Source organism: Oncorhynchus tshawytscha, linkage group LG13, assembly GCF_018296145.1.
Source record: "Oncorhynchus tshawytscha isolate Ot180627B linkage group LG13, Otsh_v2.0, whole genome shotgun sequence".
Lineage (NCBI taxonomy): Eukaryota > Metazoa > Chordata > Actinopteri > Salmoniformes > Salmonidae > Oncorhynchus > Oncorhynchus tshawytscha.
Window position 1 is genome coordinate 43,344,921 of NC_056441.1, and position 60,948 is coordinate 43,405,868.

The following is a 60,948-nucleotide window of genomic DNA, read 5'->3' on the forward strand; positions in this document are numbered from 1 at the left end:
GCCATACACACTGTCTACCATCTGCCCAGTAGAGTTCAAACCAGGATTAATCTGTGAAGAGCACACTTCTCCAGCATGCCAGTGCTGATGAGCTTCCCTGAGACAGTTTGACAGTTTGTGCAGAAATTCTTTGGTTGTGCAAAGCTGATAAACCATCATCTGGTCTACGGTTGTGAGGCCGGTTGGACATTCAGTTCTCTGGCAACAGCTGTGGTGGACATTCCTGCAGTCAGCATGCCAATTGAACGCTCCCTCAAAACTTAAGACATCTGTGGCATTGTGTTGTGTGAAAAAACTGCAAATTTTAGAGTGGCCTTTTATTTTGCTCCAGCACCAGGTGCAACTGTGTAATGGTCATGCTGTTTAATCAGCTTATTGATATGCCACACCTGTCAGGTGGATGGAGAAATGCTCACCAACAGAGATGTAAACAAATTTGTATATGACATTTTTGAGAAATAAGCTTTTTGTGGATCTCTCATGAAACATGGGACCAACACATTACATTTTGCGTAAATTTTTTTGTTCAGTATAATTTGACTGTCCCGGATTTACATGTACTATGTTACGTCTAGTTTATGAGACCAGGCTGTACTTGGACACCTGCTTCCCACAATTTCCCACTCTTCCACATGGGGGACGAAGGTTTTTGGAGAACAATTGTGCCACTGTTCATGCAATCAAAATGTTGGCGCACGGAGAAGACAAGATTCCTAGATGAGCAAGACGAGTTACGTGGCCACCGGGCCACAAGCAAAATATTGGGACAAATACATAGAAAGGTATATATCTGAGGAGGAATGGAGGGGGAAAAGAGGAAGAAGAGGTTGAATGTAATGAGGAAAGCAGAGGTTGGATTTTAATTTGTGGAAGATGGCAATAGAAATGGAGATGGGGTGTCGAAGAAGATTGGTGTCAAGTGCAAACAGAGTGAATCGTGCACCATAGTGTTCTGAAGGTAAAATGGAAGTGAATGAGGGTGAGTTAAGTGAAGTGGAGGTGAAGAGCTCGAAGCCCTAGCCTGGCATCGATGGACATGATTAAGAAGAATCTGGTCCACTAGGAGTGACATTTTTGGAGAAAGTGAATCATTGCATTTTGGTGGATAGATTTGTGTTTTTATTTAACCTTTATTTAACTAGGCAGTTCAGTTAAGAACAAATATTTTATTATTTATTTATTTAATATCTTATTTACAATGACGGCCTACCCCGGCCAAACCCTAACCTGGAAGACACTGAGCCAATTGGACTCCCAATCACGGCCGGTTGTGATACTACAGACCCTGGTTCGATTCCAGGTTGTAATGCCTCTAGCACTGAGATGGAGAGCCTTAATACTGCTGCACCACTCGGGAGCCCCAATTGATTGCCCGGCACTGGGCGTGAACTCAAGATGCGCATGCTGCTCAGACCCTTTCGCAACAGCAGTTCACAGTTTCAGTGTGGGTGGGAAAGGAGTTGAGTGCAGTTGAATCAGTGAAGGGAACCTGTAGTGGTGCCCTGTTTGGAACAGGGCACCATTGAAAGGAGTGATTTCTGGGGTAACGTGAAGTGTGGAGGTGGAGCAATTGAAGTTGAAGAATCATATTGTTTATGACGCGCCGCTGTTTGGTGCGATGCAGACCGAGTGGTGAGCGTGGTGAAACCCCAGACCATGACAGAAAAAGTCAGTCCATTTGAATTTTGAGTCAGTTTTTACCCAACAAAGTCATGTTAGGGTATATCAGTTATCCTGTTAGATCTTTTATACCGAATCCACTGTGCTGTTTCAGGTGCAACATTAATGGTCATGTTGCAGCAGTGTGCAGGAGGGCATGGGACAGAGGATTGTGTAGTTTCGGTGGATAAAGTTGTGTGTGTCAACTAAAGGGATATCCATGTTGCTGTCAGAGTAGTGTAGAAGGTGTCGTATGCTGAGGCAGTGAAAAAAGTAGAGGAGGATGGGTCAAGGGTGAGGGATCCTAAGAGGATCCCTGTGAGTAGTAGATCTGTGCCAGCACAGAGCGATTGACCAAGAAGTGATATATGCTTCAGTAAGGTTTGCTTCTTAGCAATCAATGGTCATCAACTGTACCACAGAAATGGAACTGAAATCACAGAAAATATATGTGGTGGCAGCAGCAGAAAAGTATTTGGGTATATAAGATTTGACTTCAGAAGAGTTGCAGGGTGTATTGAGTGGTGGTGTCCTGTCCTCCCAGGCAGTAGGCATGGTGCAGGAGCAGATAGGGTCAAAGTAGTGTAATTGGGAAGTGGGTTTTTCATGAGTTGGAAGTTATTATTATTATTTATTTGACTATTTTACTCTTTTCCCATTTTGCATCACAACGTATATTGGATGTATTCTCAACAAAAGAAAAGAAACGTACCATTCCTCCTCGCTCATGTGGTACCCTTCCTGCAGGCTCATCCTGACATGACCCTCCAGCATGACAATGCCACCAGCCATACTGCTTGTTCTGTGCGTGATTTCCTGCAAGACAGGAATGTCAGTGTTCTGCCATGGCCAGCGAAGAGCCCGGATCTCAATTCCATTGAGCACGTCTGGGAACCGTTGGATCGGAATGTGTGGGCTAGGGCCATTCCCCCCAGAAATGTCCAGGAACTTGCAGGTACCTTGGTGGAAGAGTGGGGTAACATCTCACAGCAAGAAATGGCAAATCTGTTCCGGGACACATTATTCAATTTCTGTTAGTCACATGTCTGTGGAACTTGTTCAGTGCATGTCTGTTGTTGAATCTTGTTATGTTCATACAAATATTTACACATGTTAAGTTTGCTGAAAATAAACATAGTTGACAGTGAGAGGACATTTCTTTTTTTGATGAGTTTATATTATAGTCCACTTGGGGGCGGTAATGAAACATATTGAATGCCAATCGCCGATAAACCCCAAAGAAGAAGAATACTCTCCCATGCAGAACAGCCTGAAGCTATGCCCTCTGACAATCCATCAAACAGGCAAAGCATCAATACAGGACTAAGATCGAATCATACTACACCGGCTCCTGACATTCCTGTCTTGCAGGAAATCACGCACAGAACAAGCAAACAAAAAAAATCTATGACAAAGTTGGCTCTTTTAAACGGGTTCAATGGGAAAGAATGTTTGTTTTCCCCAATTTGTGGGCGTGGTCGAGGGGAATTCCTTATTATTACATAAACATTGACTTGGAGTGCTTGTCCGTTGCTATATCATCATTGTGTCGAACTAATGCATTAAATTTTGGAGATCATTTACAGCCAAAATCATGTTATTTTCATCCCGCTATGTAAACAAAGCAGCTTCCTGCAACAATTTCGCTGCTTATACAAACTTTGTTTAGCTAATAAGATGAAAATGTTACTTCAAACTACTTTTGGGTACCTTGTTAATATTACAACAGGAAGTTCATGTCTTAAACATGGCTACGTTTGGGAAATAGCAAAGAAAATGTGTAATGCAAATACATTTTATTCATACACTGGCTTGTCTGGCTGGCATGTTGTCTTTGCAGGTGAAAGCTATGATCCTTTATTGATTTCACTTGTTACATCCACCAATCAGTGTAGATGAAGGGGAGGAGACAGGTTAAAGAAGCATTGGAGTCAACATGGGACAGCATCCCTGTGGAACGCTTAAGACACTTTGTAGAGTCCATGCCCCGACTAATTGAGGCTGTTCTGAGGGTAATAGGGGGATGTGCAACTCATTATTAGGAAGGTGTTCACAATGTTTTGTGCACACAGTGTATATTGTTTGGATTTGAGATTTTCACAGAGTTTTTAAAATTTTACCTTTATTTAACTAGGCAAGTCAGTTAAGAACAGATTATTATTTTCAATGACGGCCTAGGAACAGTGGGTTAACTGCCTGTTCAGGAGCAGAACGACAGATTTGTACCTTGTCAGCTCAGGGGTTTGAACTTGCAACCTTCTGGTTACTAGTCCAACTCTCTAACCACTAGGCTACCCTGCTGCGTTAACATTAGCTAGGTAATGCTCAATCACCTCAGCAGCCAATCTGGTCTCAGAGCATTTCGTATTATTCTGTATGTAAATCCAAGACACTCCATTTAAAATGATACTGTATGTTACGTTTCATATGGTATGTATTCATTTGTCAATCACCCATTTTGTATACAGTATGTTAGGAATTACTATTCCTATTATATGTTACGAATTAGCCAAATGTACAATTACTACATTTGCAAAATGTACAATGTTAGGAATTCTAGTTAGGTGGCTAACGTTAGCTAGCTCACTAACGTTAGTTGGGTTAGGGTTAAGTTTAGGAGTTAGGTTAAAGGGATAGGATTAGGGGAATAGCTAACATGCTGAGTAGTTGCAAAGTAGCTAAGTAAGTAAGTTGTTTCTAAATTCTAAAGTTGTCCGTGGTAAGATTCTTGTTTCTGTGATGTTTATTGTACACGAACACAGACTTTTGAGGAGTGACTAGTTCCAGTACAGAACAATCTGGGTTCCCTCTACGGTTGGCTGTCAATGAGACAAGGGAGAGAGGTGGGCCTGGAAACAGGAGACAAAGGGCTGTGAGAGGGGCTGGGTTTAACTCGGGACACATGGAAGGTGGGGTGTACACGAAGGGTACGGGGCAACAGAAGAGGAACAGCAGAGGGGCTAATCATTTTAGAGATCGGAAACGGGCTAATGAACCGGAGGGATGTGGGGGGTTTGCGTGATTCCAGGTGGATAGCCATACCTTCTGACCGAGACGATACCGGGGAGCCGGGTGGCGATCTGCTTGACATTGATACCTGGAGGTTTTGAGGAAGGCCAATCGGGCTCTCCTCCAGATACAAGGACAGCGGCAGACAAACATCTGGGCAGAAGGTACGCCGACCTCTTCCTCCTGCTCAGGGAAGAGCGGGGGCTGACACCCCAGGGAACATTCAAAGGGCGATAGGCCCATGACAGAGCAGAGAAGGGTTTTGCGTGTGTATTCCACCCACACAAGCTGCTGGCTCCAGGTGGTAGGGTTGGCGGAGACCAGGCAGCGCAGAGTTGTCTCAAGGTCCTGGTTGGCTCGCTCTGACTTGCCATTGGACTGCGGGTGGAACCCAGAGGACAGGCTGGCCAATGACTCAATGAGGGTGCAGAACGCCTTCCAGAACTGGGATGAGAAGTGAGGACCCCGGTCAGGTACCATGTCCATGGGCTGCACCATGAGCTGGGCCATCTCCTTGGCCGAGGGTAGTTTGGGGAGAGGAATGAAGTGGGTGGCCTTGGAAAACCGGTCGACCACAGTCAGGATGGCAGTGTTGCCTTCAGACAGGGGGAGACCCGTGATGAAATCCATTGGTATGTGGGACCAGGGATGGTGAGGGACAGGCAGAGGTTGCAGAAGGCCAGCCGGAGCTTGCAGAAGAGCCTTGTTTTGAGCACACACTTTGCAAGCGCCGATTAATGCGGAGACGTCAGGGACCATGGTGGGCCACCAAAAGCATCGTTGCACAAAAGCCAGGATCCGGCGGGAACCCTGGTGGCAGGCCAGTCTGCAGGAGTGGGCCCACTTCAGGACCGCGAAGCAGACCGTGTCAGGCACGAACATCCGGTTATCTGGACCCCCCCCCGGGTTCGGCTGGGAATGCTGTGTCTCCCGGACCTGTTTCCCTATACCCCAGCTGAGTGCTGTTGCCAGGCATGAGGTGGGAAGGATGGTCTCGGGCTCCGGGGTAATAGCTGTGGGGCTATAACAATGAGACAGTGCATCCAGCTTGACATTCTTGGATCCCGGCCGACATGCGGGGGAAAAGTTGAACCGTGTGAACAGCAGAGCCCATCTAGCTTGCCTGGAGTTGAGGCGTTTGGTGGTGCGGAGATACTCCAGATTTTTGTGGTCAGTCCATACAATGAACGGATGTTCCACCCCTTCCAGACAGTTTCTGCATCTCTCCAACGGCATCTTCACTGCGAGAAGCTCACAATCTCCCACATTGTAGTTTTGTGAGGTGATGGGAGAAGAAGGCGCAGGGATGTAGCGTCAGGTCCAGGGCAGAACGCTGGGACAGGACCACCTCCACTCCTACATCTGACACATCGGCCTCCACCACAAACTGATGGTAAGGGTCAGGATGAACCAGGATGGGAGCAGTGGTGAAGCGGTGTTTGAGGTCCCAGAACGCCCGGTCAGCAGCAGGCGACCACGTGAACGAAACCTTGGGAGAAATGAGTGCTGACAGGGGGGAAGCCAGGGTGCTGTAACCCCGGATGAAGCGGTGATTGAAGTTGGCGAACCCCAGGAAACGTTGCAGCTGCAACATGGACAAAGGCTGGAGCCAATACACGACCACTCTCACCTTCCATCCATCTGGACACTCGCAACGGATATGATGTACCCCAGAAAGGGAATGGTGGAACTCGCACTTCTCTGCCTTAACAAACAGCTGGTTCTCCAGGAGGCATTGAAGAACCTGTCGGACTTGGAGCACATGTTTTTGGGTGGAGTGGGAGAAGACAAGGATGTCATCAATATAGACAAAGACAGACCGGTTCAACATGTCACGGAGAATATCATTTACCAGAGCCTGGAACACAGCAGGGGTGTTGGTGCGGCTAAATGGTATGACCAAATACTCGCAGTGGCCGCTGGCTGTGTTAAAGGCGGTCTTCCACTCATCCCCCTCCTGTAGCCGCACCAGGTGGTAGGCGTTCCGTAGATCCAGCTTGGAAAACACGGTGGCCTCCTGGAGCAGCTCGAAGGCCGAGGAGATGAGTGGTAGCGGGTAGCGGTTCTTCACCGTTATGTCATTGAGTCCCCAGTAGTCGATACACGGGCGCAGGATCTTGTCCTTCTTCTCCACAAAGAAGAACCCTGCGCCTGTGGGAGAGGACGAACGATGTATCAATCCTGCAGCTAGGGAGTCCCCAATGTAGGTGTCTGTAGCCTTGGTTTCCGGTCTCAATAGCGAGTACAGTTGTCCCCGGGGCGTAGTGGTGCTAGGGAGAAGGTCAATCCCGCAGTCATATGGTCAGTGTGGCAGAAGCGAAGTGGCCCGGCCTTGTTGAACACCTCCCGGAGGTCCTGGTACTCCGCGGGAATGGAAGAGAGGTCCGGGGCACCTTCCGAGCCCCCAGGAAGACGTCCCGGGGCAGGTTGCACTGACTTCAAACACTGGGCATGGCAGAATGCACTTCAGCCCATGATGGCACCAGTAGACCAGTTGATGAGGATATTGTATCGCTGAAGCCAGGAGAATCCCAATAGCACGGGAATCTGAAGAGACTTGATGAGCAGGAATTGAATAGTCTCGCTGTGATTCCCTGACACCCGTAGGTTGATGGGAGTGGTAATATGAGTGACCCGGCCTATAGAACGCCCGTCCAGCACTCGCACATCCATGCGAGTGGAGAGGGGCTGAGTGGGGATGTTCAGGTCCCGCAATACAGACAACTCTTCATATTGATCTTGTATTGCTGTTCTGGTGGCGATAGCCCAGCTCTACCTAGTTGCATAGGCTCGGGAAGCGGTGACTCATCCATCTTTGGCGACTCTCGGGGAAGGTCGGGAAGCCTCAGGTTCTCTCAGCAATGGGATTGTCGGGAACTTCCGGGATGACATGGAGGCAAGGTGAAACCCCTGTACGTGCGAGCGAAGTAGAATTTTCTCTCCCTCCGTCATTGCAGTAGTCACCCATCGATTCGGAGGGTCATAGCGATGAGGGAATCTAGATCCGTAGGTAACCCCCGAGCAGCAAGCTATCCCTGACCTCCTCTGAAATTCTGTGCAGGAACATATCGAACAGTGCTTCCTGGTTCCAAGCACTCTCCACAGCCAACATACAGAAATCCACTGCATAGTCAGCCACACTGCAGGAGTCCTGCCGAAGCTGGATTAGCTTCCAGGCAGCTTCTCTCCCGGAGAACCTTCAACTCTCCTACAAAGTCCTCCAGACTAACGCATATTGCCGGCTGCTGTTCCCATACAGCAGTAGCCCAGGTGAGAGCCTTCCCTGACATCAGCATGATGAGATCTTGGAGCGATCCGAGGGGAAGGAGGAGGGCTGAAGCTTGAAAATGAGGGCATACTGAGCTAGGAACGCCCGACGGGTGCTCGACTCTCCATTGAAGCGTTCCGGGGGAGGTAAACGGGGCTCCCGAGAAGGTGGAGTGGCCGATGAGACGGTGACTCTTGCTAGTCTACCAGGGGGCAATGTTACAGGTTTTGTCTGTGAACCATACTGTTCCTATTTTCTAGTCATCAAAATCAGTTGGGATCTCTTTCATTCTCTCATAAGCCTCTTTAATAACAGGATGAACTTGTAGTGTGCTCAGGAAACCTTCACCTCCTTTCTCTTCATAGGCCATCAACCTTCTCTCCACAGAGGTGTTTGTACCAACCAGGATAGAGACTTCACCTTTCACGGCTGGGTCTGAACAAACCAACAAGTGCTTCTATGGTCTCTGTTACACCTACTACTGATACTGAAATCTCCAACTTCAACGACAAATAGCCATCATAGGGTCTGAGCTAAGACCCCAAATCTCCAAGTGTTCAATGGGCTTTAATGGCAGATGCGTCAAGTACTTGTTGTAAAAGGATCTGTAGAGTAGGGTAATCTGAGACCCTCTACCTAGTAAAGCTTTAGCATAGATCCCTTCAACCTGTACGGGAACAACAGCACTAGGGCCCACTAAGCCAGTAGGTACATGTCTTTTGCTTCTTCACGTTTCTTGTTGCACTTGGTGGAACATATCTTCACCGGTATGTCAGGCTGCTCCTTTACTGGGTCCCGCTGTAGTTTCCCATTGACCGTTTCTGGCTGATGAGACGCTTGTTGACTTTCCTTAGATTTTCTTTGCCCCCAGTCTGGTTTGAAGTGTCCATCCTCTCCACATTTATAGCAGAAGATACCAGGTCGGCCTTTATACTTCTGTTCTTCCTTCTGACTTTGAATGCAGAATCTGTCTTCTAAGTGATCGTGTCAGGCTTACCTGTGGTGACAGCAGCAGACCTAAGACGACTCATCTCAGTTTTCAAACCATTCAGTTCTTTCTTCAGCAGCTCCATGTCACTGTTGACTTCTGTGGGTGCAGCAACAACTGGAGTGACAGCTGATGACATCACAACACTTGTGGGAACAGTCCACAGTCATATCTTCCTCGTCCCTTACCTTGTGAAGCAGTTCAGAGAAGGTAGGTGGATCACGCAGCTTGTAGGTCATCCGTATGAGAAGAGCAACCAGTCATGTGACAGTGCACCTCTCACAATCTATACAATGCGTTTGCTATTCATCTCAGACTGTTCATTTCCCCCTTTGCGAACCGCACTGTACAGCAGTTTTCAATCTCAGCGGATATGCAGAACGTTTTTTTCCTCATTCTGGAACGTGTTTCTGAACCTTGCCATCAGATCAGATGCATTTTCAGTGGTTCTGAATGCAGTTTCAAGAGCGTTCATGTAATCACTAGCAGTAGCTGTGGGATTTCCAATCTTCAAAGACCTCACAATGTCAGCTGCAAAACCTTTTGGACTTTCAACTATTCTCTGCTTCTTCACATTATCACTACATTGCCATTAATCCAGCAGATGAGTGGTCTGCTCAGCCCAAGCATCATACTCCTCTTCTCCACTGGGAGTAGTCTTCACACCAGAGAACATGCATAGCTTGAGGTAACCTTGCATCTCAGTAGGTGCATGGTGACATTGCACCACCAATGAACTAATGGCACTAGCCAACAGTGTTTAGATCAACAGAAGGGGAAGGACTTATCAGACCTGTAACATCTGTAACAGTCTTCCCTCATTCCTTAGAAATGACAGCAGCTTAGACTGACAATCTTCACCCTCAGCAGGAGATGCAGGTGATGCAAGCAAAAACATCTACAGGCCAGGGACAAACCTCTCCAGGTATCCCTACAACATCTAGTACTACCATCTTAGTTACATCCTGTGACATCTTAACCAAGACATTGTGTTTTTTACCAGATGCATACGAGCATCGATTGCATACCAAAGCCTTTCCAAAAGGTTTGAAATGATTGAGGGCTTCATTCAGTTCTTAATCTGTTACTTCAACAGACACATTACTCAGCACAACAGCATTGTGTGTAGCTACCTTCTGCTCAGTGCACCAAGTTACAATCTCATCATCATCCATGTTGTATAATCAATTAAGCAGGGAGGATTAGAAAACACACTAACAGCTAGCAGTTTAGTACAGTGACTCAGAGTAAAAGCATTTTTTGTTAATATGCATGCAAAATGCACTATCATTCAAGGAAAACAAATCAAATAAAATTCCGGACGAGCCCCTAAAATGTAACCCTCTCACCAAAGGCTCAGATAAATCCATACAGTGAGTATGATGAAAAGGACACTCAATATACAATATAAATGGAATGACTGAATTTGCTAGTGAAAAAACAGAGACCAGGGTTCTTACCTACAGATAGAATGTTTAAATAGAAAATAATGAACAATAAATTATGCAGATTGTGGCCTCCCGGGTGGCACAGTGATTAAGGGCGCTGTACTGCAGCGTCAGCAGGGCCACCAGAGACTCTGGGTTCGCACCCAGACTCTGGGTTCGCGCTGTGTTAAGAAGCAGTGCGGCTTGGCTTGGTTGGGTTGAGGACGCATGACTTTCAACCTTCGTCTCTCCCGAGACCGTACGGGAGTTGTAGTGATGAGACAAGATAGTAGCTACTAAACAATTGGATACCATGAAAATGGGGTAAAAAAAAAATAATAATAAAAAAATGATGCAGATTGTATGCATGACACAATGACACAATACACAATGCTAAAATGAAAATGTTCGTTGTTGTTGGAGCTCAAAAACACATTAGGCTAACCCCACAGATTACTCACGGTTTCGTAGAAAATCCCTTGAAAGCAACAGTTCCAAGGCCGTTACCTTTTTATAATCTAATTGGCAGAAAGTGCCCTGCATGCATCCAAAAAACAATGTCCAGCGTCAACAAAGCCATCAAATTCCCTCAGACCAAGCCATCCTGTTCAGTTCTCGATCCAACAAACCCAAACTAGCTCCCAAAGTGTCTGGAACCTTTGTTTAGCCAGCCAAGCAGCATGCGAACTGAGACAACTCTCTCTCTAAAATATTCAACTATTGATAAGGGAATTATATGCTTAAAGGTAATGATTAAAATATTCCACCCTGAAACCATATTGTATGAAATTTATAAGAATCATAAATCTATAATCTGATGGTGTGTGTAGTTTTAGTCAGAACAAGGACGTTTTTCTCCTTTTTAGAATGTAAGCAGGGTGCAAGTGGGAAACAAATGATAAGAGGAGCTATCGACATACAAATTGTACTACTGTGTTCCTTACAGGACATTCTGTCTCCACCCTTGGAGGGGAGAAAATGTTAGGCTTGCAGAAGATTATGAAACATGTTGCAGATTAAAGAAACAATGTATCTATGTAGTGGGAAAACACAGACTGTCTGAGTAAGGCGTAGGAGGGGATGGTCAGATCTTTAGGAGGCGCACATCTAGGTATGATTATCCATTGGAGGAGGGAAGCCTAATATAGCGGAGTGAGATACGAGGTATTAACGAGTCAAAAATCACAAGGAACAGAAAAATAGGCTGTTAACTAAGACTTTACAAACCGATCGAAAGACACCTCTATAGATTACGTTTCAAGAAAGGAAAATGCACCTACATATTAGGGACATACACATCAATTGTGAGACACAGATTGTGAGAAGAGATCAGAGTTTTAAAAGCACACACAGAATAAGATAATTATTTGCATGTGAGATAGATATATTGATCAGTCTAAAGTCACAACAAAAAATAAGTAGAACTTGTGGATGTATATGTGTGAGATCTAAATAATATATCAGGATTCATACAAATAATTATTCAAAAATTCTAGGGGAGATTAACGGGAGGTATTTATCAACATAGGTTAAGGATAATATTGGTAGAAAGCACACACACAGTGTATAAAAGCACTTACATATAGATTGTGAGAAGAAGCTGTCACATTCGTGACAATGAGCGGACCAAGGCGCAGTGTGCATAGAGTTCCACATGTTTATTAAAATTAAACTCACCAAAAAAAACAATAAACGAGACGCAACGACTGGAGTGCTCACAGGCACTACACAAAAACAAGATCCCACAAACTAAGGTGGGAAAAAAGGCTGTCTAAGTATGATCCCCAATCAGAGACAAAGATAGACAGCTGCCTCTGATTGGGAACCATACCCGGCCAACAAAGAAATAGAAAAACTAGAATGCCCACCCAAATCACACCCCGACCGAACCAAATAGAGAAATAAAAAGGCTCTCTAAGGTCAGGGCGTGATAGAAGCAGGATAACAAGGAAAGGTAATTGAATCACATGGGTGGGTCCCGGAATTAACCGGGGATGAGAGGTAAATCTAATGCCCAAAATGGAGAAAGAAGTACGAATTTGAGAGACGTCTAGATGTAGACAAATTTGAATGAATGATAAAGTAGATACATAAGACATGTGTAGATAGTCAAGGGAAACAGCAGGTCGAGGGTTAGATACCTGGCTGTCTGAAGCCCGGAAAAGAAGGTAAGAAGGCAAGTGTAGAGAAAGGGTGAGAGAAAATTTCAAGAAGGATATCAGCAGGGGTTATAGAACATTGTCTGAGCAGGGGTTATATTTTCGCCTAATGAGAAGAATAGGTGAGTTAGTTGTGCTCACTGGGCTATATTTGGCTGTAGGGAATTATTGTTTTGGATTTTAATAATTGTAAAGCAAGCTTGGGCCAAATTAGTCAAGTAATATGTTAATTAGTGGAATTTCATAGATTTGAGGTACAGTATTGTATCCAAGGGTAGAGCATGTTCAATTAAGTACATATAACCATTGAGGAAGTTTGAAACTAATGATTGGAGGGAGTACAATGGAATTATCATTATTATTAGGTTTTGTTTGTAGTCAACGTTTGGGCTACTGAATCGGTGTAGTATAATGAATGCTGACCAAGTGGTTGTGGTTTTTTTCTGGGAAAAGGAGTGTTTCATTGTCTCTCTTTGGAATGTTTTCTGGGGCTGTAATCTTGGAGGGAGCGAGTGAGATAGAGGCATATTTCTACCAAATTGAAAAGGCCTGGAAATGTTTTGTTTGTTTTTAACCTCGGGGTTGCCTTTGGGTTAGAGGAGATTTTCATTTTTCCTAGAGCCACAATATCTTAACCTTTACAGAATTGCAGTTCTTTATATAGTAGATCTAAAAATGCTTAGTCTTGGCTGGTTCCACCCATCCCATGCTGATTGGGGCATAATAAGCCACCCTGGGTTCATCCTGTTATTATCTACACAGGGGGGTGTTGTTTTAAACCCCACCCGGCTTAGTCTCCCAGATGCAAGGATGATTTTGAGACTAAGGATTATGTTCTACTCCTCCAGGCTATCCCTATCCCGGTTACACCCACCACATCTTGTCTATGGAATGCAGTCTTTAACTCATTTGTCAACTCAAGCCATCTCTAGTGACCATACACCCAGATTAGCTGCATGAAGCTAGAGTGAAAACCATCCCTTTACAGAAACACAGCATTTAATAGAACAGAAATGTCTTACTATTTGTTAAGTATATAATTGTTAACTATTAATATCAAGCAAATCAGGTAAATATGTAATTTTTCGGTCACAAACTGCATGAACTCACATTAGCAATAGGCTTGTATTATAATTTAGAGTGGGGGCAGAGGGGACAACTTTTGCAGATAATATTTACAAACGCAGGCACCAAACACGCTTGAAAATAATGATTTTATAGCATGTGTGGTAATAAATCACATATTCCAAGGTCAATTAGCTACAGGACAATATTTCTACCTAATTAATTACACAAAAACAAATACACACCCTCCAACACTCCTGTAGGAACAACACTTCACAATTTTACACACATGTACATACGAGCATGCAACCCTTTCTCCAACTAAATATTCACAATGTTTGTGAGTTATATAACACAGTACCAGGATGTTAGTCTATCCATCAAGATTAGAAATGAAACAAAATGAAACTGTAGGTGCAAACCTGTCTATGACTTCACTCTTTCCCCAGCGTGTTAGTATGTATATCATTGTCATGATGCATTCTATCTTGGGTCATTGGGCTCCTAAACCAGGTTTGTAGGCGTCTTAATACACTGAAAGACCTCTCACAGCTGCTAACTGGAATGGTCAGCGCGGCCTGTATGATTGCTTTCAGTGATAGGAACATATCAGGGCTTAACAATTTATGTACACAGCACATGTCAGAAGTGGCACCTTTACTTTCTTTGAGAGGTAATGTTTAGCAAGGACTACTTTTGGCTTGAGAGGAATATGCCATGTTTGTCTTGTGTGGGCCTCCCCTAGATCTTCTCCTGTGTTCGCGCTCTGTCCTGTCTGCTCCCCTCTCTTCCTTGCTGTCTGATGTTCTGCTTTCCTGGATTTCCTATATTATTACAGAGACGACATAGTATCAGTGCCGTAGCAATATGGAGTATTCTGAACAGACAAACACACACATAAGCAATATACGCACGCACGCACACACACTTTGATTGTTGACATGAAAGCTATATTTCGTCTCCAATGTTTATCGAAAACAAATACATTTGCACAATGACCACTTGTGATTTCAAATACATTGTTACAGTTGTTGGTTAGCTAGCTAGTGAATTTTTGCCGTCAAAACACCTCAAAACAAGACATGGTATCAATAACACGATGAAACATGCTGAAATAAGCCACTTATGATTCCCACACATGGCAGTGTCATTCTTGCTAGCAATCTGACCATCCAGAATCACATCAGACTGACTTATGACCCATGGAAGCGCGGACATCGTTTATGTGAAGTTGTCAGCCAACCCATCTATGCAGCTAGAAGCTAAATAATTGTATATTGTAAACACACACATACACACACACAATCTACTAATTTATTCCTGCAAATTTAACAACCGTCTCTGTGTTAGCTGAGCTGCATCTTCAATTCCGCATGTCCATCTTCTATAAATTAGAAAAAATGTTACCAGCTATCCAGCTTTGTTTTTTCAATAGATAGTGTAACGTTAGCCAGCTAATTGAGTTAACGTTACCAAAAGTAGCTAACGTCATGTAAGCCTTGAGTTAGCTAGCTATTTTTAGTTGTAATTTTTAGCATATTTGGAAAGTACTTGATTAGACAGTTATTGGTTAGTTAGTGATACTTTGCCCGGGAGGTGAACAGAGCTCCAACAGTTGGATTCAGTTTCCAGATATGTAATCGACAATAACTGTAACTTACTGTCAAAACCCTGCTCATAAAATTTGCTAGGTTTCTAATGAAGCAGCACTGCTAGCTAGACTGGGTAGTCCCTCACGTTAGTTATTTAGCTTAACGTTATCTGTCAGTGCAGCTTTTGAGTCCACATCTTGAAATGTAAGTTACTCGAATCTGGCTTGCTGTGAGGTCAATATCTCTGAATAATCATCAAATCAAAAATCGAATCAAATTTATTGGTCACATACACGTGTTTAGCAGATGTTATTGTGGGTGTAGCGAAATGCTTGTGCTTCTAGCTCCGACAGTGCGATAATATCTAACAAGTAATATCCAACAGTTTCACAACATATACCCAAAATCCACGTAAATCTAAGTAAGGAATGGATTTATATATATACATATATACATTATGTCAGAGTGGCATTGGACTAAGATACAGTGGCATAGTGTAGAATACAGTATATACATATGCGATGGGTGATTACACACAATTAAAGTGACTAAGATACCGTAGAATAGTATAGAGTACAGTTTATACATATGAGATGAGTAATGCAAGATACGGAGACATTATTGGCTAGTGTTTCATTTCCTTAAAGTGGCCAGTGATTCCTAATTTATGTCTGTAGGCAGCAGCCTCTGATACAATACAGTATATACAGCTCTGTGAAAAATTACGAGACCACTGCAAAATGATCAGTTTCTCTGGTTTTACTATTTATAGGTATGTGTTTGGGTAAAATGAAATGTTTTGTTTTATTCTATAAACTACTGACAACATTTCTCCCAAATTCAAAATAAAAATATTGTCATTTAGGGCATTTATTTACAGAAAATTACAACTGGTCAAAATAACAAAAAAGATGCAGTGTTGTCAGAACTCAAATAATGCAAAGAAAATAAGTTCATATTCATTTTTAAACAACGCAATACTAATGTTTTAACTTATTGTCACACCCTGACCATAGAGAGCCTTTTTATTCTCTATTTTGGTTAGGTCGGGGTGTGTCTAGGGTGGGTAATCTAGGTTGTTTACTTCTATGTTGGCCTGGTATGGTTCCCAATCAGAGGCAGCTGTTTATCGTTGTCTCTGATTGGGGATCATATTTAGGCAGCCAATTTCCCACTGTTTTTTTGAGGGATCTTGTTTATGTGTAGTTGCCTGTGAGCACGCCATAGCTTCACGTGTCGTTTGCTCGTTATTGTTTTTGTGCATTTGATTCATTAAACATGTGGAGCCCATATCACGCTGCGCTTTGGTCTGAATGTTATTACGACGATTGTGACACTTATGAAGAGTTCTGAAATCAATATTTGGTGGAATAACCCAGATCTTTAATCACAGCTTTCGTGCATTTTGGCATGCTCTCCACCAGTCTTTCACATGGATGTTGGGTGACTTTATGCCACTCCTGGGGTAAAAATCCAAGCAGCTCAGCTTTATTTGATGGCTTGTAATAGTCACAGTGTATACAACATATCCTATGCACTTCCTGATAAACTCATTCACCATATCGGTATATGTGTTGATATTATTTTCTCAAGCTTCTCTAAACATATCCCAGTCCGCGTGATCAAAACAATCTAGAAGCGTGGATTCCGATTGGTAAGACCAGCGTTGAATAGTCCTCACCACGGGTGCTTCCTGTTTGAGCATTTGCCTATAGGACGGGAGGAGAAAGATGGAATTGTGGTCCAATTTGTCGAATGGAGGGCGGGGGAGGGCCTTATATGCATTCTGGAAGGTAGTATAACAATGGTTGAGAGTTTTAGCAGCGCGAGTACAACAATCAATATGTTGATAGAATTTTTGCTTTGTCAAAATGGCATCTTTCTAGAGCTCCGACTTTCTGACCTGAAGATCAATGAAGTTATGATTTGACATGGATTTTTCCAAGTTCCCAGCGGTCTTGAAAGCACCATAAATAGCGAAGGGCCAGCTGAAGTCTCCGCTCTGACAGGAGCACATGCTGGGGATTAGCCTCCTCCTCCTTACCCCCAAGCAGCTTTGGTTAGAGTTGGAAGCAGGGACGTCACTAGACATTCCGAATATCCGGGGCTCAGCCCTGAAGACCTGGGGGGGAATTGATCCCTGCACAACCAATATGAAGCGCCCCTCACTCTTGGCCTCGCACTCTAGCAGTGAACATTTTGCAGAAACATAACGCTATGTTGCATATCTCACTGCTTTCTTCCATGCACTGTGCTCTCCTGAAGCCTAATAATTAACACCTTAATATTAATTCAATGGATTGTTTTCAGTAAACCCATGGAATATGGTGTCAATTTATGCATTTGAAATCTATTAGCAAGTACAAATTACAAATGCATTTTCCATGAAGAAAAATGATTGGAAAAAGTATTTATGCTGACCTAAGGTGCAGTGGGCACTAGGCAGCTGTAGCCTATGACACTTAATATTGCCAGCGGTATAGTAACATGGCCATTTTTTCCCTCACAAGGATTATGTTTCAATTAGAATAGCAGCCTACATAAGAAATAGCTAATATTGGTAGCGATCTAGATGTCACAGTGATATAGTCTACTACTCAATGGGGAGAGCATGAACGGCAACAACACCGGGACACAGTGAGTGTCCTCCTAGCTGTCACACAACCCTGTGTGATTCGAGTTCATTCTGCCCTCAGCTGTGACATAAGTCAGTGTTTTCCAGGCCAGGAGTGTCCTTATAGCCTCTCCCCGCTAACCATTTGTTTAATTTAAACAACATTGTCCCATAATGTATTAGCTAAACCTATTCACTTTACCAGTAGTATGCAAACATTTGGCGCCACAGAAAGAAAGGAAAAAGTTGAGTCTTGTAAAATAATCTGTGGTATTAGGCTATAGCAATGTTTTATTAGTTAGCTAATAAGGTCCCCTAGTCACCTGTCTTTTTACCTACAGGTAACAGTCTTGGTGCTCTCTCTCTCTCTCTCTCATTCTATTTTGTATGTTTGTATGCTTATCCTAGGGGTGAGAAGAGATGACGAATCAGAACTGAGGATTGTTACGGACCCCCATTAGGAACACCCTATGCTGCGCTGACTTTTCTCTTCTGGATGCTCTCCCTAGCCTGTCTAGCTTTCGTAGATGCAGACTTCAATGCTGCACTGTAGAACTTTCCCCTGTAAATGTACAGCATTCTACTGGCACCAGAGCTGCCAGCTTAATAATGATATTTTTCTTTACACCTGAGATGCTGTAATATAATTTACAGTACTATTTTCCTTACTGTAAAACATTACAGCATCCCTGTACATTTACAGCAGGGATGCTGTAATATGTTTTACAGTAAGGAACATTGATTTAGTATACTTCTCGCCAATGTCCAGTCTCTTGACAACAGGGTTGATGAAATCCGAGCAAGGGTAGCATTCCAGAGGGACATCAGAGACTGTAACGTTCTTTGCTTCACGGAAACATGGCTCACTGGAGAGACGCTATCGGAGTCGGTGCAGCCAGCTGGTTTCTCCACGCATCGCGCCGACAGAAACAAACATCTTTCTGGTAAGAAGAGGGGCGGGGGCGTATGCCTTATGGCTAACGAGACGTGGTGTGGTCACAAAAGCATACAGGAACTCAAGTCCTTCTGTTCACCTGATTTAGAATTCCTCACAATCAAATGTCGACCGCATTATCTACCAAGGGAATTCTCTTCGATTATAATCACAGCCGTATATATTCCCCCCCAAGCAGACAAATCGATGGCTCTGAACAAACTTTATTTGACTCTTTGCAAACTGGAATCCATACATCCTGAGGCTGCATTCATTGTAGCTGGGGATTTTAACAAGGCTAATCTGAAAACAACACTCCCTAAATTGTATCAGCATATCGATTGGGCTGTATCACCGCCTGGTACGGCAACTGCTCCACCCACAACCGATTGTGGACTTCAGGAAACAGCAGAGGAACAAGGCTCGAGGTTAACCCCGTGGATTGATGGCAGCAAGGCTGCAGGCCCAGACTGTGGCCAAGGCAGCTGCGCAGTATAGAGAATAGAAAAGTAGAATCTCAATTCAACGGCTCAGAGCATGCAATCACGTTACAAAATGACCAGCTGGCTGGTGTGTTTACGGACATATTCAATCAATCCCTATCCCAGTAGTGAGGTCCACAGACGATGCAATCTCAACCACACTGCACACTGCCCTAACCCATCTGGACAAGAGAAATATCTATGTGAGAATGCTGTTCATCGACTACAGCTGCACAACGCATCACCGGGGCAAACTACCTGCCCTCCAGGACACCTACACCACCCGATGTTACAGGAAGGCCATAAAGATCATCAAGGACAACAACCACCGAGCCACTGCCTGTTCACCCCGCTATCATCCAGAAGGCGAGGTCAGTTCAGGTGCATCAAAGCTGGGACCGAGAGACTGAAAAACAGCTTCTATCTCACGGCCATCAGACTGTTAAACAGCCACCACTAACATTGAGTGGCTGCTGCCAACACACTGACTCAACTCCGGCCACTTTAATAATGGGAATTGATGGGAAATGATGTAAAATATATCACTAGCCACTTTAAACAATGCTACCTAATATAATGTTTACATACCCTACATTATTCATCTCATATGTATACGTATATACTGTACTCTATATCATCTACTGCATCTTTATGGAATACATGTATCACTAGCCACTTTAACTATGCCACTTTGTTTACATACTCATCTCATATGTATATACTGTACTCGATACCATCTACTGCATCTTGCCTATGCCGCTCTGTACCATCACTCATTCATATATCTTTATGTACATATTCTTTATCCCCTTACACTTGTGTGTATAAGACAGTAGTTTTGGAATTGTTAGTTAGTTTACTTGTTGGTTATTACTGCATTGTCGGAACTAGAAGCACAAGCATTTCGCTACACTCGCATTAACATCTGCTAACCATGTGTATGTGACAAATAAAATTTAATTTGATTTCATTTAGATTTAGTAGTAAAATAGCAAATCTTTGTTCATATTTAGGTATGTGAACAGTCAGTGTCACAATCACTCATTGTGATGAGTGTAATCGCTCACAATCATTATTTTGAATGTTATGTAGGTTAGGCCTATGGACTGTGACGTATTCTGTCATCCATGGGGCTGGGGATATGACATTTTGAGAGAGGTCTGATCAATAAAATACACCTGGTGGCTTAATATCTACCTTAATTGAAAACGTGTTAAATCTGTCAATAAATTAGTTTTGACCTTACAAATATGTCCACCAACCTCATTCAATTCACTCACTTCCTGCCCGTGCAACCAAAGTAGCGTCAATAGAAACCCCCTTGTTTCCGATCATGCCTTCTTTCAGGCAACGGCTATTTCTTCGCAAAGATGCCAGTGAGTACCCGAGCCTGACGTAATCACACTTTTATCGTTAACATGGGACTTTGGGTGACAATCTTGGAGTCAGTCAATGAATAATTAATTCGTGTTTTGACTGTTGTGTGTTTGAGCTCTGTCGTTCCAGTCAGTGTCGAGGTATTATCATAATATTCCATATACGCGCTGATTAGTAGCGCAGTGTGATACAAGATGGCGGCGTACATATCGCAAACATGGAGATGAGTAACCTGGGAATGTAACACTAGCTACCATATGGCTGAATATACGTGCAATTGCATCCACTATAATTGAATGATCTCGTAGAAAGTGTAGTACAGGTATAGCACATAACAGGTGACATGTATTTTATTTCCTCGCATAAGGAAAGACCGTTGGTCAACGTTGACGATATCTAATCCAGTAAACAAAGACATCTAGGCGGTATGAGAGGTTTTAGATTGCAAATTCATTGCAATTCCTGGGAAGTATCACTCGCAGGAAGGTCCCTGTTCTAATGACATTTTCTAGTTCGTGTGCAACTCATCTGGCTGTGAGCGAAACTATCGCATGTGTTGTGTACCAATCTGACTGCATGTCGATATCATTCATAGTTTGCTCTGGATTAGGTTGTCAGTTAATTGTTAAATGCACTGCCTTATTGTCACTTGTAGGACAACTGCTGACAAGTGACAATTGCTTATATACTCAAACTAAATGTAATTTTCTAAGCAGTCTTTCTTGTCCACTCTATCCTGCAGCTCGCAAAAGACTTGTTGCACCCATCCCCTGAGGAGGAGAAGAGGAGCCACAAGAAGAAGCGTCTTGTCCAGAGCCCAAACTCCTACTTCATGGATGTTAAGTGCCCAGGTAGGTCCCCGTTGTTTCCTTCATTGCATTTATGTGTTTGAATCAGCCACCTTGTCTGTTCTGAATTCAGTGGCATAATTGAGTTCAGTACTTATGACTGTATTTATTGTGAAGCATATTTGCTGAAATGAGGGACCTGGCAGTATTTGTCCATTAAGATAACCCTGTTTTTGGTCCTTTTGCTACTGTGTGCTCTAGTGAATACACCACAGGCACTAATGACGCTGGTCTCAGATGATGCATGTACTACATGTGTGCAGGACTCAACTGCGACCAGAACACTGGCATTTGCGACACTGACTTGGCAGTGCGACAAATCAATTTTGAATTGATAGCTAGGGTGCCAGGGGAAAACTATCTGCTCACGTTAGTTTTTTTGTTCAGTTAAATTTTAAATATCAGGATTTATTCAATCAACAATGGGTATGCAGACCAAGTATTCAAAAAAAAGTTTGGTCTAGTCTTGGTTTAATCTATGCGAAGTACAATTGTCATGCGCCGCTTGAACATTTTGTAAAGGCTTTCGCAAAAAACCTTCCCAATTAAATTTTGACTGCAAAGTAGGCCTTATGATGAGCAAATTTGATTGGTTACATGCAGATGTTATTGAGGATGTAGTGAAATGCTTGTGGTTTTAGCTCCAACAGTGCAGTAGTATCTAACAATGACACAACAATACACACTTCTAAAGGAATGGAATTAAGAATATATACATATTTGGATGATGTCTGAGCGGCATAGATTTGAATAGAATACAGTATATACATATAAGATGCAAAATGTGTTCCATTATTAAAGTGGCCAGTGATTTCAAGTCTATGTATATAGGGCAGCAGCCACTAAGGTGCTAGTGATGGCTATTTAAGTCTGAAGAGGCCGATTCTGGCCTTCTAGGCAGAGTTCCTCTGTCCAGTGTCTGTTCTTTTACCCATCTTAATCTTTTATTTTTATTGGCCAGTCTGAGATGGCTTTTTCTTTGAAACTCTGCCTAGAAGGCCAGCATCCCAGAGTCGCCTCTTCACTGTTGACATCGAGACTGGTGTTTTGCAGGTACTAATTAATGAAGCTGCCAGTTGAGGACTTGTGAGTGTCTGTTTCTCAAACTAGACACTAATGTACTTGTCCTCTTGCTCAGTTGTGCACCGGGGCCTCCCACTCTTTCAATTCTGGTTAGAGCCTGTTTGCGCTGTTCTGAGAAGGGAGTAGTACAGTGTTGTACAAGATCTTCAGTTTCTTGGCAATTTCTCGCGTGGAATAGCCATCATTTCTCAGAACAAGAATAGACTGACGAGTTTCAGAAGAAAGTTATTTGTTTCTGGCCATTTTGAGCCTGTAATCAAACCCACAAATGCTGATGCTCCAGATACTCAACCAGTCTAAAATAGGCCAGTTTTATAGCTTCTTTAACCTCTAGTGACACCCCATCCCGTGAACGGGACCGTTATCATCATCTGACATTAATTAGCATAACGCAACGGACAAATATTCTTATTCATGAAAATCACAAGTGAAATATATTGGAACACAGTTTAGCCTTTTGTTAATCACCCTGTCATCTCAGATTTTCAAAATATGCTTTACAGCCAATGCTAGACAAGCATTTGTGTAAGTTTATCATAGCCTAGCATAGCATTATGCCTTGCTAGCAGCAGGCAAACTTGTCACGGAAATCAGAAAAGCAATCAAATTAAATCGTTTACCTTTGCACTTCGGATGTTTTCACTCACGAGACTCCCAGGTAGACAGCCAAAGTTCATTTTTTCCCCAAAATATTATTTTTGTAGGCGAAATAGCTCCATTTGTTCTTCACATTTGGCTGAGAAAACGCCCGGAAATTGCGGTCACCACAACCTTGAAAAATTCCAAATTAGCTCCATAGTATCGACAGAAACATGGCAAATGTTGTTTAGAATCCATCCTCAAGGTGTTTTTCTAATATTTATTCGATAATATATCAGTCGGGACAATTCGTTTTTCACTCTGACCGATTGGAGTAATGGCTACCTCTGTATTTTATGCGAGAATCTCTCTCGCAGCCACCATGTGACCACTTACGCAATGTGGCCACCTATGGCTATTCAACAGAAATGCGTAAAACTACGTCACAATGCTGTAGACACCTTGGGGAATACGTAGAAAGCGTAAGCTCGTTGATGGTACATTCACAGCTGAATAGGGGGTCATTGGAACGCAGCGCTTTCAAAACCTGGGGCACTTCCGGATTGGATTTTTCTCAGGCTTTCGCCTGCAACATCAGTCTGCGTATAACAGAACTATCTTTACAGTTTTGGAAACGTTAGAGTTTTCTATCCAAAGCTGTCAATTATATGCATATTCTAGCATTTTTTTCCTGACAAAATATCCCGTTTAAAACGGGAATGTTTTTTTTCCCCCAAAAGATGAAAATACCCCTAACACCAAGAGGGTTAATCAGAACAACAGCAGTTTTCAGCAGTGCTAACATAATTTCAAAAGGATTGTCTAATGATCAATTAGCCTTTTTAAAATGATGAACTATGATTAGCTAACACAACGTGCCATTGGGACACAGGAGTGATGGTTTTTGATAATGGGCCTCTGTACGTGTATGTAGATATTAGATTATATTATATTCCATCAGCTACAATAGTCATTTACAACATTTAAAGTCTACACGGATCAATTTGATGTTATTTTAATGGACAATGTGCTTTTCTTTCAAAAACAAGGACATTTCTAAGTGACCCCAAACTTTTGAACGGTAGTGTAAGTATTCCGACCCTTTAAATTGTTGAAGCACCTTTGGCAGCCATTACAGCCTTGAGTCTTCTTGGGTATGGCACTACAAGCTTGGCACATGTCTTTGGGTAGTTTCTCCCATTCTTCTCTGTAGATCCTCTCAAGCTCTGTCAGGTTGGATGTGGAGCGTCGCTGCACAGCTATTTTTAGTTTTCTCCCGAGATGTTAGATCGGGTACAAGTCTGGGCTCTGGTTGGGCTACTCCTGCGTTGTATTGGTTGTGTGGTTAGGGTCGTTGTCCTGTTGAAAAGTGAACCTTTGCCCCAGTCTGAGTTCCTGAGTGCTCTGGAGCAGGGTTTCATAGAGGATATATCTCTACTCTGCGCCATTCATCTTTCCCTCGATCCTGACTAGTGTCCCAGTCCCTGCAGCTGAAAAACATCCCCACAGCATGATGCTGTCACCGCCATGCTTCACCGTAGGGATGGTGCTAGGTTTCCTCCAGACGTGAAGCTTGGCATTCAGGCCAAAGAGTTCAATCAGAGAATCTTATTCTCATGGTCAGTCCTTTAGGTGCCTCTTGGCAAACTCCAAGTGGGCTGTTGTGCCTTTTTACTGAGGAGTGGCCAAGGCCTTCCTCCCCGGATTGCTCAGTTTGGCCTGGCGGCCAGCTCTAGGACGAGTCTTGGTTGTTCCAAACTTCCATTTTAAGAATGATGGAGAACACTGTGTTGGAGGTCTTAAATGCGGCAGAACATTTTTGGTACCCTTCCGCAGATCTGTACCTCAACAATCCTGTCTTGGAGCTCTACGGACAATTCCTTCGTCCTCATAGCTTGTGTTTTGCTCTGACGTGCACTGTCAACTGTGGGACCTTATATAGACAGGTGTGTGCCTTTCCAAATCATGTCCAATCAATTGAATTTACCACAGGTGGACTCCAAGTTGTAGAAAAATTTCAAGGATGATCAATGGAAACGGGAAGCACCTTTCGACTCATAGCAAAGGGTCTGAATACTTTTGTAAATAAGGTATTTTTATTTGATACATTTGCAAAAATGTCTAAACCTGTTTTTGCTTTGTCATTATGGGATATTGTGTGTAGATTGATGGCGGAAAACGTTTATTTAATCCATTTTAGAATAAGGCTCAACTTTTTTTTTTTAATTTAAAAGGTTAAGGGGTCTGGCTACTTTCCGAATGCACTGTAGGAGTACCTATTTCTTTAACTGCTCAATACAGAATAGCCTCATGTACGCACTCCCTCAAATCTTTTGGAGAAAATATCCATAAAATGCCACAGAATTCTAAACAAATAGTGTAGCCCACAGCCATATGGCATAGCCAGATTAGGACCTAACACAAGGACAACTCGGAGTATGCTATTCTGTTCATTTGAAATGGACTACTTTTGAAATAGGTCTAAAGAAACATGAAAATGTAGTCTATCTAAAATAATGGATTTGTGAAGGTGTAGGCAATATTACAAGGATTTATTAGACTGTGGCTTGTACGCTGTGGCTTGTACGCTGCGTGTGGAAGCCAGGAGATTCTAAATGTTTGTTAATTAATGGTCAATTACCATGAGACTATAGTTATTTGCTTGGCAATCACCCGCGGCTGATTGTGACCACCACAGCCCTCGTCTAGAGCCCTGGTGTCTTAATGATTGTATTTTTGTTTCCCTCAGGATGCTACAAGATCACAACTGTGTTCAGCCACGCCCAGACGGTTGTGCTGTGTGTGGGTTGCTCCACAGTTCTGTGTCAGCCCACTGGAGGCAAAGCACGTCTCACAGAGGGTCAGTAGTCTCATCATTTTGTGTGGGTTCACCTGCACCCACTAGCAATTGCTAATAACCTGTCTAACTGCCCGATCTGTTAGAAAATCTAAAGGCCGCACACAACCCTAACCTGCAAATATAGAAAATGCGCTCTACAGTTGGTTCCCTTTTGTCCTTTTTTTGCTTTGGTGGGTCGATTTTAAGAAACTTTTTATTCCCATGTTTCGAAAAGCATTTGGCAAGTTGGCGCGTGTAAAATTAGGCCCTAAAGTTTAGGCTTATACACTAATGCCAGATACAAAATATTGGGAAAAAAACTCTAGGTGTCTGCCTATAGATATTAATCTCACAATTATACATTTATGGATTTTACTGCATTGTTTTCACTTCATTCACACAATATTACATGACCTTAAAACCCGCCCGTCCCCCATATATAACTGCAGGTTTGGTAAACCCGCACATCACGAGTGTGTGCCCCCTTTTATTTTCCAACTCAAGTTGGAGAGGACAGTCTCTTAAATAATTTAATGTCTTTGGGGGGTGGAGGGGTGTCTCCAGCAGTTTTAGGTACAGCAGCAATGTCTATTTATTTATGTAGTTAAGGGCCTTCATGTGCAATCAGAGTTATTGGAAGTTCGAGTTCCGACTGGAAAGTTTCACTTGAGTGGTCCTCCAAGTCGTTATTACAAGTGGGGAACAGAGAAAATGTTACCTGAGTTGTGACGTTTCATCCCTGACCTCGCACCCTTTCAACCAAAAGATGACAACAAAGTAGTTTTTTACAAACTTATTAATGTGGATAATGTAGCTAGTTTGAACATTGTCAATGTTAAGCAAGCTAGCTAACTGTATTATTAGCAACGTTAGCTAGCTTGAATCGTATTGGTTGAATTATTCTGACTTCAAAAGCACTTCAACACGATCATTTAAACAATTTATGTTAGATAAAAAATTTTAAACTTTAATACCCCCTTTATTTCGTCATATCCAATTGGTAGTTACAGTTTTGTCCCATCACTGCAACTTCACGGACTCGAGAGGCGAAGGTTGAGAGCCATGCGTCCTCTGAAACATGACCCTGCCAAGCCGCATTGCTTCTTGACACACTGCTCGCTTAACCCGGAAGCCAACCGCACCAACCCTCCCCTAACCCGGATGACGCTGGGCCAATTGTGCGCCGCCTCGTGGGTCTCGGTTCACGGCTGGCTGTGACACAGCCTGGGATTGAACCTGGGTCTGTAGTGACTCCTCAGACCGCTGCCCCACTCGTGAGGCCCAGCACCTGAACACAATCATGTTGAACTATTCCATTCAAACATTGCGTAACCTTACTATAGACTTAGAAGATTTGAAATGATTGTTTTGGCAGTGAAAGCTTTAGTGCCATTCAATCCGACAGATTAGCACTAGGTGCTATAAATGTTCATTTGGTTTCACATTGCTCCCCGCAACTCTCCTCAGATTCTTAGTGGCCTGACTCTGTCATTTTCTCTTTCCTTCAGGGTGCTCATTCAGGAGGAAGCAGCATTAGTTGTACTTCTGATGCCCCCGTAAAAATGTAAGAGGAGGGGTTGGGCATGTTGATTTCAGCAACTCCAGCCTCGATAATGCACCCAAGAAAGATTGATCCAGAAGTGTTCATGACACCTGGACACCAGATGGGATTACTCATTCAATGTGATAGTCCACTTTGTTGCAGTAACTGAACTCTTCAACCAATCTTTTTTAATACAATTGTTTTGGCTAAAGAATGGGTGGTTTGTACTTTTTTGTTTCCTTTTCAATATTTGCCTAAATTGTGATTGAAATGTTTTTATCTACATCAGTTGGGTAATTCACATGAAACCAGTTTATTTTTATACATGTCTGTAGCAAATTGTTACACAACCACGATGTGTTTGCAAAAATCAACTATCATTATGAGGACTAAGGTCAACATTTTTGGCAAAGTGTCTTATTTTAAATTGTACCTTTCTCACCTGAATTTTGTATTTTCAGTTTTCATTACCTTTTTCGGATTAACTTCTCGAGTCATTTAATACAATTTTACTTTAGAAAAACAATTTCTTTGAATAAAACTGTAGTTTGTCCATAAATAACAAAACTATAAACTAGTATAAGTATACATTAAACGATAATATGTCTGTCAAAATGCATCTTACTTTGGAGTTTTTACAGGAAGTTTAAAATCAGTTAAGTGTTTATTCACATATGATGCATGATCAAGAGTTGTCCTTAGATGAGCACAAGTACATGAATTTGCTTGTACGCCTTCAGAATGAGGGTCTTATTCTCAAACAATCCCTTTAACCAACTTGGCCTTCTCAATACCGAAACGGCAAGAAAAGCTCCAATTAGGAAAGAGTGTAATTTAAATTTCGATATTTGTATTTTCAGTTTAATTCTGGCCTTTTCACAGGGGGAACAATGTTCTATCGGAAATTGATTTGTTTACTTTTATTGGACAAACTGTCGCGGTAATGAGAATGTTGTGGAAATTGTCAACTGCATAATCTGATAAAGGAAATGGGCAAGTACAGATCCTAATCTCAGTGAATAATGACAATTTTGTGAAATTACACTTGATCATTTTTGGTGTCAAATGTTAGTTTTGTGATAATTACCCAGTTGGGCTATTTGCATATTTTTCATAGCCAGTTACAATTTGGTGAGTGAATTTAAAGAACATCAACTAACAATTTGTCATGGGCTACTTAAAGGGAAGCTCCACCACTTTTCATTATCCAGCACAAGTGTCAATGTGAAAATGGCACATGTCTAAGTTTTGTAGAAATTTATGCCAAGTTCTACCTGATGAAATCAAACGTTAAGCCATTTTAAGAACTGATTTTCCAACTATGAGATTTGTGGGGAGCAAGAAAACACCCTCCCTTGGGCTAGAAACTCATTGCAATGTTTTGAAAATTACTTTGTACTTTTAAGGTGTAAGACAACATGACGTGTCTGAGCTCTAGAAAGATGCCAGAGTTTCCGACTTGGAATTCTGAGTTTGCTGACTGTTCAAAATGACCCCCTCTGATTTCCAGTTCTTTTGAACGAGGCATCTATCTTGCCCCGTTTTTTTTAAAGACAAGAAATGCGCTGTTTTTACACGTTTTGTGCTGGAGAGTTTGAATACTGGTGGAATTGCCCTTTAAGTTGAACAATTTGACACCAAAATAAGACTTGTGCAAAGTCAAAGACAAAGTGCATATAACTTGATTTACAGTAATGTTAGAAATAATTATACAATTTTCAGTAAAAATCAGATATTTGGAGATAATATGGAAACTTAACCTTTCACTTACTGTGAAATTACAACAATACATTTTTCATAATTACAATTATGAAGCTCTGTAAAATATTTACAACCTATTAGTAGACACTCCGTGCACATGGTGGCTAACAAAACAATATACACTTGAATTGTTATTCGGATAATGTTGTAATCAAGTAGTGTTTTTTTTTTGCTGAAATATGCATTCTACAGTTAAATTCCATCCATTTATTGATTTATTTAGTTACTCTTATGAAATTGCATAAAAATGTTCCTCCATGTTACACCCATAATGGTATGTAGCCCAGGGATGCAAACGAGTCACCTTTTGGCGAAATTCGCCGTTTTGAATCAAAAATAGGTGACCTACGTGGTTCGTGTAGATCCGATGAAAAGTTTGGGCGGGTGGGGGAGCTTTGGATGACTACTGGTTGTAAGCGAACTAGTGATGCGCGTTTGGAGCAATACCGTGTATCCAAGGCTCTGCCAAGCGTTCACATGCAGCACGCGACTGAAGAGATTGGCTAGTTACAGCATCAGCGCGCTCTGGAAAGACCGCCGGAGAGTTGAAAGGCAGTTCATTTACAACAGCCCGTCCCCTGAACGATAGATAAAGAGGTAGGTGAGAAACCTGACCACAATAATGTCTGTCTCTAAGGCTCAACCAAGCGTTCACATAACAATGCAGCACGCGACTGAAGAGATTGGCTAGTTACAACATCAGCGCGCTCTGGAAAGACCGCGGGAGAGTGGAAAGGCAGTTTACCAGTTAACTTACAACAGCCCGTCCCTGAACGATAGCTAAGAGGTAGGTGAGACTTCATGAGCTGTAACCGAAAACAACTGGTATTTGGAAAGTTTGAGGTGAGGGAGAAAGTGTGGTGGAACAAATATTGTTAACATTGTTAAGTATCTTGCTAGCCTCATGGTGTGAAAATAGCTAACGTTACATCAGATGAGATAACGTTAGTAACCAAACCAATTCGCTATAATATTAACTGGTAACATTATACGACTGCTTGCCGTTCCTCAAGTTATAACGTGTTAGTTGCTTACTGGACCCCGACAATCTGTGTGACACGTTAACTAGCTAACTACTAAAGTGATCTGTGAACTAATGTTTTCTCTTTACAGTATGTGATTAATTTTCAGAATAAGAGAATTAGGTGAAAATGAGACGTTGCTTGTTAAACAAGTGGAGCTGGAGCTGGGCCTGGCTTAAGCTGGAAGCCACTATAAAGGTGAAAGAAACACCACACACTTTCACTCTTTCTCACTTTTTCAATACAGTGGATAAAAAGGGTTATGCCAGGTGTACTCTGCCTGAGAGAGATCAGTTATGCCAACAAAGGGTATCATGCTCTACTGGGACATTGTAGAAGAAATGTCCACAGGCAGAACGTGTACAATGCAGTGTAGCCCAAATATATTTCTTTTGATGTTTTGGATTTGATAGTAAGGTGTGTGTGAGGGGGGGATTATTACATGTTTTACTCAGTAAATGTTATTTTTGCACACATGTAGCCTTGTGCCTGTTTGTTTCATTCTATTTCTACATAAAGATGTTTTTTTCCCCAAGTGAAATATTTAGATGTGTGTTTGGTCACAAGTGTTCTGTTATAAAGGCTTTCATGGCTAACTGCAATATTAGTGTGTTGTTTTTCTCAAGTGTAATTTGCAGCAAAGTCTAGGCAACAAATAACATTCGTTTAGTTGTTAGGTTCACATTAACCACTTTTACACACACAGACTGATCATTTAGATCATATTCTTTGTTTAATTAGTTAGAACCTGCATTTTATTTATTATTTTATTTTTTATTATTTTATTTATTTAACCTGCAGTTTTCATTTTTTTTATTACATGTTTCAGTGCAAAAAAAAGTGTTACCATTTTGGGCCCTCACCAGTTTGCATCCCTGATGTAGCCTTATTTCCTGCCTAAAATTTATCTAATTTCATTCTAGCCTGACCTAAATCTCATAATTATCCTGATCCCAACTGTTCCACATCACTCTCTACCTCTTCCCGTGATGATGCACAACTCATACCTGCCATTTTCTTGCTATCTTACCTATCCTGCCCTCCCATTCTCCGTGTCTGCCTGCTCTTCCCTCTCCCTTAGCAGGTGGCGGATGGAAGAGTTCTGTGTGGAGAGGGTGCTGGAGAGGAGGGGTATCAGGGTCCTGAAGCCTTCTCTCAGCTCCTCCACATTCTGCTGCAGACTGTTTATGTGTGTTTCCAGGTCCCCTCGTAATCCACTCACCTCGGACAGCATGTCATACATCAGATTCTGCATCTACATGGGAAAGAGGTGCAGAGTGGTCCAAGAACGAGGGGACAATGAGAACATTTAGAAAGTTGATTGCTACTTTCTCTAGAATATTGGTTGCAACAGTAGCGGGTGAACCTATGGGGTGACTGCCCGTCCCACCTTGCAGAGATCCACAAGCGTGTTGGCCTGGTCAGCCAACTTCCTCCTCTCCATCTTCACATCACGCAGCCTGGGGATATTTAACATTCAGAAATAATCACAGGACAGGTACAACAAATTGAAAATATAATTCATGATGACCAGAGAATGACAATTTCTATATTACAGTTCTATATTACAGTTGGGGTTTCACAAGTTCTAGAGTTGTAACACCTGGGCATGTGATGTAATGTGTGACCGTATCGATATCTCAGGAGAATATCTAAGCTGATTGGTGGGTTACTTGGGGAAGTGTGTTCTGATTGGTGCCTTACTGGTGGATGGCGAGTAGTAGCTTCCTCTGGTGCATGCGTACTCTGCAGTGGTCTCTCTTCCTGGCAAGCTTGGTGTGTTTGTAGATCATCCAAGTCTCTCTCAGTACATTTGCTGCAGCAATTTTTATCTGGAAGAGAACAATTGTTTCCTCGTCCAACACTCAGTTTTCTATGGATGCGTCCCAAATGGCTCCATATTCCCTACGTAGTGTATTACTTTAGATCGGTGCACTGTTATATAGGGAACAGGGTGCCATGATTCATACAACTACAGGCCACCATTGACTGTATCTCACATCACATGTTAAGTCAAGGTTCCAAAGACCACTATTGAATACATTCACATGTTAAATCAGGTGAGTTTTACCCCTTTTGTAAAGTGGGAGTCCATCATGAAGTTGTGGACATGTTTCTCTGCCCTAGTCAGCTCCAGTTTCCTGGCAACCACAGCAACCACCAGCACTGTGCAACCAGCCCCCTGTGTGTTTGTGCGCACGTTTGTGAAAGAGAAATAAACAAAGGTTAAATGCCCAGTGCAGTCAAATATATTTCCATATTAGGAGGTTGGAATAATACTGTGAAATTATGATACTGCCCTCACTGGAGTAACACATTTTCTCTGGACCTCTGCAAGGTCTATGCGGCTGCATGCCTATTGAATCGATGATAGGCTTTCTGTGGTGCCAGGGCATGTATAGCATTGCTTTAGCTTATCGATAAATGTTTATTGGTCGGCCTATTTGGTCATAATTTCACAATGTTAGACTGCTGGCTGGTGGCAATAATTGAATTACTTATTCAGTAATTCAAGTTGTAAATTCAATATATTTTCAATGCAACAGTATACTAATCAGCTACCAATTCATTTTTTTCCTTTTTAAAAATATACACCTGTCCTGTATAGGCTACCTGAACCTGCATGACATAAGCCGTCCTTGCACTTTCTCCGAGCTTGGATAAAGTTATTGTGCGTAAAACCAGTCTTAATGCCAAATAATAGTCAGTCCACCTTCAAAACACTAGTTTACTAGGGAGTGTTTAATTCTGTAGTGTAATAGCTATACCTATATACTGTATTTAGCTTCTATTTATAAGAATTACACATCAAATAGCCTAACAATGAGGAAAAAATTGCCCTGCACACAATTTAAACTCAGTCTTGAATGAGGCACGCCAAGATATATCAGAGATAAGGGACTGTTGATATTGCAATCACACAACTCAACGCCAGTTCACCAGTATAAACAAAATCGCAAAACACTTATTTTGTTCAAGCCCTCAAAAACCACTCAAGATGATAATCTGTTTGTATCTACCAATTTATTGGCTGTCCAGTATCCAGATGATCTGTCCCCAGAGCTTCCTATACAGTTATTCTCTTTCCGTAACGTGTTGAGGCCGGCAATTAAGGAGAATGAGAGGCTAAATGAAAGATTTTGCAGAACTGCTGTATTTGAATCAGCACTTGCTTTCTGCCCAGTTTCCCTAATGTTGTTACGGCAATCACGCTGTTATACCATCCCTGTAACTGTAGCTTCTAAACTAGAACTCTAAAGAACTACCTAAGAAGAATTAGGCTCTTGGTCTGTTATGCGCTTTTGAATCAGAGTAAGCTCCCCTAATTGCATTGGCGCTGTCGTATCCTTGACCAAGGAATTTGTTCCCCTTATACTTTTTCTGGCCTGAGGAACTTTTTCAGTCACATTCCTGAAGCCCAAGAAACAAACAATTAGCTTCCTCCTAGTACATATGGAAATTAAAAAGGTTTATGAATAACTTTTTGGAGGGTTACTGTCAAAATGAGTTATTAAATAAAAAAGACTGATGACAGAGCTGTTTGAAAAGACCGCCTGAAATTTCAGCCTGCTTTGGTGGGATGGACTTTTGGCCTGCCTGGTGAATTAGTTAATAGACCAATACAAAAAGAGTTCCAAAACGCTCTGCCAATGACAGCTAGTTATCAGTTTCCCCCTCCCCTAAAAAGCTATTTTTGACCATTTTAATTGAAAACAATCACAGTAAGGTACTTAATTGTTACACAGAAGTGATTTGATATTGAGATAAAAACAGCTGCATTGGAAAAGTAGACTGTGCTAATGACCACAATTACAGTGCTTTCAGAAAGTATTCACACCCCTTTTTTCACATTTTGTTGTTACAGCCTGAATTTTAAATGAAATAAATGGACATTTTGTATCACTAACCTACACACAATACCCCATAATGTCAAAGTGGAATTCTGTTTTTAGAAATTTTTAAAAAGTAATACAAAATGAAAAGCTTTTAATGTCTTGAGTCAACTTTGTTATGGCAAACGTAAATAAGTTCAGGAGTAAAAATGTACTCATAGTGTTTTAATGACTACCTCATCTCTCACTGAGTCAAGCAGTGAATTTCAAACACAGATTCAACCACAAAGACAAGGGAGGTTTTCCAGTGCTTCGCAAAGAAGGGCACCTATTAGTAGATGGGTAAAAAAGACAAAAGCAGACATTAAATATCCCTTTGAGCATGGTGAAATTATTAAATAAACTTTTGATGGTGTATCAATACACCCAGTCACTACAAAAATACTTCCTAACTCAATTGCCGGAGAGGAAGGAAACCGCTTAGGGATTTCACCATGAGGCCAATGGTGACTTTAAAACAGTTACAGAGGATGGAGCAACAACATTGTACTTACTCCACAACACTAACCTAAATGACAGCATTAAAAGAAGGAAGCCTGTACAGAATAAAAAATATTCCAAAACATGCATCCTGTTTGCAATAAGGCACTAAAGTAAAACAGCAAAATATGTGGCAAAGAAATGAACTTTATGTCCTGAATCCAAAGTGTTATGTTTCAAGCATGGTGGTGGCTGTATCCTGTTATGGGTATGGTTGTCATCGGCAAGGACTAGGGAGTTTTTTTTAGGATAAAAAGAAACGGAATAGAGCTAAGTAAAGGCAAAATCCTAGAGGAAAACCTGGTTCAGTCTGCTTTCCAACAGACACTGGGAGACAAATGCACCTTTCAGCAGGACAATAACCTAAAACACATGGCCAAATATACACTGGAGTTGCATACCAGTACGACATTGAATGTTTCTGAGTGGCCTAATTACAGGTTTGACTAAAAAAACTTGAAAATGGCATCTAGCAATGATCAACAACCAACTTGGCCAGGTGAGTGAGACCTGTCATTCAGGGTACACCTGTTTAGCTATAGGTTTGTTGCCTGTTTTGCATGTTATATTGGCATTCATTTGTGTCACATGTCAGTTTGCAAACAATGTAAAAACAAATTTATTGAGTGAATAAATTGCATACAAACATGGTTTCTTACTTGCTTTCTTGAGTAAGGCAGTTCCAAAATGCAGGTTTTTCAGCCTAGCTCAGGGCTTTCTGTGGTGGAGGGGCAGCCAGGTGAAAATACAGACCATAGGCGTTGGTAATCTTCTTTAGTTGCACTGTGATTGGTTCAGTGTTTGGTAACTCATGGGGACACTACGTCACTGCAGAATCTACAGGGAGAGCTTGGCAGTTCAAGCCCCCTTGGGTGCTGCCATAGAAGTGTCCATCCAAGAACTCTAAAAGTTGTTGGCCACAGATAAAATTATGCAAAATCACGTTATGTCTACCATAGCTTTGGACTGATCATGTCAATCATCATGAATCACATCGACAATCTCCTGGCAAATCTTTTTAAATCCTTGTCATATGAAGAGAAATTATAAAACGTATCGATGCTCAACTGCCATTGGACATAAACATTACACAACAATCATTATTTTGCTTCCTCTGCCTGTTATTCAGTGGCGAGGGTGTGTGGTCCAAGTCTGGGTTTAAGGATTTAAAACATACAGTGCCTTGCGAAAGTATTCGGCCCCCTTGAACTTTGCGACCTTTTGCCACATTTCAGGCTTCAAACATAAAGATATAAAACTGTATTTTTTTGTGAAGAATCAACAACAAGTGGGACACAATCATGAAGTGGAACGACATTTATTGGATATTTCAAACTTTTTTAACAAATCAAAAACTGAAAAATTGGGCATGCAAAATTATTCAGCCCCTTTACTTTCAGTGCAGCAAACTCTCTCCAGAAGTTCAGTGAGGATCTCTGAATAATCCAATGTTGACCTAAATGACTAAGGATGATAAATACAATCCACCTGTGTGTAATCAAGTCTCCGTATAAATGCACCTGCACTGTGATAGTCTCAGAGGTCCGTTAAAAGCGCAGAGAGCATCATGAAGAACAAGGAACACACCAGGCAGGTCCGAGATACTGTTGTGAAGAAGTTTAAAGCCGGATTTGGATACAAAAAGATATCCCAAGCTTTAAACATCCCAAGGAGCACTGTGCAAGCGATAATATTGAAATGGAAGGAGTATCAAACCACTGCAAATCTACCAAGACCTGGCCGTCCCTCTAAACTTTCAGCTCATACAAGGAGAAGACTGATCAGAGATGCAGCCAAGAGGCCCATGATCACTCTGGATGAACTGCAGAGATCTACAGCTGAGGTGGGAGACTCTGTACATAGGACAACAATCAGTCGTATATTGCACAAATCTGGCCTTTATGGAAGAGTGGCAAGAAGAAAGCCATTTCTTAAAGATATCCATAAAAAGTAAAAAGTGTCGTTTAAAGTTTGCCACAAGCCACCTGGGAGGCACACCAAACATGTGGAAGAAGGTGCTCTGGTCAGATGAAACCAAAATGGAACTTTTTGGCAACAATGCAAAACGTTATGTTTGGCGTAAAAGCAACACAGCTCATCACCCTGAACACACCATCCCCACTGTCAAACATGGTGGTGGCAGCATCATGGTTTGGGCCTGCTTTTCTTCAGCAGGGACAGGGAAGATGGTTAAAATTGATGGGAAGATGGATGGAGCCAAATACAGGACCATTCTGGAAGAAAACCTGATGGAGTCTGCAAAAGACCTGAGACTGGGACGGAGATTTGTCTTCCAACAAGACAATGATCCAAAACATAAAGCAAAATCTACAATGGAATGGTTCAAAAATAAACATATCCAGGTGTTAGAATGGCCAAGTCAAAGTCCAGACCTGAATCCAATCGAGAATCTGTGGAAAGAACTGAAAACTGCTGTTCACAAATGCTCTCCATCCAACCTCACTGAGCTCGAGCTGTTTTGCAAGGAGGAATGGGAAAAAATTTCAGTCTCTCGATGTGCAAAACTGATAGAGACATACCCCAAGTGACTTACAGCTGTAATCGCAGCAAAAGGTGGCGCTACAAAGTATTAACTTAAGGGGGCTGAATAATTTTGCACGGCCAATTTTTCAGTTTTTGATTTGTTAAAAAAGTATGAAATATCCAATAAATGTCGTTCCACTTCATGATTGTGTCCCACTTGTTGTTGATTCTTCACAAAAAAAATACAGTTTTATATCTTTATGTTTGAAGCCTGAAATGTGGCAAAAGGTCGCAAAGTTCAAGGGGGCCGAATACTTTCTCAAGGCACTGTATGTCTGAAAGTGTCTCTTTTCCAAGCTTAAAAGGATAAACATTCACACAAAACACCATGGGCCAGAAAAGGTTGAATCCATTGGCCATGCTGTCAATCCAGCATGACTTCTGCCGCGATCAAAACAACTGGGAACTATGAAATCTCAGACTTAGTGGGTTTAAGGTAACTGGGACTCGGGGAAAAAACTATCTCTGACTGGGAAAATACATTTTCAACGGTCATCCAACTCGGAATTCCAATTTTGGAACTTGGGCCTCTTTCTAGTAAGATCACTGACGTCATGATTCAACCTTGTTTTTTTGCAGAGTTCCCAGTTGTCTTGAAAGCACCATAAATCCAGAGAATGACAGATTTTGATGACAAAATCTGCCCTCAAGAAGGACTGCCGTGCCACCTTCCTGTTCAAGTGAGCACACCACAACAATGGTGAGTCCAAAAATGTCTTGTATGCTGCTGCATAAACAATGTAATATGCCAGAGAGATACAGTGGGGCAAAAAAGTATTTAGTCAGCCACCAATTGTGCAAGTTCTCCCACTTAAAAAGATGAGAGAGGCCTGTAATTTTCATCATAGGTACACTTCAACTATGACAGACAAAATGAGAAAAAAAATCACATTGTAGGATTTTTTATGAATTTATTTGCAAATTATGGTGGAAAATAAGTATTTAGTCAATAACAAAAGTTTATATCAATACTTTGTTATATACCCTTTGTTGGCAATGACAGAGGTCAAACGTTTTCTGTAAGTCTTCACAAGGTTTTCACACACTGTTACTGGTATTTTGGCCCATTCCTCCATGCATCCTCTAGAGCATGTTTTGGGGCTGTTGCTGGGCAACACAGACTTTCAACTCCCTCCAAAGATTTTCTATGGGGTTGAGATCTGGAGACTGGCTAGGCCACTCCAGGACCTTGAAATGCTTCTTACGAAGCCACTCCTTCGTTGCCCGGGCGGTGTGTTTGGGATCATTGTCATGCTGAAAGACCTAGCCACGTTTAATCTTCAATGCCCTTGCTGATGGAAGGAGGTTTTTACTCAAAATCTCACGATACATGGTCCCATTTATTCTTTCCTTTACACGGATCAGTCGTCCTGGTCCCTTTGCAGAAAAACAGCCCCAAAGCATGATGTTTCCACCCCCATGTTTCACAGTAGGTATGGTGTTCTTTGGATGCAACTCAGCAATCATATGACATTCTACCAATCTTCTTCTGGATCATCCAAATGCTCTCTAGCAAACTTCACTGCACTGGCACTGCAGAATTTGAGTCCCTGGCGGCGTAGTGTGTTACTGATGGTTGGCTTTGTTACTTTGGTCCCAGCTCTCTGCAGGTCATTCACTAGGTCCCCCCGTGTGGTTCTGGGATTTTTGCTCACCGTTCTTGTGATCATTTTGACCCCACGGGGTGAGATCTTGCGTGGAGCCCCAGATCGAGGGAGATTATCAGTGGTCTTGTATGTCTTCCATTTCCTAATAATTGCTCCCACAGTTGATTTCTTCAAACCAAGCTGCTTACCTATTGCAGATTCAGTCTTCCCAGCCTGGTGCAGGTCTACAATTTTGTTTCTGGTGTCCTTTGACAGCTCTTTGGTCTTGGCCATAGTGGAGTTTGGAGTGTGACTGTTTGAGGTTGTGGACAGGTGTCTTTTATACTGATAACAAGTTCAAACAGGTGCCATTAATACAGGTAACGAGTGGAGGACAGAGGAGCCTCTTAAAGAAGAAGTTACAGGTCTGTGAGAGCCAGAAATCTTGCTTGTTTGTAGGTGACCAAATACTTATTTTCCACCATAATTTGCAAATAAATTCATTAAAAATCCTACAATGTGATTTTCTGGATTTTTTTTCTCATTTTGTCTGTCATAGTTGAAGTGTACCTATGATGAAAATTACAGGCCTCTCTCATATTTTTAAGTGGGATAACTTGCACAATTGGTGGCTGACTAAATACTTTTTTTGCCCCACTGTATGTATACTGTAGCTAAGAAAGTAATACTAAGTGTGTGTTGTGTAGTAAGCTGTTAGTAGTCTATGTGCCTCACCCTAATAATTTGGTCCCTTTCCCCCTCAGAACTGACATTGTGGTGCACATGTAGCCTATAGCCTGTTTTAGAGAAATGTCATCATCGAATATTGTAAGAGCTTTCTTTTTCTGCTTACCGTAATTTCCGGACTATAAGCCGCAACTTTTTTCCCACGCTTGGAACCTCGCGGCTTATACAATGACGCGGCTAATTTCTGGATTTTTCCCGCTTTCACAAGATTCATGCCGCCAAAAAACTGAGCACCGTCACATAATGTGACGTAAATCGAGCGCGCTCAAACTTACCATCATTCTGATTACGGTAGTCATTTTGTCACCCTCATGGCAAAGACACAGAGAAATGCATATGATGCAGCTTTCAAGTTGAAGATGATCGATCTGGCTGTTGGAAAAGGAAATAGAGCTGCTGCACGGGAGCTTGGCCTTAATGATTCGATGATAAGACGTTGGAAACAGCAGCGTGAGGAACGGACTCAGTGCAAAAATACCACAAAAGCTTTCAGAGGGAAGAAAAGCAGATGGCCCGAACTAGAAAATGAGCTTGAAAACTGGGTCAACACACAGAGAGCAGACTGCCGAGGTGTTTCAACTGTGCAGATCCGACTGAAAGCCAAAACAATCGCCACCGCAATGAAGTTTGAGGATTTTAGAGGTGGACAATCGTGGTGTCTAAGATTTATGAGACGTAAAGGCCTGTCCATCAGGGTACGGACGAGTCTGTGTCTGCAGCTCCCTCCCGACTACGAGGAAAAAGTTTCAAACTTCCGCAAATTCACTGATGAAAAGATAGCGGAGCATTCCATCAGCCCGCACAACATCATAAATACGGATGAGGTTCCTCTGACGTTTGACCTGCCTCTCACTCGGACTGTCAACAGGAAAGGCGAATCATCCGTCACGCTGAAAACAACTGGGCATGAAAAAAACGCACTTCACCTGTGTTCTGAGCTGCACGGCATCGGGAGAAAAGCTTCCACCGATGTTGTTTTTTAAACGCATGACGATGCCAAAAGAATAATTCCAGAGAGAAATTTGTGAAAGTCAACAAGAAAGGATATATGACGGAAGGCCTAATGCATGAATACGGAGTGTTACGGCAAGCGACCGGGAGGATTCTTTCACAAGAACAAGGCATTTCTCGTGTTGGACAGCATGAGGGACCACATAACAGATTATGTGAAAGAAGCCATCAAGATGACAAACTCAATTCCAGCTGTGATTCCTGGGGAAACAACTAAGTATTTGCAGCCACTCGACATCAGTGTAAATTGTGCATTTAAGGTGGCGCTCTGTGTTCAGTGGGAGGCTTGGATGACAAGTGGAGAGAAATCCTTCACTAAAACGGGCCGCATGCGAAGAGCAACTTATGGTCAAGTCTGCCAGTGGGTCCTGACAGCGTGGAGCATTGTCAAAAAATCCACTATCATCAACGGGTTTCGAAAGGCTGGACTGCTGCGTGTTGAAGAGGGCAGCATGAGCTCAGCGTGGAATTTGCCTCCGGATGAAAGTGACGAGAGCAACAATGACAACGATCCAACATCGGATGAAGCAATTCTGAGGCTATTCAACTCCGACACCGAAGGAGATGACTTCAGTGGTTTCAGTGCACAGGAGGAGGAAGATAGTGACCAATGACTTTCTTGGTAGGCTACTGTTTACGGCTATTTTTTACATTTTTGTTACAAGCCGTGTTTCGTTAAAGCCTATTTATTTTTGTTACAAGCCGTGTTTAGTTTAAAAGCCTATTTATTTATGTTACAAGCTGTGTTTAGATAAAAAGCCTATTTTTTTTACAAGCTGTGTTTTGTTTAAAGGCTGTGTTAAGTTAATTTGTTTCAATGTACCGGTAGGCACCTGCGGCTTATAGACATGTGCGGCTTATTTATGTACAAAATACATATATTTTTTTAAATTCAGTGGGTGCGGCTTATATTCAGGTGCGCTTAATAGTGCAGAAATTATGGTACATGCCCCCTTTATTTATCCTACGGTTCTGACTTGGTGTACAGGGAGAATACTGTAAGAACGGCCCATGTTCTGAATTCGGTCGATGTACATTTCATAACTGCTGAACAAATAGTTATATTGACTACGCCCATGTTAGTTCGCTTATTAATGTCTTAGTCTAAATTACGGATTACCTCTTATCTGCTCGTCGTTCCCTTATGCCATAGTTTGTACCTCTCAATTGTTATAGGCCTATTGCCTACATCATTTTAGGCAATGTTGGAATTATTTAATTGTTTTGCTGACTTTGTGTATTATAATTAGCTCGTGCTTTTCTTGACGAGGAGATAGTATATAATGTTGTTGGGTCTGTAACCATGTTTCCCATTCAAATACTTGTTTTCAACAAAAAGTTCAGTAATAGACCCATGCAATTCCATTGCAAGGGTTGTTTTGTTTGCACAATGCGCTGTCTGTGCGTCGGTATATTGTATATAAAAGTGGATCCTCATGATTGTATTTTCCTTATCAACTTAAACAAATCCACAAGGAGTCAGTAGTAACCACATTTGTTTAAGCAAGTCAGGCATATCAGCTATGATTTTAAAAAAATGAGGTAAATGAGGCTGATTGAACTGTTTCGCTGCCAGACAAGGCTCCGCTGATAGCAAGGTGTAGCGGTGGTAAGGATTCACTGCATGGTGTTGAAGAAAAGCTCTGCTGTTGGGACAGCTTTATGTAGGCCCTAAACATTTCTAAAAACCCTTTTCACTTTTTCATTATGGGGTATTGTGTGGAGATGGGTGAGATTTAAAAAAATATTTAATACATTTTGAATTCAGTCTGTAACACAACAAATATGGAATAAGTCAATGGGTATGAATACTTTCTGAAGGCACTGTACCTGCCCATCCCCTTCAATTTTCTTTAAAGATGTCATTGAATTATTCCCACGCACCTACAACAAGTTGACTCCGCTGTGCGAGAGCATTTCCTATTTTGCAGAAACTGCTTACCATGATGCCAGTGAGTAGACAGATGCTGCGGCCACAGTAGGTGTGGGGAACAACATCCCCGTAACCAATGGACAAGAAGGTGACCGAGACCATCCACAGGGCCTCCATGTAGTTACTGCTCAGGTCCTTATAGTTGTGGTGTCTATAGGACAGGGGAGGGATGATGGTTCAGCTTTTCCCCTGTCTTGTCCACTCATCATATTAACATTAACATTTAACAAATAAACTAGTTTCAGTCTAGGAGTATGATATTTGATTGTATTTGTTATATGACTGACAACTTATGATGGGCCCATCTGATGTCAGCCACAGCAAAGATTGGTCCAAGTCATCATAGTCACCAAGGCCGGGATTCATTGAAAGGTGCGTTGCAGCATGGCGCACTGTACTACCGACAATGCATCTTTTAAAGGTAATTTCCCAGATGTTTGCAGAGATTGCATTCACAGTAAACGTTGCGGATGTCGGCTGAAGTATAAATGACCTTTTAAAAGGTGCATTGTCTGTAGTGTAGTGTGCACTGCACCTTTGAATCAGTGTTAATTTTGGCACTCTTTTTTTAGATTTAGTCTAATTTTTACTAAAATATCATTAGGTCAAATTTTTGTCATTTGAATAATGATTAAGTCTAGTTATTGTCAAAATGACAAAAACAGGGAACCTCCCGGGTGGCACAGTGGTCTAAGGCCACCTTGGTTCGAGCCCAGGCTCTGTCGCAGCTGGCCACGCCCGAGAGGTCCATGGGGCGACGCACAATTGGCCTAGCGTCATCCGGGTTAGGGAGGGTTTAGCCGGTAGGGATATCCTTGTCTCATCGCGCACTAGCGACCTCTGTGGCGGGCCGGGCGCAGTGCACGCTGACCAGGTCGCTAGGTGTACGGTGATTCCTCCGACACGTTGGTGCGGCTGGCTTCCGGGTTGGATACGCGCTGTGTTAAGAAGCAGTGCGGCTTGGTTGGGTTGTGTTTCGGAGGACTCTCGACCTTCGTCTCTCCCGAGCCCGTATGGGAGTTGTAGCAAGTTAGTAACTACTAACAATTGGATACCACGAAAAAGGGGGTGAAAATAATAATAAAAAAAATTAAGAATGACAAAAACAGTGGGCAATTTTTCAACTAAATGCCCTTTAATTTTAGTCATTAACCTATAGTAAACATAAATCACTGAATTCTATGTGCACAAACATACTACTTTTCTCCCTAACAGCAGAAATATGAAAAAACACAAGAATAATATTATATTCACCTATATAAGAATTATCTGGCCATGTAAATTCCTAATTCAGCCTACAGCACAGCACAGCACATTACATACAAAACAAACAGACACACACAAGCAGAGAGAGAAAGAGAGAGAATCACTAGAAGGTGCCGCAAAGTAGTATGTTTCACCTCCATCACTCGGTCGCGTCATTGCCATTGTTATCAATGTTCCACATGGATGTCCAAAAGTAGAATGGGTGCTAATGACTTTGAACGGGAGCTAATGACTGTTTCGCCCAGTGATGTAGTCGAATCACTGAACCTCAGGTCCCAAGTCCCCAAGTCCGAGTCACCAATGGTCGAGTCACGAGTCCCTATGGCTAAAGTCTGACTCCCAGTGAACGAGTCCTGGTCCAAGTGCTCAAGTCTGAGTCCACATTAAAGGTGCAATATACAGAAATCGCTCCGCCATTTCCTGGTTGCAAAAATTCTAATAGTTTGCCTAATTTTAGTTTATGTGACAAAACAAGCCGTCGTTATGTGGAAAATCATTGTACCATCTAAACCACTGTGAAATATATTTTGTAGGGATGCACAATATATCGGTGAACATATCAAAATTGGCCGATATTAGCTAAAAATGCCAACATCGGTATTGGCCCGATCTAGTTTAACGTGATGTTAAAAACCGATGTCAAAGCTGCCGTGCATACCTATATAACATGCACTACACTTGCAACACAGCATCCCTAACCTGGCCCACAATGTCTGCTGTGTGGATCGAGCAGTCAACAAGTCGAGCAGTCATTTGAAAGAGTAAGAAAGCCAAGAAAATGGAATACATTGCCCTTGACAATCAACCGTTCTCTCACCTGGGTGATGTTGGCTTTTGCCGACTGGTCGAGCACCGGTACACACTACCAAGTGCGCTATTTTTCAGATGTTGCCCTACCAGAGTTGCACAGTAATAGCGTTATTGCTATTAGCTTCACGACATACATACTATGGAATGCCGTTTGGGTCTTTGCGTGTCAAAAAACATACAGTAGCACTGTCAAAGCTGTACAAAAAAGTCTGCAAACAAGGAAACACCAGCAACGAACAATGTGTTTATAATACCGCGTTGGTAATAAAGCATCATTTGTTTGACTGCAACTTCTGGGGTAGCTAGCTTTAGCTTGGTACCTAGCTAGCACCAATACAACCAGCCTGAAAACAATGACCAGTAGAAATTGCAGTCATTTTCATTATTCTTAGCAATGATTTAGGAATCTTCGTGAGTAAGTATTAGCTAGGTTGCCACTTGTTGTTCGCCTATTGAAATTGAACTTAATTTCATGAAAATAAATAACTAGCCAGCTACTTAACCCTGTTGCCCAAAGCTAACGTTAAAAGCAGCCTGCTAGCTTTATCTGGCTAGTGAGGCTTGACTGGACCGGGTTATGTGTTGTGAAGCTAGCCACAATAAGAATTACGCACAATAGTGGAATTTGCGGTTTGCCTTCAAAATAAAAGTATGACATTGACAGTGATGCAAATGAATACAAATAGTAGAATTATGCCATACTTTTATTTTGAAGGCTAACCTCAATGTCCACTATTGTGGCTATTCCATATTGTGGCTAGCTTCATATAGATGGGTCCGACCACCATTAATCAAATAAGAACTGGCTTATAAATGAGGGTTATTTTAGATGACACCTAGCTATACAGTTAGCTAGCTAACTATAGCTACTGAAACAGATTGTCGTTTTGCTGTGTTTTTGGGGAAGAACATTGTTTGCATCCATGAGCTAGTTATTTTTTTTAATGACCAGCACTGAAGGTGGCAAGACAACTTTATCAGCATCATAGCATACGTGTCGATGAATTGTTGTGACATATGAAATACGAGTGATAGTGTAATCAATGTGTAGTAACTACGCAAAAACATTTATGAATGCGTTAAATTATTTTGTGACGTGTAGTCATATTCAGGTCCTGATTGGTCAACAAGTTTATTTGACATGTCAATTAGTGTTATTTGACGTGTATCGTTTTTGACATGCAAAGACCAAAATGGCCTGCCATAGAAATCCTGGTTGAGAATGAAACGACTGTAGAAATGAACAACGAAACAGCACAGCAAGTAAGTGAAAGAAATAGGTTTTGATTATGTTTTACTGGTAATGGGGACATACGTAAATGCCAACAATTTTTTGGGGGGGTCAGTGGTGTGTGTGTGTGTAACCTTTACTTAACTAGGCAAGTCAGGATAAGAACAAATTATTATTTACAATGACGGCCTACCCCGGCCAAACCCGGACGACGCTGGGCCCTATGGGACTCTCACTGCAGGTTGTGATAGAGCCTGGATTCGAACCAGGGACTGTAGTGACGCCTCTAGCACTGAGATGCAGTGCCTTAGAACGCTGCATCCATGTCTGTGTGTGTTAACTATTTAAATGTACTAGAATGCTTAAAAGACCGCAACAATTTTAAATATCGGTTATCGGTCTAGTTTTTTTTTGCCAGGAAAATATTGGATATTGGTATCGGCCAAATATGTCATATCGGTGCATCACTAATATTTCCCATAACCAAAAATATTGTATTTTCAGCTGTTTCACTCTGGTATACAAAAACAACACTGAAGAACGGGAAGCATAGAAATAGAGCATATCTTCCGCTTCTTAGACTTGATTTCAATGAGAATGATAGATCTATAACTCAACATTTCTATGTGCATTTGGTCAGGTCGCCCAAAAGGTTACACATCGCTTTAACTCAAAATAGTTATTTACCAATTCAGAAATAGTGTAGTGGTAAGATACATTTTGTCAATAAATAGTTTGCTATCCCTTTTCCTTTCTTTCTGTTCCACCAAAATGTTTGTATATACGCTACTGATAATGTTCCCAGAGCCAGGTTCAGTTGAAAAACTTTCTTGAACATTGCAGACAGAAATTCCATGAATAGAGCCGACATAGAGTATGTCTTTCTATTGTGCTAATGCACAAAAGAAAGAAAAAAAAACGTAGCGCCAGTATTATGAGTCATGTCTTTTCAGCAGTAGAATTAAACTGTTTTTTTTTCTGAGTAAAAGAGGGAGACTTGGCAACAGAATCTGTGTATGAAATGCAGTGGGAAATGTGGGAGGGTTGAGAGAGAGACAGACTACTTTTCCATAGTCTACTAAAGAGAAAGGAAAACATAGCTTGACTGTTATTTTACAATTAAACTCAATGCAGCTATTGCTTTTGATTTCGTAAAGCAGCTTGTGTTTCTTAACCAGGCCAAGGCTTGCTAATTAGAAGGCTGGTGGTGAAGCAAGAGAGTCGCCTGCGCAATGTGTAGGCAGGCTATAATCGGAGGCCGAGCCAGAGCAGAGCCTGGCTGCCTGTCTGTCCACAGTGATTGCCTCCCTGCAGCTCACCACTGAAGTAGCCTGTGTTTGCCGGTTGAGTCCATCCCACTGCTGAACAGAACTGCACTGCGCATCTGTCCTGTTATTTGAGCTTATCACCGAAAAGCTCTCAATCTCTCCAAAATCTCTTGCCCAGTCCATTTAGTAGTCAGATTTTGGTCACAGAGATAATTTTGTCTTGTCTCATTTTAGTCAACTGAAATTAAAAATAATTTTTGTTTCTTTTTTTCTTTTTTCTAGGTCTATTTATTCAGTCATCAATTGCCACTGAAAAATAGGTATTTGACGAATATTGTAGAGTAATATTTTAGTTGACGAAAATAACACTGCTTTTAATGAATCCTGGCAAAAGTCTGATACCTATTTCCCTCCTTCCTCTCTCTACTCCCTTTCCCTTCTTAGTCACTCACCTCTCACAGACATGTAGGCCCCAGGCAGCAACTAGCCACAGAGAGATGCTGAAGATCATCAACACAGTGCCAGGGTAGATGGTCATCAGGGTTTTGACCACAAAACGGCTGTTGAAGTGGATCTGGATACAAGTCCAAATAATAATAATATCCACAGTGGTAGGGTTAGGGGAAAAGAAGAATAAAAAAATACCCCCCAAAATTTATTTAAATATTTAAAATAATATATTTATAAAAAATATATATATGTATATGGGGGATGGGAAATTATGCAGACAATTACATTGATAGAAGTCATTTGTTTTGTTGCAATATTAAAGCTGATCCACCCTTCCATAAAAAAATACTCACTTAAAAATACAACTTATGCAAGGGTTTTTCTTTATTTTTACTATTTTCTACATTGTAGAATAACAGTGATAACATCAAAACTATAAAATAGCACATATGGAATCATGTAGTAACCAAAAAAGTGTTAAACAAATCAAAATATATGATATATTTTTGACATCTTCGCACACTCTTGGCATTCTCTCAACCAGCTTCAACTGGAATGCTTTTCAAACAGTCTTGAAGGAGTTCCCACATATGCTGAGCACTTTTCCTTCACTCTGAGATCCAACTCACCCCAAACCATCTCAACTGGGTTGAGGTTGGGTGATTGTGGAGGCCAGGTCATGTGATGCAGCACTCCATCACTCTCGTTCTTGGTCAAAGCCCTTACACAGCCTGGAGGTCATTGTCCTGTTGAAAAACAAATGATAGTCCCACTAAGCACAAACCAGATGGCGTATAGCAGCAGAATGATTGGGTAGCCATGCTGGTTAAGTGTGCCTTGAATTCGACATAAATCACAGACAGTGTCACTAGCAAAGCAGCCCGACACCTTCACACCTCCTCCATGTTTCATGGTGGGAACCACATATGCGGAGATCATCCGTTCCCCTACTCTGCGTCTCACAAAGACATGGCAGTTGGAACCAAAAATCTCAAATCTGGGCTCATTAGACCAAAGGACAGATTTCCAGCAAGTGTCTTCTTATTGGTGTCATTTTAGTAGTAGTTTCTTTGCAGCAATTCGACCATGAAGGCCTGATTCACAGTCTCCTCTGAACAGTTGATGTTGAGATGTGTCTGTTACTTGAACTCTGTGAAGCATTTGTTTGGACTGCAATATGAGGCGCAGTTAACTCTAATGAACTTATCCTCTCCAGCAGAGGTAACTCTGGGTCTTCCTTTCTTGTGGCGGTCCTCATGAGAGTCAGTTTAATCATAGCGCTTGATGGTTTTTGCAACTGCACTTGAGAAGAAACTTTCAAAGTCCTTGAAATTATACACATTGACTGACCTTCATGCCTTAAAGTAATGATGGACTGATGTTTCTCGTTGCTTATTTGAGCTATTCTTGCCATAATATGGACTTTGTCTTTTACCAAATAGGGCTATTCTGTATAACCCCCTACCTTGTCACAACACAACTGATTGGCTCAAATGCATTAAGGAAAGAAATTCCATAACTTAACTTTTAACAAGGTACACCTGTTAATTGAAATGCATTCCAGTTGAATACTTCATGAAGCTGGTTGAGAGAATGCCAAGAGTGTCATCTGGGACTAATTTCGTTAGCTTGATGGCTAATGTTAGCAGCTTAGCTAGGTTAGTGTCTCTTTCAAGCAGATTTTAACCCGTCGGTTAAGCGGGATTCTGGAACAAGAAATAGCGATCCTAGCTGTTAAACGCTAACCATGTCGCAGAATCCATGCAAAAACAAGTTTGGTATTTATGTTTAACAAAGATTGGTTTTGCTTTAGTTAATATAAACTAAATGTTTCCAGCATACAGTGGCTTGGCCACTCAAGGACATTCAGAGACTTGTCCCCAAGCCAGTTCTGCGTTGTCTTGTCTTGGCTGTGTGCTTAGGGTCATTGTCCTGTTGGAAGGTGAACCTCCACCCCAGTCTGAGGTTCTGAGTGCTCTGAAGCAGGTTTTCATCAAAGATCTCTCTGTACTTTGCTTCATTCATCTTTCCCTCGATCCTGACTAGTGTTCACCGCTGAAAAACATCCCCACAGCATGATGCTGCCACCACCATGCTTCACCGTAGGGATTGTACCAGGTTTCCTCCAGACGTGCTGCTTGGTATTCAGGTCAAAGTGTTCCATCTTGGTTTCATCAGACCGGAGATTCTTGTTTCTCATGGTGTGAGAGTCATTTAGGCAAACTCCAAGCTGGCAGTCATTTGCCTTTTACTGAGGAGTGGCTTCTGTCTGGCCACTCTACCATGAATGCATGATTGGTGGATTGCTGCAAAGATGGTTGTCATTCTGGAAGGTTCTCCCATTTCCACAGAGGAACTCTAGAGCTCTGTATGAGTTACCATCGGGTTCTTGGTCACCTCCCTGGCCCTTCTTCCCCGATTGCTCAGTTTAACCGAGCGGCCAGCTCTAAAAAGAGTCTTGGTTGGTCCAAACTTCTTCCATTTAAGACCTTCAATACTGCAGAAATGTTTTGGTACCCTCCCCAGATCTGTGCCTCAGCACAATCCTGTCTCGGAGCTCTACGTACAAATTCCTCACAAGTCCTCAACTGGCAGCTTCATTAAATAGTACACGCAAAACACCAGTCTCAAAATCAACCGTGAAGAGGCGACTCCGGGATGCTGGCCTTCTAGGCAGTGTTCCTCTGTCCAGTGTCTGTGTTCTTTTGCCCATCTTAATCTTTTATTTTTATTGGCCAGTGAGATATGGCTTTTTCTTTGCAACTCTGCCAAGATGGCCAGCATCCCGAAGTCGCCTCTTTTACTGTTGATGTTGAGACTGGTGTTTTGTGGGTACTATTTAATGAAGCTGCCAGTTGAGGACTTGTGAGCGTCTGTTTCTCAAACTAGACACTCTAATGTACTTGTCCTCTTGCTCAGTTGTGCACCGGGGCCTCCCACTCTTTCTATTCTGGTTAGGGCCAGTTTGCGCTGTTCTGTGAAGGGAGTAGTACACAGCGTGGTACGAGATCTTCGTTTTTTTGGCAATTTCTTGCATGGAATACCCTTCATTTCTCAGAACAAGAATAGACTGACGAGTTTCAGAAGAAAGCTATTTGTTTCTGGCCATTTTGAGCCTGTAATCAAACCCACAAATGCTGATGCTCCAGGTACTCAACTAGTCTAAAGAAGGCCAGTTTTATTGCTTCTTTAATAATCAGAACAACAGTTTTCAGCTGTGCTAACATAATTGCAAAAGGGTTTTCTAATGATCAATTAGCCTTTTAAAATGATAAACTTGGATTAGCTAACACAACGTGCAATTGAAACACAGGAGTTATGGTTGCTGATAATGGGCCTATGTAGATATTCCATAAAAAATCTGCCGTTTCCAGCTACAATAGTCACTTACAACATTAACAATGTCCACTGTATTTCTGATTAATTTGATGTTATTTTAATAAACAAAAAAAATGGTTTTCTTTCAAAAACAAGGGCATTTCTAAGTAACGCCAAACTTTTGAACAGTAGTGTTTTCACACCCTGATCAGTTTCACCTGTCCTTGTTATTGTCTCCACCCCTTCCAGGTGACGCTTGTTTTCCCCAGTGTAGTTATCCCTGTGTTTCCTGTCTCTCTGTGCAAGTGTATTATCCCTGTGTTTCCTGTCTCTCTGTGTCAGTTCATCTTGTATGTTTCCAAGTCAATCAGCGGTTTTCCCGTTCTCCTGCATTCTCCTTTTTCTAGTCCTCCTGGTTTTGACCCTTGCCTGTTTCTGGACTATGTACCTGCCTGCCTGAAATTTCTGCCTGCCTTGACCACGAGTCTGTCTGCCACTCTGTACCTCCTGGACTCTGATTTGGTTTTGACATTTTCGTCTGTCCATGACCATTCTCTTGCCTACCCCATTGGATTAATAAACATTGTAAGACGCCAACCATCTGCCTCTTGTGTCTGTATTTGGGTCTCGCCTTGTGCCTTGATATGTGTATATGCCAATTATCTGATGGTCCGACCGCATTCTATCCCCTATCAACACTTTCTTCACTTTTGGTGGCAACGAGAATGGCATAAGAAAGAAGTCAAGACGACTAGCTTGATTGAGCCTCCTCCCGGTATATCTCACTAGGTCAGGATATTTAAGCCTCCATATATCGGCTAGTTCCAATTTGAAGGTTAATGAGCCATATCTGTTTATGGTCCAATAACATATTTTAAATCATCCATCTACCTTGCAGATCTGGACAATTTGCACATTCGGATCAAAATTACTGTTAATTAATGTCATCCCCCCCTTTTGAGTTTCTTTGCCCATGAGAGAAGTATATTTTGCACTCACCTTCATCTAAAATTGTTGAATGAGTTTCCTGTAAACAATAGGTATTATATTCCTTCTCTTTGAGCCAGGTAAATATTGTTTTTCTTTTCTTATCTGCTAAGCCATTACAATTATAACTGGCTATATTTATTTCACCATTTACCATAATGAGATACAAGTTACAAATCCATTCATCATATGTTTGTAAATTTACCATTAAAAAGTACCATAGTGATTGAGTGTCCATATAGCTGTACCATGATATTTGCATTGCTAATAAGTAACCCTCCAATTGTTCTCCACTACTCCACCCGCCAAAGCCCCTCCCAAGTTGGGTTGTCATCGCAGTGACCGGTAGACCACCCCCGTCCCCCTGGATCCCTAGGTCCCCCGAAAGGCCAGGACCCATCCTTTGAAAAGAACACACAGTGCCACTCACAGAACAACCGTTAAAAGTATTTCCAATGCTCTCACCTCAATTTGCTTTATATATAGCTATTAAAAAATATGTATATATATTAAAATATCTTGCGTATCTTAATCTCCATCATTTACAATTACTATGCGGAATAATGTCGGCAGTTTGTGCAAAGGATTGTTACCTTTAACCAGGATTGTCCTTGCATCACATTACATTTTTGTCAAGCAATTATTATTTTAGCAAACAATTATTGTGATTCCTCCTATATTTCCCCAAACATCCTTATCCCCTTGCAACAGATGTGGGATACACGCAAGCACGCATGTACGTACGTACGCACGCACGTACACACGCACACACTTACTTACACACTCAACCCCTTTACTCCACAGTCAACCATAAGCTCAGATGCTCAACGGTTGTTACATCCCAGAGCCCAACTCAAGAAAGGACTACTATTTTTTCGTCAGCATGCTCGGCTAGCGAATGCTAGAGCAGCACATTGGATTCCATGAAAATGCAACACCTAGCGTTGGTGTGAGTATCTGCTGGAAGTGTTGTGGAATTCAATGGGCTTTAGCATCGTTTCAACTAACTACTGAACTTCCAAGTCAAAACCATTCTGGCTATTGTACAACCTGAGAATGTAGAGGTCCATTCAAGCCCCCACCATTTCTCCTTTACCCAAATCCAGATAGCCGATGTTCTGAAAGAGCTGCAAAATCTGGACCCCTACAAATCAGCCGGGCTAGACAATCTGGACCCTCTCTTTCTAAAATGATCTGCCAAAATGGTTGCAACCCCTATTACTAGCCTGTTCAACCTCTCTTTCATATCGTCTGAGATTCCCAAAGATTGGAAAGCTGCCGCGGTCATCCCCCTCTTCAAAGGGGGTGACACTCTAGACCCAAACTGCTACAGACCTATATCTATCCTACCCTGTCTTTCTAAGGTCTTCGAAAGCCAAGTGAACAAACTTCTCCGCTATGCAATCTGGTTTCAGAGCTGGTCATGGGTGCACCTCAGCCACGCTTAAGGTTCTAAATGACATCATAACCGCCATCGATAAGAAACATTACTGTGCAGCCGTATTCATCGACCTGGCCAAGGCTTTCGACTCTGTCAATCACAACATTCTTATTGACAGACTCGACAGCCTTAGTTTCTCAAATGATTGCCTCGCCTGGTTTACCAACTACTTCTCTGATAGAGTTCAGTGTGTCAAATCAGAGGGCCTGTTGTCTCGACCTCTGACAGTCTCTATGGGTGTGCCACAGGGTACAATTCTCAGGCCGATTCTCTTTTCTGTATACATCAATGATGTTGCTCTTGCTGCTGGTGATTCTCTGATCCACCTCTACGCAGACGACACCATTCTGTATACTTCTGGCCCCTCCTTGGACACTGTTAATTAACCTCCAGACGAGCTTCAATGCCATACAACTCTCCTTCCTTGGCCTCCAACTGCTCTTAAACGCAATTAAAACTAAATGCATGCTTTTCAATCGATCGCTGCCCGCACCTGCTCGCCCGTCCAGCATCACTACTCTGGACGGCTCTGACTTAGAATACGTGGACAACTACAAATACCTGGGTGTCTGGTTAGACTGTAAACTCTCCTTCCAGACTCACATTAAGCATCTCCAATCCAAAATTAAATCTAGAATCGGCTTCCTATATCGCAACAAAGCATCGTTCACTCATGCTGTCAAACATACCCTCGTCCTACCACCGATCCTCGACTTCGGTGATGTCATCTATAAAATAGCCTCCAACACTCTACTCAACAAACTGGATGCAGTCTATCACAGTGCCATCCGTTTTGTTACCAAAGCCCCATACACTACCCACCATTGCAACCTGTACGCTCTCGTTGGTTGGCCCTTGCTTCATACTCGTCGCCAAACCCACTGGCTACAGGTTATCTACAAGTCTCTGCTAGGTACAGCCCCGCCTTATCTCAGCTCACTGGTCACCATAGCAGCACCCACTCATAGCACTCGCTCCAGCAGGTACAGTGCCTTGCGAAAGTATTCGGCCCCCTTGAACTTTGCGACCTTTTGCCACATTTCAGGCTTCAAACATAAAGATATAAAACTGTATTTTTTTGTGAAGAATCAACAACAAGTGGGACACAATCATGAAGTGGAACGACATTTATTGGATATTTCAAACTTTTTTAACAAATCAAAAACTGAAAAATTGGGCGTGCAAAATTATTCAGCCCCCTTAAGTTAATACTTTGTAGCGCCACCTTTTGCTGCGATTACAGCTGTAAGTCACTTGGGGTATGTCTCTATCAGTTTTGCACATCGAGAGACTGAAATTTTTTCCCATTCCTCCTTGAAAAACAGCTCGAGCTCAGTGAGGTTGGATGGAGAGCATTTGTGAACAGCAGTTTTCAGTTCTTTCCACAGATTCTCGATTGGATTCAGGTCTGGACTTTGACTTGGCCATTCTAACACCTGGATATGTTTATTTTTGAACCATTCCATTGTAGATTTTGCTTCATGTTTTGGATCATTGTCTTGTTGGAAGACAAATCTCCGTCCCAGTCTCAGGTCTTTTGCAGACTCCATCAGGTTTTCTTCCAGAATGGTCCTGTATTTGGCTCCATCCATCTTCCCATCAATTTTAACCATCTTCCCTGTCCTTGCTGAAGAAAAGCAGGCCCAAACCATGATGCTGCCACCACTATGTTTGACAGTGGGGATGTTGTGTTCAGGGTGATGAGCTGTGTTGCTTTTACGCCAAACATAACGTTTTGCATTGTTGCCAAAAAGTTCAATTTTGGTTTCATCTGACCAGAGCACCTTCTTCCACATGTTTGGTGTGCCTCCCAGGTGGCTTGTGGCAAACTTTAAACAACACTTTTTATGGATATCTTTAAGAAATGGCTTTCTTCTTGCCACTCTTCCATAAAGGCCAGATTTGCAGATTTGTGCAATATACGACTGATTGTTGTCCTATGGACAGAGTCTCCCACCTCAGCTGTAGATCTCTGCAGTTCATCCAGAGTGATCATGGGCCTCTTGGCTGCATCTCTGATCAGTCTTCTCCTTGTATGAGCTGAAAGTTTAGAGGGACGGCCAGGTCTTGGTAGATTTGCAGTGGTCTGATACTCCTTCCATTTCAATATTATCGCTTGCACAGTGCTCCTTGGGATGTTTAAAGCTTGGGAAATCTTTTTGTATCCAAATCCGGCTTTAAACTTCTTCACAATAGTATCTCGGACCTGCCTGGTGTGTTCCTTGTTCTTCATGATGCTCTCTGCGCTTTTAACGGACCTCTGAGACTATCACAGTGCAGGTGCATTTATACGGAGACTTAATTACACACAGGTGGATTGTATTTATCATCATTAGTCATTTAGGTCAACATTGGATCATTCAGAGATCCTCACTGAACTTCTGGAGAGAGTTTGCTGCACTGAAAGTAAAGGGGCTGAATAATTTTGCACGCCCAATTTTTCAGTTTTTGATTTGTTAAAAAAGTTTGAAATATCCAATAAATGTCGTTCCACTTCATGATTGTGTCCCACTTGTTGTTGATTCTTCACAAAAAAATACAGTTTTATATCTTTATGTTTGAAGCCTGAAATGTGGCAAAAGGTCGCAAAGTTCAAGGGGGCCGAATACTTTCGCAAGGCACTGTATATCTCACTGGTCACCCCCAAAGTCAATTCCTCCTTTGGTCGTCTTTCCTTCCAGTTCTCTGCTGCCCATGACTGGAACGAATTGCAAAAATCTCTGAAGCTGGAGACTCACATCTCCCTCACTAGCTTTAAGCACCAGCTGTCAGAGCAGTTTACAGATCACTGCACCTGTACCTGTCTGTAAACAGCCCATCTACCTACCTCATCCCCATACGGGTATTTATTTATTTATTTTGCTCCTTTGCACCCCAGTATCTCTACCTGCACATTCATCTTCTGCCGATCTACCATTCCAGTGTTTAATTGCTATATTGTAATTACTTCGCCACCATGGCCTATTTATTTCCTTAACTTACCTCATTTGCACTCACTGTATATACACTTTTTGTTTTCTTTTTTTCTACTGTATTATTGACTGTATGTTTTGTTTATTCCATGTGTAACTCTGTGTTGTTGTATGTGTCGAATTGCTACGCTTTATCTTGTTCAGGTCGCAGTTGCAAATGAGAACTTGTTCTCAACTAGCCTACCCGGTTAAATAAAGGTGAAATAAAATAAATAAATAAATAAAAAAGTAAGTAACTAACATTTGAGGGAGAGGTTGCATAACTTGCATGGTGACAAATGTTGACCTCTGACCTTGTTGAGGGCACCAATGCTGCGCGAGGCGGTGTCTGTGTAGAGTCGGCTGTGCAGCATCAAGGCACGACCCAGGAGGTAGAGTCGCAGGAACATGGGTAGAGCCAGCACGATCTCCAGCTCCGTCTCTGACAGCGTGGGGGACATGGCTTGCCATGACAATGGGAGACCCACTGGGAACGGGTGCACCGCCGCAACAAACAGCTCAAGGGCAATCAGGCTCACCCGCTCCGTTGTCATGGCAATTTGCCAGTCCTCTGATCCGTTGTCATGGATGTAGAGCTAACAGTGATGGGAGTATGGGTACACAGCCATGTCAGAGTTAGAGCATAGAGGAAGTACAGTTAATTGAGAGTGTAGTCAACGTGTAATAAATTATATAATGAGTAGTACCAGACAAGGTTGCCCTCTGTCACCATCTACTTTCCCCATTAGCAATAGAACCTCTACTATAGTATGGTATATAACAAAAAATATTGCAGAGTAGAATGACTTCAAAGTATCTAAGCTGAGGGATCACATAAGCTAGTTTAAGATAGTGAGAGTATGGGCAGTGTAGTAAGTAGTCAGAGAGGTGAAATTACCTGCACCTCACAGATGTGGTAGGCAATGACCAGACCCAGCAGGATGAGAGAGGACAGGCTGATAACAGACTTCATAGCCATAGAGTATATAGAGCTCTGTAGGGGAAACATGTCATGGACACACTTATCTTAATGTACAGTAAGCTTCATTGTGGCAAATATGCCTTATTTTAACAAGTTGGGATTCAATTCAAGGCACATTATGGCGCGCTTGACATTTAAAGGTAATTTCTGATTTATACGATCTCCGCAAACACAGGAACATTTCCTTTAAAAGGCACATTGTCCACAGCGCTCCACAATGATTCCTGGCCACAGTAACCTTAAGTCAGCAACAAATACTGAAGGCCTTCAAATAATGTTCTGTAAGTTTGAACTCAATAATCACCCAGGTGTCCCCAGCAGATCTGGGTTTCAAATAATTGAAAAACCATTTCAAATACTTGATCTGTGCCTGGTTGAACTTGCATGGCTTAAAAAAGCTATAAAAAAGTCCCAAAACTGCAAATTTGGCACTCCAGGCAGACTCAGGCAAACACTCAAAGTATATATTTGAAAATATGTCAAGCATTTGAACCCAGGTCTAGTCCCCAGTGCTGACCTTACTGTAGACGCTCCAGGAGAGCTCTATCTCGGTGATCATGACCACCACTCCAAACATCCCCACAGCGAGTGCACAGTCATTTAGCCTCTGCCTCCTCTCAAACAGCGCCCTTCGGCGGACCAGCCTACAACCGATGCTCTGGGTCTTCTTGTGAGGGCAGTTATGGACACCATCCTTGTGATGCGCACCACTGGTCTCCTCACCTCCACCATAGGCGCCCTTGGCCTCAGACATCGGGTGATTCTTGTCAGAACTGGGTGTTTGGTTGGGGGAAAGTGGCTGGTAGTCATCTTTGGTTGTAATGATGATCTCAGGTAGACTCTGGCGGTCCTGCATCTTCATTGATGAGACCTCTAGCCTTCGACCTCCTTCACTGGGTGGCCCACTTTCTGTCTCCCTTAAGTCCATTTGAGACATGCGGAGTCCTTTGTAGGGTGACTGAGTGGATGTCATGTCCTGCTGGTGCCTCTGTGGGCTTGCCTTTTTGGTTTTACTCCCCCAAATCCGATCCTTGTGCCCTTGTGCATTCTGTTCATTCCTTGCTGGCTTCTTGCCTCTCTTTTCCTTGTGGAGCTCCTTCCCCCTAACCTTTTCCTCATTGTCTCCCCTTCGGGGCGAGGAGCGGGGTGAGGGTGACACATATTGGCAGCCGTTGTAATATGAGAGGGTGGGTGATGACTGGGTTCCATCGAGCCACACTGAGTGATCTCCCCCTTTTTGACATGAGTAGTTTCTTCCGCACTGGATGCCAAAAGCAGGAGGGGGAGGGACCACTTTTGATGGAAGGAGGGGATGTTGCTCCTCCTCCTCATCTCCATGCTGCATTGTCAAGTTCATAGAGGGAGAGGGCTCCATCTAGAGATTGTTACAGTTATTATGTTTGAACAATTTTATGGGGTTTGGAAAGAGACAACTGTGAGAGAGTGCAGCCAGTTTATGGAGTGAAAACAATGAAAATGTATGAGTGGGAAGCATACAAAAACACAAACTCTATTGTAAAAAAAGGGGACGTTGATATGCCTCTGGAATGCTGAGAGTTCACAGAAGACATTCATACTATTCACAGTTCACAGTAAACATGAACACAAACCCACTGGGCAAAAACTGGTTGAATCAATGTTGTTTCGGTGTAATTTCAACCCCCAAAAACTATGTGATGACATTGAATCAATGTGGAAAACTGATTGGATTTGCAAAAAGTCGTGAAAGGCATTTAGTATTTTTTTCACCCAACTTTTAACCTAAATACAATGACATAGACGTTGAACTGATGTCTGTGCGCAGTGGGAATGTTCCTCTGTGATAATGGTTGACATTATATAGAAATTTTCCTATGGGTTTTCCATCCAAGATAATATGATAAGACAATGGAAACCTGTTGGAAAAAAACAATGACATTCTGTCAGAAACATTGATCTAGAAACATTGTAAAATTATTGTATAAAACCCTCATTTAAGTTATTGCAGCACCTGGTAATCTTACAGTCATAAATATTCTTTCCAAATTACTGTTAAAACTGAATTGATTCTGCTCAGTCTCACCTCTCCACGTATTTCAGTTACTTCCAATTAAGTATTCGATTCCACTGTTGTTGGTTAAGAACTCTTAAATGCCCCTGTTCCTTTTAACTTCCTCAGATTGTCCTTTAGTCCATCTCCTTAAAGTCAACACAAATTAAATGAAGCATCATTAAATATATATTGGTTATTACCTTAGGATAATTAGGTGACAAAACTACTTGTATTCAGTCTCTCTCAGAAATAACTTTATAAGAATCCAGCTCCCTTCCAGCAGACATAAGTAAGGGTTATGAACTATAATCCACATAGCAGCATATAAACCATATGTCCATGGATATCAATTGTATTATGACTCCTTTTTATTTAATTATTTTCCAGTATTAAGTTGTCCATCATGACGTCTTTGTTTAAGCTGGGTTTATTACTGTAAGATCCACAGTTTCAGTTGTCCCTGGTTACATGGCAACGTTTCCTCTGACATCATTTTTCATCAAGTTGGACAGCTCTTTTGCCTCTGTCCTTTTGCTTGTGTGTGTGTGTGTGTGTTGAAGAAGGGAAGAATAGTTGACATTTTATTTTATTGTTTTATTGAAGGATAGGCATTACTATTTTATTGGGTTTTATTTTTATCCAAGGGAGCTCTCCAAGCTGGCAATTTGGATCTTTTCCCATTTAATCTAAGAGAGTGAGTGATGGTCCTGCGTATCAATGCAGGGGAGGAGATTATAGAAACATGGCAGATTAATCAAATTGGTATGAGAGTCAGATATCTGATACTTAGGAGCTTATGAAATATTAAATATGTCACCCTTTAGCCTGACAATGTGGAGAGGAAAATGGTTTTGGAATTAAAGTCATAACAATGACATTCACCAACATTTATCTCTATCTATTAATATTTGACAGATGGGGCTCCAGTTAACAGAGGAAGTCAAGGAGGAGGGGTAGAGAGAGGAGGATAAAGACAGGTATTGTGTAATCAAAATACAACACATACTCAGAGAGAGAGAGATGTACACAGAGGTCTAATCATCTAGCCTGTATTATAGTTACACAGCTGGGTGTAAAATATATGAATTAGGGTAAGTACTCTGTTCAAGGGTACACTGCCAGGGTATGCAATCTGGGACTGGGAGCTGAACCCCAAAACACTACAGTTCACTTCCCATCGCTCCATGCTATGCTGTGACTATAGAACGAGAGGTGGAACAGCCACACCAAAGCGAAAGACTCAACTTAACTTATTATAGGCATCCTTAGTGAAGAAGATAGGAAACATGTCACGCCCTGACCTTAGAGAGCCTTTTTATTTCTCTATTTGGTTAGGTCAGGGTGTGATTTGGGTGGGCATTCTATTTTTTCTATTTTTTTGTTGGCCGGGTATGGTTCCCAATCAGAGGCAGCTGTCTATCGTTGTCTCTGATTGGGGATCATACTTAGGCAGCCTTTTTTCCACCTTTAGCTGTGGGATCTTGTTTGTGTGTAGTTGCTTTCTGCACTGCATGTAGCTTTACGTTCATTTTATATTTTGTTGTTTTTTCGGTGTCATTTTTTTAAATTTTATTTTTATTTTACCTTTATTTAACCAGGTAGGCAAGTTGAGAACAAGTTCTCATTTACAATTGCGACCTGGCCAAGATAAAGCAAAGCAGTTCGACAGATACAACGACACAGAGTTACACATGGAGTAAAACAAACATACAGTCAATAATACAGTATAAACAAGTCTATATACAATGTGAGCAAATGAGGTGAGAAGG

At 42.0% G+C, this 60,948-nt stretch overlaps 2 protein-coding genes across 2 annotated transcripts; one reads left to right on the forward strand and one right to left on the reverse strand.

The window, feature by feature from the left end:
• Positions 1-20,343: 20,343 nt before the first annotated feature.
• LOC112266639 (40S ribosomal protein S27) lies at positions 20,344-27,680 on the forward strand. The gene is made up of 4 exons (XM_024444303.2): positions 20,344-20,573; positions 21,317-21,425; positions 25,834-25,944; positions 27,432-27,680. Exons 1-4 carry the CDS (start codon positions 20,568-20,570, stop codon positions 27,458-27,460), a joined length of 255 nt encoding a protein of 84 aa, XP_024300071.1. The 5' UTR covers positions 20,344-20,567; the 3' UTR covers positions 27,461-27,680.
• Positions 27,681-31,075: 3,395 nt separating this feature from the next.
• On the reverse strand, positions 31,076-58,854 carry LOC112266638 (small conductance calcium-activated potassium channel protein 2-like). The gene is made up of 9 exons (XM_024444302.2): positions 57,665-58,854; positions 57,064-57,159; positions 56,480-56,761; positions 47,471-47,592; positions 42,453-42,594; positions 32,321-32,431; positions 31,954-32,081; positions 31,640-31,709; positions 31,076-31,504 (listed from the first exon to the last, which is right to left on the reverse strand). Exons 1-9 carry the CDS (start codon positions 58,520-58,522, stop codon positions 31,280-31,282), a joined length of 2,034 nt encoding a protein of 677 aa, XP_024300070.1. The 5' UTR covers positions 58,523-58,854; the 3' UTR covers positions 31,076-31,279.
• Positions 58,855-60,948: the final 2,094 nt, after the last annotated feature.

Bases quoted from the DNA above. Each gene is read 5' to 3' on its own strand.
- LOC112266639 (XM_024444303.2), top strand. The intron at 21,426-25,833 runs GTAGGTCCCCGT...TGTTTCCCTCAG, and splicing joins CATGGATGTTAAGTGCCCAG to GATGCTACAAGATCACAACT. The intron at 25,945-27,431 runs GTCAGTAGTCTC...TCTTTCCTTCAG, and splicing joins CAAAGCACGTCTCACAGAGG to GGTGCTCATTCAGGAGGAAG.
- LOC112266638 (XM_024444302.2), bottom strand. From the start codon at position 58,522: ATGGAGCCCTCTCCCTCTATGAACTTGACAATGCAGCATGGAGATGAG. The intron at 42,595-47,470 runs GTGAGTGACTAA...CCTGTCCTATAG, and splicing joins GGCCTACATGTCTGTGAGAG to ACACCACAACTATAAGGACC. The intron at 32,082-32,320 runs GTAAAACTCACC...GTTCTCTTCCAG, and splicing joins ACTCCCACTTTACAAAAGGG to ATAAAAATTGCTGCAGCAAA.